General features: G+C 37.2%; 1 protein-coding gene across 1 annotated transcript; it reads right to left on the bottom strand.

Moving 5' to 3' along the window:
* Positions 1–9,968: 9,968 nt before the first annotated feature.
* On the bottom strand, positions 9,969–50,368 carry LOC149842410 (uncharacterized). The gene is made up of 7 exons (XM_089999138.1): positions 50,203–50,368; positions 26,652–27,031; positions 15,746–15,824; positions 14,282–14,373; positions 14,022–14,197; positions 11,250–11,330; positions 9,969–10,201 (listed from the first exon to the last, which is right to left on the bottom strand). The coding sequence occupies exons 1-7, from the start codon at positions 50,366–50,368 to the stop codon at positions 10,153–10,155; spliced, it is 1,023 nt and encodes a 340-aa protein (XP_089855264.1). The 3' UTR covers positions 9,969–10,152.
* Between the last annotated feature and the right edge of the window lie 1,071 nt (positions 50,369–51,439).

Below are 51,439 nucleotides of genomic sequence, written 5' to 3'. Positions count from 1 at the left end.
GACATTCAGCCCAGTAATCAAACCACCTCCTACAATTTTGATCATCACTGTTTCATCAAGGTGGCCAATTAGACAATTAGATGTGCATAATGTCGTCTTGGATATATGCTAGAAGTGGTTTATATGTCTCAACGGCAAGGATTTGTTCTCTTGATATCCTGATAATGTATGCAAATAAATACATAAAAATATATATATAAATAATGAAAACTTGAATACAAAACTAGGAAAAAAATGTTGCCTTGTTATCAAGTTAAAAATGTGATACTTCCAAAACATGTCATATTTTGAAAATATCATTTTTTGGGGTATAATATCGCCCTTTAGAAATATAACGATGAAATCACAAAATTTTCAAAATATCAAAGATATTTGTGGCTATATTTTAGATTTTTTATATAAAAATGTCTAAAAAAGCTCAGGTAAGCCAGGTCAGACTGGATATCTGACAAAAATCATAGCCCAAACTGGATCCACATGTTATTTAGATCGGTTTTGGGTCACGAATAGAATTAAGGTCGGCAATTTTTATGGCCATACCTGAATATCATAGTCTAAACAGGATCCACATGTTATTCAGATCGGTTTTGGGTCACGAGTAACACTAAGGTTGGCAATTTTTATGGCCATATCCAAATATCCACATCCAGGTCCAATCTGGTACCTGAGACAAACCCGATCCACTGACAGCCATTATTGGTCAATTGGTCCTCTCTCTCTCTCTCTCTCTCTCTCTCTCTCTCTCTCTCTCTCTCTCTCTCAATAATGCAACACTGCACTATTCTACTCCTACGTACGGCAATCAAAGCAAGCAAGAAAAAATGAAAATATAAAATAAATTAATGCAGAAAATTCAAAAATAACAAGGTTTAATCCATCAAATACTTTAAATCCCACAACATAACAAGTATTTATAGTTAAGGACCTACTCTTGGATCCTGGATAGATCTAATATCCAATAATGACTCCAAAACTAATAAACAAATTAATAAAAACTTGATAAACTGGATCAAAATAAACCTTAGATCATCAGTAATCTTCCCATTTCTTCTTGCCCTTCTTTTTGGCGGAACGTCAATGATCTGGGTTGGCAGGTGCATCATCCTCCGGGGATTGGAAAGGATTTGTCTCCAGCGAATCGTATGTAGCGGCATCAGCATCGCCAAGCGTGAGTCCGTATAAGAGGTCATCTCCATGAAAATAAATCGGTTCTTCCTCCTGTTCTGCATCATTGCCCTTTTCTACACTTTTCTCATGTTCTTCATGCTCCGCTAACTGGACCCGCTTCTTTAGAGGTGGACATTACATTGTTAAATGTCTGACTCCATCGCAATGAAAACACTTCTATATATCTGACCTCACCGACCCATATATGAGACATTGTATTGAATGCAGGTCCCAAAACCTCACGTCGTGGTGGTGGTGGCGTCGGATCCTTCTAGTTGATAATCGTAGTATCATGGTGGTCCAAGTTTGCTCCTTGGGTTGGAAAAGCATAAATGCCTGTGCATCATTCTTTGATTTCATTTTATCCTCCACATTTAAGGCATAGTGATATGTCTGAGCAACTGATAGAACTGGAACACAACTGAAGTCATCAGAAGTCGAAGATCAAAGTTTGTAAATATACCTGAATATGCCGCTCCTCATACTCAGTCAGTAGAAATCCTGTGTACTCGACAACATACCTCGTCGCTTTTGCATGAAACAAACTGATATTGCATCACCCCGCTTCATCTTGTTGACCCACGTGGTGTCAATAGGTCCTAATCCATGTTCTCTTTGAGTCTGGAGCATACATGTCTACTAAAGCAAAGCCAACCCACGTAAACCAGTAGCTGCAACCCTATGATAGTCGGGTATACGATGGTAGTCTGGGTGTCACTGTATCGCTGCACATTACTCCAGGAAAGCATTAGCATCTGGATCACCCTAGATGCTCTGGGTGGGTGCACAATCATTCTGAACAAGAACACGAGCAGCTGGTTGAACAAACAAGGTCTCACAAAGGACTGGACGTAGATCCAAATGTTGGGTTTTGAATACCCTAATTGATGCAACGGAATATGGATATGGCCACAAAAAATAAGGTTGAGAAGAAGAGCAACTTAAAAGTTTTTCTTAGACTTGTAAGATGAGACTGCATGTTCAACACCAGAAGGATGAAGGCTTTATATAGAGTCCGAAAAGAAACGGATCATATCCCTTCAAAAGGTTGCACATTTTCAAAAGAAACCTAATAACTTTTGGTAAATTTCAAAAAGACATAAAATTGCATCATTTCATCAAGCAAGGTGTCTCTTTGAAAATCTAAGACCATCTTTCCTTCACTTTTGGATTTGGATATTACAAATTACTAATTTTGACATCCCTCTTTAATTTGTAATTCTTAAAGAGGATATGAACTTATCTATGGGCAATGGCTTGGTGAACATATTTGCAGCTTCTTATTGCTTGGCACGAATTTCAACATGATTTCTTCTTTTTCAACTAATTCTCTCATGGTGAATCATAATGTGCTTTGAGCGGCTATGGAAGACTGAATTTTTTGTCATCGCAATAGCAGACTTGTTGTCACAATTGATGATGGTCAATTCTTCAAGCTTTTGTTGTAAATCTAAAAGAATCCTTCTAAGCCAAATTGCTTCACTTGCTGTTGTGGTAGCTGCGATATATTTTGCCTATGAAGTCAACATGCAATTGTATTTTGCTTCTTTGATGACCAAGATATGATTTTGGATCCTAGACAAAAGACATTCTAAAGTACTTTTTCAATCATCAACTGACATTTCCCAATCGCTATTCGTATAGCCCACAAATTTAATGTTGTTTTCAACAACATATTTGATTCCAAAACTTTTTGTACCTTACAAATATTTCAAAATTCTTTTGGCTGCTGCAAGATGGAGTTTGCTTGGTTCACTCATAAACTGAAATATAAGACTAATGACATTTACAATGTCGGGTCTTGTGTTAGTAATATAAATCAATGATCTAACAAAGCTACAATATATATAGAAATATTCACCTTTTTAGCACCATCATTTTTTGTCAACTTCTCGTTGACACTCATTGGAGTACTCATCGGCTTATAATTCAACATGTTAAATTTTTTCAGCAACTCTTCAAATATTTTTCTTGAGAAATAAATTTTTTTCTTTCTTCTGCTTGACCTGTATTCCAAGAAAATATTTCATAATTCCTAAATTTGTCATCTCATACTCCATCATGTCCTCTTTAAACTTGACGACCATTTTTGTATTTGATCCAACATAGATTAAATCATCCACATATAAACAAACAAGTAGAAAATCTTATCCATCTCTTTTTACATATAGAGATGGTTTGCTTGGGCTTCTTTGAAATTCTTTCTTTTAAAAATATTGATCTATTTTCATATTCCAAGCTCGCGGTGCTTGCTTTAAGCCATATAAGACTTTCTTTAACCTATAAACTTTTTCTTCATGTCCTTTCTTAAAGCCAAAAGGTTGCTCAACATAGACCTCTTCTTTGAGTTCTCCATTAAGAAAGGCAAATTTTATATCCAACTGATATATCAGAACTTTTAACTCGGCAGAGATGGCTAGCAAACTTGAATTGTCTCCATTCTTACAACTAAAGCAAAAGTTTCATTAAAGTCTACTCCAAATTTTTGAGAATAGGATTTTGCTACAAGTCATGCTTTGTGCTTTTGAATTGAGTCATCTTCATTGAATTTGGTTTTAAAAATCCATTTTAGACCAACTATATCTTTTCCTTTTGGCCTATCTACCAATTTCCATATATGATTTTTCTTAATTGCAGAAATCTCTTCATTCATGACAGTTTTCCAAATATCATCTTTGATAGTTTCTTCATAATTTTGAGGCTCAAATGAAAATAATGGCATATGACAATAAACATATATATCTGCAAGAGATATCACCTTTCTATGAGGAATATTTGATTCTGAATCTTGCTTGTAGAAGTGTCTGACTTAGTCATATTTGTCTCTTTTTAAGGTGCTTCTATTGAACGTGTTCTCCAGTCCCATTCACTTTTTTCATCAAAAATTGCATCTCTTGAGATAACCAACTCCTTTGTATTTGAGTTAACGAGGTGATAGGCTTTTGAAGTATCATTATAACCAACAAATATAAACTTTTCTCCCTTCTCATCCATTTTTCTATATTTTGAGAAAGAATTTTGCTACAAGCAAAAACTTTAAAATGACTTACTTTTGGTTTGTGCTTGTACCATGCCTCATACGGAATTTTGTTGTGAATAGACTTTGTGGGAGCTCTATTCAAAATATACATTGTTGTGTTCACAGCTTCGGCCCAAAAACTGTTTGGAAGATTCTTTCATTTTAACATGTTCATTGCTATTTCAACAATAGTGCGATTTTGTCGCTCTACGACACCATTTTGTTATGGTGTTTTTGCTACACTTAGTTGCCTTTTGATGCCTTGGATTTTGCAATAGCTCTAAAATTCATTGTATGTAAATTCTCCTCCGTGCGGTCAGTTCTTAATCTTTTCAATTTAAACTCACTCTTCTTTTCTGCATAGGCTTTAAATTCTTTAAAAATGAAGAATGTTTCTGACTTTTATTGGAAAGAGTATATCCACAATATTCTACTGAAGTCGTCAATGAAGAGTAAAAAATACTTTATTCCATTAAGAGATTTTGTCTGCATCGGTCTACAAATGTCTGCATGAACCAATTCAAGAGGACGCTTTGCCTTCCAAAATGAATTTGGGAAAGAAAGTTTATGAAATTTGTCATATATACAACCTTCACATATTTTATTTTTTTCATCGATATAAGAAAGCTCAATTACCATTTTGCTTCAACAATTTCAAACTTTGGTCATTTAAATGTCCAAATCTTAAATGCCAAAGATTTAATACATCTAAACTTTCAACCTTTAATATTTGTTCTCACATGAACTCATAGTCGAGGCAAAGACCTTATTTGTAACCATCTTCACTTTGGTTATTGTTTGCTGACTATTTTTGTCAACAATAGTACATTGGTCATTATTGAAGTTTACTAAGTACCTCATTTTTATCACTTGACCAACACTTAACAAGTTATGTGCTAAACTAGGTACATAAAAAATATCATAAATGAATTTGGTATGACCTGATTTAGTTTTGACTGCTATGACTCCTTTGCCTTCAACATTTTGAGATTTTTCGTCTCTTATTCTTACTTTGAAAGTGATAGTTTCATCAAGTTTGACAAAACACTTTTTATTTTCAGTCATGTGGTTGCTACAATCACTATCTGCATATCATATATCACTTGGTTCTTGCTCAACGCTCATGCAAGAGAAGACAATATTTACTCTTTCTCATCTTGATTTTTTGAGAAATTGGCTTCATGTTTTTCTTGAAACCAACATTTCTTTTGAGAGTGATTTAGTATTCAACATCTTGTACATTTGAATCGGCATTCTCTAGACTCATGCTCAAATTTTTTGTGGACATCATAGTATTTTTTTGATTGCTTAAACTGCCTTGGTTGACTAGAATATTTTTTTGTTTTGTTGTGACCTTTGAGGAACTTTTGATTTCTTCCTTTTGAAAAATGAGGTCTTCTTTGGAAGCCTTCTTTTTCTTTATCTATATTGAGTTTTGTTTAGAGTGCATGCTCAATCACTTGAGATTCAGTCATTGCAATCCACTTCTCATGTGCTTCGAGGAATCCCATCAATTCTTGTAATAATAAAGTTGATAGATCTTTTGACTCTTTTATTGTTGTTACGACATAATCGTATTTCGGCGGCAAACTTCTTAAAAAATTCAACTATTTTTTCTCTTTAATTTTATCGTCATAACTCCTTATTTTGATTGATAATACCAACAACTCTAGTAAAAAACTTTTGAATGGATTCATACTCTTTCACATACAATGTATCAAAATCTCTGCACAATGCTTGAAGCTTGATGGAGATAATCTTCTATGAGCCTTGGAATTCATTCTTTAAAATATCTAAGGCTTCTTTAGATGAAGTTGTATTCATGATTCGGAGAAAGATAGCATTGTTTACCCCAAGTTGGATATATAGAAGTGTTTTTGCATCCTGCTTCTTGTTATCCATAAAAAAAAATTGTTTTGAGCAGTCCATGATGCAAGAATTGCATCATCAGTTGGTTCTTTGTAACCGTCATGGATAATCTCCCAAAGCTCTTATGAGGCGAATAGAGTCTTCATTTTAAGACTCCAAAAATCATATCCTTCACCATCAAACACGGGCACTTAGAGTTGGGAGAGATTGGCGATAAAGTTGTTCAAATTTTCTGTCATGATTTTGATGTAAATGTGGTCTCCTTTAACCTGGCTCTTGATACCACTTGTTGGGTTTTGAATGCCCTAATTGATGCAACAAAATATGGCTATGACAACAAAAAATAAGGTTGAGAAGAAGAGGAACTTAAAAGTTTTTCTTACACTCACACACGAATGCACTAAAAAAATAATATTTTATTGAGCAAATGAGATGAGATTGCATATCCAACACAAAAAGGATGAGAGTTTTATATAGAGCCCAAAAAGAAAGTGTACCATATCCCTTCAACAGGTTGCACATTTTCAAAAGAAACCTAATATCTTTTGGTAAATTTCAAAGAAAGGTAAAGTTGCATTCTTTTATCAAGAAGGTGTCTCTTAGGAAATCTAAGACCCCTCTTCCCTTCACTTTTGGATTTGGATATTACAAAATACTAATTTTGACACAAAATGCGCATGTGGATTTTGGGTTTGAGGGGGTATACAACGAGGGTTTGGCTTCTCTAAAGTGGGCCTAAGTGGGTGCATGGGTTGTATTGGGTTGGGTTGAAGTAAGTTTTGGAGTGGGTAAGTTTGATTTTGGTCCGCTTGTGAGTTTGGGGTTTGGATTAGGGTTATCAGGTTTGGGTAAGAAACTTGGTTTTGATCTGATTGCAGCTCTCTCTCTCAGGGATGTCAATGAGATGGATGTAATCTCTCTCTCATAAATGTCAATGGGTTTGATATAATCTGACATTAATTAGTCGGATTCAATAGCCAATTTGGATTCGATTAATAATTGGATCCATGTTCTTTATTGAGTTCTGCATCCAATCCAGATCCGACAAAATCAGATTCTGATTATGTTTAAATATCAGATTTTAAGTCAGGTTCAGATTCGGTTGTCTTGTGCCATCCGAATCCAAATCCAATTATCTCATGTCCAATTACATCGGACGTAATGGCTAATCTAACCCGTTAGAGAGAGAGAGAGAGAGAGTTTATACCCCAGTCACCACCATGAGTCTTCAATCATCACTACGCCATCCTTCTGCGTAAAACTCTAGAAGAAGGAAAAGAAGAAGATAGGAAGGGAGAGGTAAACAAAAGCAGGAGCGTTTCCAATGGCAGAACCAGCAAGCTGCACTACCTTCTTCCCCCACAAACCCGACTCCGGCACCGGCGACGAGGCCCCCACAAAGTGCAGGCGGCTCGGGCTCCGTAGCGGCCTCACTGCCGCTTTCTTCGCCTCCCTTGAGATCTGCTCCTGCATCAACCTCCCCACCGCCGACGACGACAAAGCCAACGACGTGCCTCCCCCCCTCCCGGAAAGGAGATCTCCATCAAGATTCTCGGAAAATGGCACCCGAAAGTTCATGCTTTTCTTTCGACGACCTCACGAGTAACGCCCAGAAAACTATCCCTCTTAAAAAGTGACCGTTATTTATTTCTTAATGGGAATTTAACGGCCTGTTTCAAGCTGCAGGCTGCAGAGCATATCTTCCTAGATGCCTGAAATGGCCTTGGTTTTCATTTTTCTGTTCCTTTAATTAGTTGATTTTGTTGTTAAAAGATTATGCGTGTAAACGAAGCTATGTTCTTACTCCAGTGACACAACTTATCGGACAAAGATTTTCTTGGCAAGGTAAAATCCCGACAAATTATGAAAAAAGAAAACTGTTTTTTAAGAAAGCATTGGCGTATTAAGGTTTAAATTATTCTAGAAAACATGTAAAAACATAAATTATATTTAATAACAGATGATATTTTTCAAATGTCTCAATTTTTATAGATAATTTTAAATTTGAATATATCATGATAAAACGATATTTTCACGATATTGCGAATTTTTGTGGCTATGGCTACGACTTGGGTGAGTCGGACCATAGGACTTGGCTTGATTAGAGCCTACTAAGTCGGGATGGCAGACCTACGTTTGGTTTAGTGACTAGGCCTAGTGTCATGGTCTAAAAACCCCTTGACTGTGTGGCATGAGCCATAATAAGGCCAAGACATAACCAACGTACAGACAAGTTCTCAATTATCAAATACAGAGAAAAACTAAGGGCGCATTTGAATGGCTGGACAAACGCTGCCAGGCTCCGCACGTTTGTCGAGAACACCCCAGCTGTATATCACCTGGCCGGTGGTGTTTGATTGCACGGACAGCAACATCCGTGTGTTGCTGCTGTCCACACCCTACCCCAACCCACCCCACGCAAACCACGACGAGCAAGACACCTGAAACACGGCACCTCATGCATCCAGCGGGATACCTTTTAGGTGTCCTGCAGTGTTCCACCCCTCCCCCTGAAACAGTGGCATTCGGGACAACTGGAACAAAAAAAAAAACAGAACACCTGGGACAAAACTCTGCTTGGCCAAGACACCTCTGCACCATGTCAGCATCATCAAAACATGACTGTTCTACACAGTCCTGTCTGCACAATCAAATGGCCCCTAAAGGCTAAAGAATGCGTTCGAACGACTCAACTCATATTCGAAGATCTGTAGTGTGGAGCATATTGATGTGGCACAGGCCCCATGCCATGATCGGAGGCTTCTCAAACACTGATTCTCAGATTCGCGATCTGGGATCCCTCATGTAATTATAAGGGGAATCCCAAGGGGCTATCCCCCAGCCGGCCAATCAAATCAATGCATGATTCATCATAGAATTGGGTAGGTCCCACCATTGTGTGGCCAATAATCATCATCTGTTTGGACGGATCCACATAATGCAAAGGAAAATGTGGATCTGATCTGAAGTCCCATCTGGGCTTGATACAAGTCCCGCCAAATGGAATCAAAATCTTGTGTTGCCCTACGATCTGTTCCACAAAAATGAGGAGCTTTGGTACACTCCACGGACTATCTATCTAGAAAAACCATTGATTTTCAAATGATTCAACTAAATGTTTGTGGAATCTAATCATGAAGAAGTTATCTTCATGGCCCTTTTAGTGAAACAACATGCATTAGATTAAGAGGTTTTGGTTTGTATACAAGTTTTCAAAGGAAACTACGAATTAAGAATGCACTAAAACTTCACAAGAAACACATATAATTATAAAAGAAAAAGCAGCCTAAAGCAGTTCAGCTTTACTAAGATCACACATGATTTAGTGCAACAAGTTACCTCACTAATGGAGTGCCTATTCATTCCTCATGACATGATCTAGTGATTAGGTCTATCAGACAATGCTAAAGCCTTAACACCTCACCTAAATCAGACGATGCTCCACGGAATAGTGAGGCTTACCGCAATTCAGGTTAATTGGGTGTTCAATAAGGTACAGTGCCCTAATAACTGAACCATGTTAACAGCTAAAAATGCAGTTCACTGCATATTAGGCTTAAAGTAATGAAGCTTCACAAGTAAACATGAGGACACTGGCGTTTTGTTCGCATCATCATATACCAACAGACTTAAATTCAGATCACAAACTAGCAAGCAGGGTTAGCCCATTTCTGGGTGTGAGCAACTTAACGACACGTAACTTGGTGGGTAACCAGGTATTTTGGTCGTTTTTAAGAGCAAGATTATTAGATGATTGAGGAACATGGAACTCAAACATCATCAGTTTCTTCAGTCCGGTTAACCATACCATTATCTGCTCTTGCTTTGTTCTGGCAAAAGAGCTTTATGCTTCATGAGGTATATGGTAGCCACTGGTAGCATATTAAGGGTATTTATAAAGGACAAATACATCACTGAAAATATCATTTCATTCTTCAACAAAGTAGTTATTCAATCTAACATAATGTATGTGAATAGTCTGTTAAACAAGCAATCAGAAAATTCACTCTTACATACCCAAAAGGAAAAATAAGACCTCACTCATCTCCTATCAAAATTATAGAATACAAACAGCCCCAATGCCTCGCAAAAACCAATTAAACAACATTTACCGTCTGAGTAATCGCATCTCTTTGACTGTTGCACCTACAAAAGAACGAACTTTCAAGCTCTAAATATTGTGGCATAACACATTTGCATGCTATAAAGTAAGGTACAAGCACAGGAATGTCCGTGGACATGCAAGAAGTATATGCTGAAGGATGCCAATAAGGAATGGAAAAATAACGCAGTTATTGTTCAAATGGAATCAGCTTTTTCCACTTCACAAGATTCAAGAGAAATCCATGCAGCTGCAAAGACCCAAAGGAAGAAATTATAATGAAGCACTGCAGAAGATCTAACAACATATCCCATTGTGATTGGCTAATGGCAGCAACACAAGGTGGGATGACCATATTGGCCTTATTTATCACGATAAGATTATTGATTGTGCATGGTGATGGTGGTGGTGTACGAAGACAAAGATGTGATGAGGATGATTGAGGATAACAGCACATGATAATGATTCCACCTATCATGCGTAGAGTCCACAGCATCAGCATCCTAGATAGCAATATCAATAGCATGGTTTTGTATGGTCATAGCAATAGGATATGGGGATGATGACTTGAGGATTGCACATAGTATCATCTATTACACATAATGCCCATCTATAGCATGAGCCTGGTAGTGGTAGTAGCAATAACTCAATGGCTTCCTAATGTAAGTAGATCAACACTCAAAGATGCAGGCTATTATGTTTAACAGCACAGAGCTCGATTCTCCACCATAAGGTTTTTATCTTAATCATAAGGACTCCTGAGTTCAGAACATGTTAGACCTACCTAATTTTTCTGAGAAACACAGCGAATTTTGTGCAAGTCCACATGTAGTGTGTATGTAAGTAACATCCATCATATGATCGTCTAAAAAAAGAACTGACATCAACTCTAATGGGTTATTTTGACAGTTGTAGTTACATGTTTAAATTTTAAATAATTTATCAACTTATTTTTCTTATTACTAAAATATCCTTCTTAACTATGCATTTTAAGGAAGTCAGAGTTTCTGCGCTTCAATGCATTCATTATCAATCAATCAGAATGTCATATTTCACATATATTGTTAATTACTACGAATGATAGAGACAAACCTGTTACAATGCAGTCGAGATGCAAAATTATGATTATTGCAATTTGTACACATCCAATCCCCATTTCGCCATTGCTTTGCACTGTTGAGACGAAAACATGAACTACATAATCAGGAGTTCGGGCAAACACTATACAGCTTAGACAAACAACTAAATCACCACAATCGTACATACATGAAAACCTCAACATTATACATTATGCTCACTAAAGTCAAAGAATTTAACCAAATAATGCTCATATGGCATCCATATAGAATAAAATTCACTGGCAAAACTTGATCACATATCATGCCTCTAAGAGCTCAAGAATTCATGAAGGTACAAAGAAGGAAAAAAAGAAACTAGAAGTTTCATTAAGCTGAAAAGAAAGAGATACAACACTTAAGGGAGTCGACCTCCCCAGCTGCACTACAGGACAAAAATCTTTGACTATGCTCCTATTGCTACCTTACAGAAATACCCTCAAGTAATCACATAGACATAAGAAGGGGTAGCACTAAGGCATGTACAACACATATTATACAATGTATTTCTCAACAATACCAAGTACTGTCGCTCATCATCAAATAAAGAATTGGAAGCTGTAATGATTTTGTGGTCATGACTTCAAAAAAACAGCATCATGAAAGTAACCATCATAGATGCAGGTACTGTACTGTAAAAGTAAAGAGGAACAGGATCAGAGAAACGAAGACATTGTCCAGTTTTGTGGACAAACAGGATCAGAGAAACGAAGACATTGTCCAGTTTTGTGGCGTTACAATTTACTTTTTAACAATGTCTTAAGTGGTGTTATGATGATATTTCCATTATGATTAAGGATTGTGTCCTTGATCATAAAGAAATCATTTCCCTTTACTATAAACCATAAGAATGAAAACTTGATTTGCTTTTCAAAATTTCACATTGCTGAAACTAGCATAGGGTTGAGAACTTGTCTTTATTCGAGTAAATTGTGTCTCTGATTTCTATCACAAAGTTCAAGAATTCAAACAGACATTTCCAATGACCTAGGGTTACCACAGTTAAAACCATATTTGGACAAGGTTTTGGCATATTTCAGTGTTTGAGGGTGATGGTGGTGCTGACCTCTACTCTGCTGACTTGTTTCATTATGCAGCAAACATGACAGTTTACACGTAATTCTGCACCAGTCTTAGATGACTAAATAAAGAATGTACACCAAATATTTGTGTTTTTTTATAGGTACATAAGTATATGGGGGGAAAAAGGATGCATGCCTTTTTTGTGAGATAGGGGCAATTGAAAGTAGGCAGTTTAGCAGTCAACAAATAAACTGCGCAGTTGTAAAACAAGTTGGACAATACTACTGTCATAATAGGTTAAAATGGAGTTTCAGCAAGAAAAATAGGAAGGTGATAGTTCATGTGTAGTAATTGAATGATGCAAACAGGTAAATAGCTGGGGTCGGCAGTGGAGGATGGAAGAAAGGATTGGATAAAAGAAAAAAAATCCAGAAAGAGAGAAGTATTCAACAAAAAACTTGATCCCTAGTTTCTTATGAAAAGATAATTTTTATAAGTACAGTAGAGGGTCGCAAGTGCACTTGGATTAAGAAAAAAAAGTCTAAACAATCCCAATGTTATCCCAGTTTTGGAGCCTAAGCCACTAAGAAGAAACCTTAACATAAAAAGAAAATCAAGGGCATCAAGAACACAAACACGAGATAAGTAACATAAACGATGATGCCATAAATAAATTTATAACTGAAAAAGTTGGTACATATAATTAAATACGATGTTTTTCGAAGTTTAATTATTAAAGTTGGGGACTCAAGTTTTGAGCTTCTACCTGTTCAATAAACTAATAACCAGCAAAAGCTTTCTCCAAGCTATGACATGAGCACCTTTTGCAACATTTTCAAATAAGGCTCGTAAAAGATATAAATGACCTTGGAAAAGGGTCATACAAGATATAGATCCATCTGTATGTATTTTCATGATAGTTCCTTCAATCTTACTAGCATGCTTGCAAATGATGAAAACCTGGAAATATAGCAGCTCTTCCTATGTCTTCACATGGTAACTAGCAATACAAACTGTTAAACATGACAACATAAAAATAAAGATTCAGTTGCAAACATATTCACCAATAGCATTCTCACAACATTAGTGAGTATTTTACTTGAGAAACTGAAATAGAAAACCTCAGCACTTCTTGAAAAAATAAAAAGAATTTTCAGGAAAAATATTGTGATAATATCATAATAAATATATTTTAGAAATATTTTCATTTAAACACGTATAATGGCTAAAGGAAGGAAATGAAGATGATTTTTAACAAACACATAAACATAATGGATCTTGAAAGCATTCACACGCTCACACATATGCTTGATCATCTCTGCAAGCACATTTTCATTTGCATTCCTAATATGTACAAGCAAGCACATCATTGCTCTAGATTCACATTCTGCTCTAAGAAGTCCCACCTTCCACTCTGAAAACAGCAATCCAGTTCATTTATTTAGAATACAGAACCAACATTATGAGATTGGAAAAGAAGCCATACATATTATTAGCAATAAGATGTGAATAAAGGGGCACACTGGTTGATCTAAAATACAAATAATAAGATAAGACAATCCAGTGGCATATCAACAATAATATTGCAACAGCATCCACTGGAAGAACACAACAATAACCGAACTTGGTAATAGGTTGCTAAAATTATCATATTCATAAATAACAAGGAAATGCAACTGCTAACCATATATCTCTGTAAAATCAGATAACCAGAAACTTTAATTACCCTTTTCCCAGAATTGTTGGGACTGTCACCACCTGTGATGACTGCATATGCATATGCAAATTAGGAATAGCTGCAGAGCTTCCACCAGAAAAGCTGGCATACAAATTGGATGTTTGATCATTACTGGCTCCAGCCGTTTGTGCAAGCCCTCCATAAGAAACCTGCTGGCCGGTTGTCTTTTTTTTAAGCAGAAAGATACTGTTAGAAAAAGCAACAACTCTTAAATTAGTTTAGAAGAAAATTATAATGCCCATTAATACCAGGATATGGCTGTTTATATCCCCTGCATTCAGTCGCTTGCTGTCCCAGCCATTAACAAATTCTTCTGATGCAAGACGGTTTGTTCCCAATGCTGCAATATCAAAATTTGACACCCAGCTTTTGAATAAATGCATGGAGAGAGAGAGAGAGAGCAACACAATGAGAGTATTAGACAAGAAATTGTGGATCAGAGAGAGAGTAACACAATGAAAGTATATGCAAGAAATTATGGATCAAGAGCATTCTGTGTCATACCAAAGTCATAAAACAGGAAAAGCGAACTTGATCTGGCTTATGTAACCCAGATAAGGCAGTTACACCAAAAATGAATCCAATTGATTCCACTCACTAGATCCCATCCAAATGAGATGCTAAAAACTGGCAGAGAAATCCCGTAAACTAGGATTCAGACTGACTCAGGATCTGACCCACTGGCAGCATTAAGTGGTATGCAAGTCATACAAGGCAGTCATCTGATTACTGCAGACTTAACAGAATGGCAATATCAACCGAAAAGAGTTGTGGTTAAAGAGGAAGACACTCTTTAGATGTGGGCATGGATGGACAACAGATGTGCACATGAGAAACATCAGTTGATGACAGGGCACACTTACAGCTGGCATACAATATTAATCTATGGAGAAAATGTTTAACCATGTAAACACTGTCATTTTAAGCCATAAAGATGCAAGATTTAGATTAGTATTTGAATGTAAGTAATATCCACAAAATACTAGTGAGATAACCTACAAACTTTAACAAGATAAAAGACTAAAGTTGTAGACAACAGCATATAATAGTTCTCTGCCATTTTAATAGCAATTAATAAGTTGCATAACAAGATCCCCTCCATTAAAATCAGACAAAAATTAATGCCTCAAGTAGTTTTCATATCTCCAATTGAACTATGCACCAGCTCGAAGTCCTTAATGTCAGTAAATGATGCCATAGAACCATAGTCACAAATATCGGTATGGGCTATATATCAGCGAGGCTATTTCTCACGATATTATAGGTTAGGTGATAAATCTTGGGGCTTAAAAAAATTGTAAAATTAACAAAAATAAGTAAAAGAATATCATGTTTAGACAATAAAATGTGTATATAATAAAATAAATAAGTAAAAAATGTAAAGAAGAAAACAAATTAAAAATGTAGAAAATAAAAAAAGTAAAAATAATTGATAATATCGTGATATTATCATGATAATATCACGATATAATCAATTTGGCAATATTTTCAAAATATCACAATATTTTACCTATAATACCGTTCGCTGAAAATACAGCTATAATATCACGATATTTTGAAAAATATCACCAATATCTGTGACTATGCATAGAACACACAACTACCTGTTCTATGATCCAGCTGTAACAACATGCAATCCCAACATGTTGGCCTCCCTTCAGCCCTTGAAGATAAATAATCAAACATACATGCATCACCAAGAAGCAACTTACTGGGAAACAAATCAGTAGACACAGGACCAGCTGTTGAAGAGGGTACTCCAGGTAGCAAAGAAGCATTGCATTTTTTACACTGCACATGTCGAGTAACTAGTTAGACTTTAGTGATTAACAAGAATAATACTTCATGAAGCAAACTCAAAAAGTGGTAATAAGACCTAGCTTGATGATGTCTAGAAAGTTAAACTAGGGACAGTTAATTCCGAATAAAGACTTGGTCAAGCTACAGGCTCAAAGTATCTGGTTGAGGATTCCTCCTTAATGAAAGTTTTCAAACTAGCCTAATATCATGGAAGATTATCGCAGCTTTTACATGAATGAAAGCTGATAACATTGTATCTCAATCATGCTCCAGTCCAGACAATATGGACTGCAGCTCACATGCTTTTGATAAGCCACATAAACATTAACAATGATCTACCCCACAGCTATGTAAGTTTGCAGCAATTGTTAAATTTCCAACAATTAAAAACCACATGGATTAACCTGGTGGCTCATCAAAGCCTGGATCAATTCTCTCTACACCCCCCCCCCCACCTAGTTGGCTGACCTGGTTTGCATATATCTGCCATCATATTTCCTTTTTTGTTTGGCTGCAGACAATGAACATAGTGGATATGAACTGGGAATATAAAGGGTATGATTTTCTTTGCAGTATTTGTGCATGTACCAGTTCTCATGTTAACTTTTTGCTAATTACTAGTGTTTATCATTATATATTTGTGATTTGTTTCTTACATTGAGAATCCTTTTTTACTTGATTAGTATCACAGGTTCACAACAATGTTTCCTTTCCATAGCTGAGTTTTGGAATTAAACTTACACATGGCTGTTGAATCTCGATGCACACAAGTATTATGAAAATTTTTGACATTTGGACACTAGTTAAAACATCAAATGTTACTTAAGTTCTTGATTCAACTGACATCTTTGCCATCATCTATAATGACCTGTATGATCTCCAAGTCAAGACTGAATGAGTTAAGTAACAAGTCACAATGTTTTCAAAGTTTTTATAACTAAGGTGATCCAGTGTTTGTGATATGACAAAACTAGTTGCTTCCATGTATATTTTCTCTAAAGGAGGAACTACATTATGGTCTTAAACTTCTGATGCAGCGGCTGACGGTTGGCTGCAACGTATCTACTGGCTGGATTAGGAAATGTGACTCTCACGTTTAGCAATGGCCAGAAATAAGAGAAATAGTCACCCAAAATGATGGTGACTGTGTTAAACCTCCTTTTATTGAAAATAGAGAACTTCAATGAACGAATAACAGTGTTGAACGATAAATGAAAATAGCAAACAATGCAAAGGAATCAGACAATAGGTAAAGAAAGTAAAAAAAATGCTGGAACAAAAAGGCTGCTGCCCAGGAATCAATCTTCTTCTCCTCTTTTTTTTTCATAAAACCCTAGGAGAGGGTTTTAAATGGTCAGCTGGCGGATCCGGGTCTCAGGTCCAGTCATGGACCCGAGACGAGATCCGGATCTTCTTCTTGAAGGAACTAGATCTGGGTCACGGGTCTTGGGGTATGGCCTGGGTCCATCCTGCCCTGCATCATTCTCCCCTGGTGGGAAAGAAGTCGGCTCTGACGACTTGTCTCCACAGTAAGCACATAGATCAGACACATTAGATGTAGGAGAAAGGTACCAAGTTTCGGGCAGCCCAAGGAGGGAAGATCGGTCAGCTAGGCCCGCTAGCCGGGGCAACCTGGTCTCCTTGGTGGGAAGGAGAACTATCCTATGACCCTAAAAGACAAATGTGTACGTATTCCTACTGCCATCATGGATGGTCTTACGGTCAAACTGCCAGGGACGTCCCAATAGGATGTGACACACACTCATGGGCGCCACGTCACACCACACTTCATCGTGGTAATGCTCCCCCATAGAGAACCGAACTAGACAACGCAGGGTGATGGGCACCTCGTTGCCTTTCTTGAACCATGCCATTTTATAAGGTTGGGACAATTTTTCTGTTTTTAGGTTCAAGGTGGACACGACACTCTCGGACACCATATTCTCGCACGCTCCAGTATCAATGATAACGTCACATGCACGCCCCTCACACTTACATCGGGTTCTAAAAATATTATTTCGCAACCATTTTGTGGGGGCCAACTCTCGGGATGTGGTCAACACATGACGGATGGTTAACAAATTTTCGATGCTGCCATCAAACTCAACGACTTTCACCTCGTCATTCCCCTCAACAAGCGACTCACCCTCGCTCTCACTATCGAACGCAGACTCAACAATGCCCTCTGCTAGATGAGTGTTCTTATTCATGGTGGGACACTTAGACGCAATATGACCTAACTCTTGACACCTAAAACAACGAACAATGGACTCATTGGGCTTACCCTTGGATCTGGTGTGGTACGCGGATCCAGATTGATCAGGTTTGCTAAATTCTGCGCTAGGGGTAGACTTTGAGTCCTCCTTCCTAGGGGAGCTCGCTCCCTTAGTTGGGAAACTCGACTTGGATTGACTGGACTGATTACTACGGGATGTCCTATGTTTCTGTCTCCTTTTCAGTTTCTCCTCTACATTCATAGCATAACTACTTGCCTGATCCAGTGACTCGACTGTGATACAACTGAAGTCGTCAGAAATAGCAGGACGGAGACCAAAAATATACTTCGTGACCTGCTGGCGGGCGGTCTCCTCGATCTGCACTCGTAGGGAAAGGCGATGGAACTCCGCAGTGTAATCCGCCACAGTATTGGTGCCTTGACGCAGAGTTAGATACTCCTTGTACGCTGTCTCAGCGTGATCTGAAGGCACGAATTTTGATTGCATCAATCTCTGCATCTCTTCCCAAGTCTGTACACGCTCTAATCCATGTCGCTCCCTCGACCGTTGCATCTCAACCCACCATGTTTGTGCTAGGCCTCTCAACCGAGTAGAGGCTAGGGAGACACGATGGTGCTCGGCGACATCGTGGTAGTCGAAGAAGAATTTGACGGCATATGACCAATCAAAGAACTGCTCTGCATCGAACCGACCTGAGAACTCTGGAAGCTCTAACTTCACCTCATATGTGGAGGGGCGCTCTGGTGCTCTCTGCTGTCGGGCCCCTACCATTCCTGCAGGATGCCCGTTCCAGAAGGTGTCATCATCCCACACTGCTCCATTTTCGTGGTCCTGTTCGCCTGGTTGCTGGGGTTGGCGAATTCCGACAACCTGTTGTCGGCGCTCTGGTGGCGCCGGACCCTGCTGAGTCTACCTCGGTCTGGCTGGCCCGTGGGCGGGAGCCATCTGTGGTCGACGTTGTGGCACCGGTATGACAGGAGGTCCCAAGTAAGAGGGATGGGTCTCGGGTTCTAGGTGGGTAGTGAAATGAAATGGGGATTTTTGAAACACGAGCTTAGATTAACAAGAGCAAGTGTCAAGAATGACACTAAAGCATAACCCTTAAAAAGGGTATAACTGGAAACAAAATAAAAATAAAAATGTATTCTTTATTGATATGAAAAACCAATTGCTTAAGAAGCATTGGAGTAAAATACAAGAGGGGCTGCACCCCTTTATATACACAGCTGAAAGAGGACTCAATAGAGCTGTTGGGCACAGTCCAACAGCTCTATTTAGAGCTGTTGGAATGTGTCAGTCCAACAGCTCTATTGCTAGTCAAGTCTGGACAGGACTTGACTAGCAATAGTCATTCTAGTTCAAACTGAACTAGATGACATAAAGACAAAAAATAAAAATAAAGGAAAAAAATTACAGAAAAGAAAGAAATGAAAATTGTATTTATATATATATATATAATATAATATTATTATATATACATATATGTACAGTTTTACATTTTAACACTCCCCCTCAAACTTACGGTACAATGAGCGAAAGTTTGTCTAAGAGAAAGTGAAATCGGGGAGCAGCGAGAGGCTTTGTAAAGAAGTCTGCTAACTGATATTCTGAAGTGACATATGGCAGATCAATTATCCCGTGTAGATATTCCTCTCTGACGTAGTGACAATCCATTTCGATGTGTTTGGTGCGTTCGTGGAATGTTCTGTTACTGGCAATGTAGATCGCACTTTTGTTGTCACAACACATTTGTGAAGCCTTTGTTGCTTCAACTCCCATGTCAGCAAGCAGTCGTCGGAGCCAAACTACTTCCATGGTCGTGGTTGTCATGGCTCTGTATTCAGCTTCGGTGGATGAGAGAGATACCTTCTGCTGCTTTTTACACCTCCACGAGATTAATGATTCCCCTAAAAAGACACAAAAGCCAGTGGTTGAGTGTCTGTTATTGGGATCACCGCCCCAATCAGCATCAGTATATGCAATTAAATCAAGAGAAGAGGAGGAAGATAAGAAAAGTCCTCGTGAAAGAGAGGACTTGATGTATCTGATAATACGCATGACTGCTCCCATATGAACAGAAGTAGGAGCATGTTGAAATTGACTTGCTGTATGAACAGCATGTGCTATATCTGGTCTGGTAATGGATAGATAGGAAAGTGCCCCGACAAGCTGTCTGTAAGGAGTAGGGTCTGCAAGAAGTTCTCCATCATCAATCTTCATTTTAACATTAACAACTTCTGGAGTGTCGACTTTCTTATCATCAGTAATACCAGACCTGAAAACAATATCAAAAGAAAATTTAGTCTGAGATAATAAATATCCTCTAGGAGAATAAGCAACTTCAATGCCTAAAAAATATCTCAACAAGCCCAAATCAGTCATTTCAAAATGAGATTTAAGAAGTGTTTTGATTGTTTCAACTCCCTGTTTATCGCTTCCGGTGATGATCATATCATCCACATAGAGAAGAAGCACAATGATCCCTGCATCAGAATTCTTAATAAACAAAGCAGTGTCAGTTAAACAGAATTGAAAACCAATATCAATCATAACACGACTAAACCTATCATACCAAGCTTTTGGTGCTTGTTTAAGTCCATAAAGAGCTTTTTCTAAGCGAAGGACTTTACCCTTAGGAATACTTAGACCAGGAGGGGGTTCCATATACACTTCTTCAACTAGCTTTCCATTTAAAAAAGCATTTTTGACATCCATTTGAAAAATAGATCATTTTTTGATAGAAGCTAAGGCAATTAAGGTTCGGACAGTAGTCATACGAGCCACCGGAGCAAAGGTTTCTTCATAATCAATCCCATATTCTTGGGCATAACCTTTGGCTACTAAACGGGTTTTATATCTTTCAAGAGTACCATCACTCTTGGTTTTAATTTTATAAACCCATCGACATCCTATAGTTTTCTTCCCTGGAGGAAGATCTTGAATATTCCATGTAGAAGCCTTTTCAAGTGCATCTAATTCAGCTTTCATGGCTTCTATCCATTTCATATCATTTTTTGCTTGAAAATATGTGGATGGTTCTTCATATGTGTGAATTAATGCAATAACTGCCCTATATGTGGGTGAGAAAGACTCATATGATACAAACTTTCCTGGAGGCCTCGAGATTCGGATTGATTGTCTAGTTGGAATGTTAGAATATTTCTCAAGTGCACATGGAGGATTAGACTTTTGTCGCCTGGAATATTGAATACTAGTATCTCTATGAACTTCTTCATTTTCAACATTCAGATCAATAATTCTTTGATCATCATCAAAGTTACAGTCAAGGTCATATTCATTAGATGTTGATGTTAGATCTAGCAAAAAGGAGTACTCAGTGACGTCTTTTAATTTTCTAAAATCAAAGAAGCTTTCCTTTTCAAGAAATGAAACATTTCTAGACACATATAGTTTATTATTTTTGAAGTCAAAACATCTATAACCTTTCTGGTTTTCAGCATATCCTAAAAAGGCACAGGGAATCGCACGAGGGGAAAGTTTATCATTTTTGTCAGTAAATATGAAACATTTGCACCCAAATATTCTTAGTCTAGAGTAGTCTAGAGAAATGTTCATAAGTTTTTCAATGGGAGTGATATTTTGTAACGAAGAAGATGGCATCCTATTAATGAGATATGTGGCAGTTAAGGCAGCTTCTATAATATGGCGATGTTTTCGTTCTGCCAGTCCATTTTGTTGAGGTGTATAAGGACAAGATCTTTGATGTGTGATGCCATGCAATTTAAGATAATTTTGAAAATCTATGGATAAGAACTCTCCCCCTGAATCTGTGCGAAAAATAGTAATATCATTTTGAAACTTGTTTTTAACCATATTATGAAAAGTTTGAAAGTATGAAAATACTTCAGACTTATGTTTGAGAAAGTACATCCACGTATGTCGGGAGAAATCATCGACAAAAATAACATAGTAAACAAATCCTCCTTTAGAAATTACTGGTGCAGGACCCCAAACATCCGAGTGTATTAATTCAAGTGGTCTTGAAGAGAAAAAGGTTTTGTTCTGAAATGGTAATCTTTTCATTTTGCCGAGAATACAATCTTTACAATCAAATGATTCAGAGTTACAAAATTTTCCTAGATTTGGAAAATGTAGGATTTTGGCTATATGTGGGTGACCAAGTCTCTTATGCCACAATTCCAACTCTTTTTTGAATATTATAACAAAAAACTTTTTTCGGCATTTCCAAAAAATCCATGTAATAGAGTCCTCATTCTCTATGGCCTTCCCCAATCAGCTTGCCTGACTGGCGATCCTGTACCCAACAACCATGAGAAGAAAAAGAAATATTACACCCATAATCAGAAATTTGAGATACAGATAAAAGATTTAAATTTAATTTGGGAACATGTCTAATTTTTGGAATAAAAAAAAAATTGTTTTATAAATTTTTTCAAAATTTCCTATTCCTTCTATTTCAAGAGAAGTCCCATCAGCAGTAAAGACCTTTGACACACTTGTTTTATTTTTAACACATTTGGATAGACTTTGATTATTTGGGGTCATATGAAAAGATGCACCAGAGTCAAGAAGCCAAGAAATTTTACCTAGATCAGAAAAAGATGAGGCTGCTGCGCCGGTTGAAGCTTCAGATGAGGAAGAGGCACCTTTGATGAGAGGCTGAAGAATCTCCATTAGTTGGGCTAGGGAAACTGGTGCATCCTGATCTTTAGGCTCCGATCCAGCAATTGCAGCTCTTTTTTCTCTCAGCTCCTTAAGTTTGGGACATTGTGGCCTATAGTGTCCCGATTCATGACAGTGATGACAAATAACTTTCTTCTTATCATAGTCACCATTTTGTCGGTTAAAGTGAGGAGGCCTATATGATCGAACATGATTCCCTGGTCTAGACACGGCTAAAACGGAATCATCTTCAATTTTTAAAGAACCTTTCCGGAGACGATTTTCTTCCATTGTTAACTCTTCAATAGTTTCAACAATAGAAGGAATTTTTCCCCGGTGAAGTAGGGCCAATTTAGTGGTTTCAAATTCCGGCCTTAATCCAGTGATAAACTGGTAAAAAAGTTCGGCATCGAGTTGTTTCTGACGAAGCTCGATGTCTTCGGCACAATGCCACTTTGGTTCTAAAAGGGAAAGTTCTTCCCAAAGTTCGGACAACCCATTGTAATATTCACGAATAGTTTTGTCTCCTTGTGTCATCATTCGAACTTTTTCTTGGAGGTTGCACACGTGTGCAATATCTTTAAGGGAATACATATTCTTAAGGTATTCCCATGCCTTATCGGCATGATCAAATTTGGCAAGACTTGAGCATTTTTTAATGTCAACGCTATTGATAATCCATGACATTATCTTCGCATGAGATATTCTCCATTCTTTCCATTTCTTCTCGTATGAGGCAATGGCCTTGATTTTCTCTTCTTCCGATAGAGGGACCTCTTTATCTCCCTCCTTTTTAGTAAGAGATAGCTTAGGTTCCGAATCGAAACCATCCACAATCCCCCATAAGCCTTTTCCCCATATATGGTGCTTCATGATTGAAGCCCATGTTACATAGTTCGTATCGCTTAGTTTCATAGGCATGATGGTGACTTTATCATTGTCATCCATCGATTACAAAGAGAGAAAGAATAGGGATAGAAGAGAAACAAGAAGGAAAATGAAAAAGAAAGAAAAAAAAACAATACAACAAGATGTGAAATCTTCTCCAATGAAGTGATAAAACACTTCTCTTCAAGTGGCGAACACTTTTGCAAACGGGCACGGAAACCGAGGCAGTTTTTCCTCAAGATTTAGTACTTCCGCGGCTCTGATACCATGAATTGAAATGGGGATTTTCGAAACACGAGCTTAGATTAACAAGAGCAAGTGTCAAGAATGACACTAAAGCATAACCCTTAAAAAGGGTATAACTGGAAACAAAATAAAAATAAAAATGTATTCTTTATTGATATGAAAAACCAATTGCTTAAGAAGCATTGGAGTAAAATACAAGAGGGGCTGCACCCCTTTATATACACAGCTGAAAGAGGACTCAATAGAGCTGTTGGGCACAGTCCAACAGCTCTATTTAGAGCTGTTGGAATGTGTCAGTGCAACAGCTCTATTGCTAGTCAAGTCTGGACAGGACTTGACTAGCAATAGTCATTCTAGTTCAAACTGAACTAGATGACATAAAGACAAAAAATAAAAATAAAGGAAAAAAATTACAGAAAAGAAAGAAATGAAAAATGTATTTATATATATATAATAATAATATAATATTATTATATATACATATATGTACAGTTTTACATTTTAACAGGTAGGAATGACATAATATGGGTTTGGGTTAGGATACTGGAGTTGGGTCGGATATGGTACTGGATTCTGGATCAGAGTTGGGTTGAGGGTTTGGTTCTGGTTTGGGTCTAGGGTCTGGTTGGTATATTGTTGGGTTGATTCGCCCGATGGGATGTGGATCGGGTTTGTTCCTAAACTACTCGTCGGACCCAGATATGGATAGGTTGGATCGAGGGTCGAGTTGTGGGGATAAGAGGCTTGGTTTGAACTCGATCCACGATCCATATGATTAAGGGTCTGGTTTTGACCCGGTTCAAATCCAAACTAAAGCTCCGTCCGGGGCCGATATGGGTTTGGGTCAGTATTGGATCCATTTTGGGGTTAAAAATAATGGGTTGGGTTTGATTCGGGACGAACCGCGAACCAAACCCAATTGGGTTGGCTGGGTAAGGGGGGTCGGATCCCGAACCCGCTCCCAGGGACCCAAAGGGTGGTCCCCGAGATCCAGGTTTGAGTCCCGCTGAAAAATGTTCTGGCCCGGACCCTCTCGGGTTCGGACCCATCCACACGGGTCCGCCAGGTTCCACCCACTGGTTGGTCGTCGCAAGGCCTCTGCGCGCGGGACCATGAGGGAGAACAAGCTCCTTCCCGGATCGGGTCGCGGCGCTGGGGCTTGGAGCGGGGTCCCGCGTGCTGCTGGGTTCTTGCGGACCAAACCCAACCTACGGCAAACCCACAGGAAACCGAAACCTGGTCTGGGGTGCACTAGGACCCAAACCTGCAGCAGGACTCGGCGTGACGCTGGGTTCCTGCAGGCCCAGCCCTGCCTGCGGCATAGCCCCCGTGACTCGAGGCCAGGGCAATACCGCACCCTCGACGTGGGGTTGCCCTGTCCTATTTTCTTGGTTCAGATGGAGGGTACCAACTACGTGTGACGCCGCTGCTTTCGAACCCGGGAATGGAGGGGGGAATGCTGGTTGAGGGGCAGCGACACAGTCGGGCTGAAAGGGCGTCGGCTGGACTGCTTCCACGTCTGCTACGACATCCAACGCAGCCCCCAGTCTTTGCCGTGAGGTCACGGAGGGATCCACCGGCGACTCAAGGGCAGCGACTCGCCCTTCGACCCCATCAAGTCGCCGTGATATGCTTGCCACGTCCCGGCTGATACGCAGCACATTTTCCTGCATTTTCGTCATCATCTCCATCATCCGCAGCATCAGATCTGCGTTGCCGGCATCCTCTTGCTCGATCACCGTCGCCGGATCGCCCCTCACCTCCGAAGCCATCTTGCGAACGAGGGGATAGGTGCTGGCTTTGATACCACTCTGATGCAGCGGCTGACGGTCGGCTGCAACGTATCTACTGGCTGGATTAGGAAATGTGACTCTCACATTCAGCAATGGCCAGAAATAAGAGAAACAGTCACCCAAAATGATGGTGACTGCGTTAAACCTCCTTTTATTGAAAATAGAGAACTTCAATGAACGAATAACAGTGTTGAACGATAAATGAAAATAGCAAACAATGCAAAGGAATCAGACAATAGGTAAAGAAAGTAAAAAAAATGCTGGAACGAAAAGGCTGCTGCCCAGGAATCAATCTTCTTCTCCTCTTTTTTTTCGTAAAACCCTAGGAGAGGGTTTTAAATGGTCAGCTGGCGGATCCGGGTCTCGGGTCCAGTCATGGACCCGAGACGAGATCCGGATCTTCTTCTTGAAGGAACTGGATCCGGGTCACGGGTCTTGGGTATGGCCTGGGTCCATCCTGCCCTGCATCAACTTCTCTAGGGATTCTGAGTTTGCGGAGTCAGCATTTGGCTTGTGAATTTGAAAGAAAAGGAAAACAGTTATAGAACCACTTCCAAGTTTCCATTTTAGACTCAATTTATCAGTGCCTGATGGGTCAGAACCAAGTTCAGTTGAGTCACTGCTAAGTTTTTTCAAGTCCATCCAAATCACAATGCAGTTTTCCTAGTTACAACTCAATACAACTAAACCTATCTGTGACAACGAGTTTGACATAAGAACTATCGTAAAACTTCTAAAAGTAGCATAATAAGTGTAAAATCAATTTAAGAGTAAAAATAAGTTATTCAGAGCAAGAGAAGATACAATAGTTGAAAAAAAAAAAAAAGATTTTCACATGAAGTGAATTACAATCAACCCTAATGAAAAACAAGATAAACACAGTTTAGCTTGTAACCAGAAATAGCACATCTATCTAGGAACATTATTGTAACAAAGAATGACAAGACTATTCAGTTCACGCACAGATCATAAATAATGAAAGAGACATACATCTAAAAGTAACCTGTTACCTGAGCACGAGAAGAATAGTTATGGAAGCCACAGTTACACATCCAATCCCCATTACGCCATCCTTTAGGAACCACAAGAAGCTGATTTGGATTGTTCACATATCCACCACTACTATTTCCACCAAATGACCAAGAAGATGCTGTCTGAAGTCCATATCTATTATCAGTACCTAATGGCCAACCAACCCCTGTTGGTAGTGACTGCTGCAGATCAGGTTGACTCATCTTTAACTCCGGTCCTCCCAGTAACCTGGCAAAATAATGTGCATGAGTTGGGATAGAAGCTCCAGCCAATGCAATTGCTGGCATTGCAGCCACTTCCTTTGGTTGCCCGCATTTTTTGCACTTCTCTCTTGAAGCATAATTGTTGTTACTGCAACCTATTGATCCATAGGTCCAGAACCCAACCAATGTAGCAGCCAGCAAGGAAAAGGCCACCAAGTATACGCACGACATCCCAAATCACACACACCAAAAAAAACAATAGTCCACACCAGTCATATGGTCAACCCAAGTGATTATGAGCCTCCTAATCTCTTTTGCTTTGATAAAGAAATTATTAAAAGGAAAACTTCATGCTAAATAATTAACTTTTTTTGCATAGAAAAAAAGATCACAAACATGTGACAAATTCATTATTCATAAATATCAAACAAATATGCCATTTGACGCTTTCACCATCTAAAATTACAGTATCCCTACAACAAGCATCCCTTGCAGCATCACACAAGATAAATCATTTATATCAACCTCTAGAAGCAAAGCCAAATCAATAAGTGCATATTGGTAAATTCAAAGATAAAGTTCTAGAGTAACTTGCTTACAGATGCATATGCCATGAAAGCAACAAAGATAACTAGGAAGGAAATGTGTTACAGATAGAACAAGATAGCTTGTTATTAAAGATTAAAGAGGCTGGGAGGAGGGGGGAGTGGTTTCAGTACATGAGTTTCTTAGATGCTGATGCTCTCTCAAATTTAAATGCATTACTACAACGATTAAATTTTTACATAGGAAATTAATTGTAAAAATACTACAAGGGAAACAATCGATTAGAAAAGTAAGTGTTCTTCATCGCAAATAAATCTATGGCAGCAAGGCATGAGAACAGAGAATGCTTCATTTGCAAGAACCATAAGGCCACAAATCATATATCAAATAGAAGAACCAAGAAACATGCATGCATCAATAAAAGATGCATACATCAATAAAAGGTGGAACACATTTCCAACACATGTAGATAAGGAATCAGGAACCCTATGTTGCCAAGTACAAATAGAAGTCTGAAAAATGCATGCAATGTCAGAACAGCAGGTGAGAGTCGTGAGACAACATACAGACAAATGTCCAAACTATGTTTTTTTTGCCCGAGCCTTGAAATCAAATCAAGCATAAGGGTTAAATCAGTTAAGCAGTGGATGCTGGTGATAAAGTGCAACTCAAGACCAGAAAAAAGAGTACTAAGGAGATCAGATGTAAATAGGGCAGGTAAATGAACTGATCAGCTTGTGACTAGGCTCAGTTCCACTCGTCAGAAACTCATTTATGATCAGTTTGTATAACTAGCGAGCCGATCCATGAGCAAGCTCATATTCGGCTCGTCTTGTTCAGGCGCGAGCTGAGCTTGAGCTCGGCTCAGCTGAAGTAAACAAGAGCACGAGCCGAGTCACAAGCTCAGTCAACTGGTAAACAAACTGAGTCCAAACATGCCTTATTCAGTTCGTTTGGCTCATTTACCAGCCTACTTGCAAGGTACTATGTCAAGCCAATACTAGTCCAGTCACCCCACCCATAGATCATGTTTTCATACTTGAGCGAATGTTATCCAGTTTTTGTTGTCTTACCTTTAAAACAATGATTATTCCTGTTACCCATTGATTATTGTCATCATGGTTGTAGGTATCGTACCATATCATACGATATGATACGAATCATACGATACATATCATTACTTTTGGGTTTTGTGATGCAATACACACTCGTATTGCGATACGAGTGTGTACCGTATGATACACCCATATGTCGTGTTGTATTGTACGATACAGTATCAGTGCACTTAAAAAAGGTCAAAAGTTGTCTTTTTTTCATTTTGGGTTTAAAAGGCCTCTTTAGGGCCAAGTTCTCCATATGTCTAGAGTCCGTTAGAAGGGAACCCACGATGCTAGCTTCTGTGAGATCGATTTAGGGATCAATTCATGTAAGGGAAAGGGTTTTTGTGATGTTATCAAGAGTGCATTTTCACCATTTTTCATTCAAGAAAGTGGGTTAAGGTACAAAATCTCTATTTTTTTGCTTCTTATTGAGTGTTTTTGGAGAAAAGTGTGTCTGGTGCTTCTTATTTTTTGCTTTTTATTGAGTGTTTTTGAAGAAAAGTGTTTTTGAAGAAAAGTGTTTTTGGTGCTTCTTATTCTTTGCTTCTTATTGAGTTTTTTAATTAGTTATGTTTTATTTTAGATCCTTCGATGTCGTCTTAACATTCATGTCATAGAGATGATCTTGCATGCCAATACTATAGAAGCAGTGATAATTTACCACGACTAGGGTCACTATTGAAGTATGACTTTGATGTGAATTTAATACTGTTAATTAAGGCTTTAATTGTGTTTAAAATTTAAACTATGTAGTTGCCTTTCATTTATATTGTCATTTATTAGTTGCATGGTTTGTTATTAATTTAAATTATGTAATTGCCTTCATATGTGATTTTATGGTTGTATTTTGTGCAATTCATCATTTTTTATGTGATCTGATTTTTTTAGAATTTTTGCTATTTTTTTCTGATTTTTCTAGATTTTTTTTAAAATTTTAGAAATTTTTATTAAAAATTTATGATATAGTGTTACTTTGGTCCCGATCCATACAGATAACTAACGATACAATACTTACAACCTTGATTGTTGCAACCCATATATACCACCCATTGTTTGACCCAATACAACCATAGTACCAAGATATTCTTCCTCCTAATCCAACTGTCAATTTAATATATATATATAATGATGCATTAGGGGTATTTTGGTAATTTCAATCATTATAATAGGTTGTTCTCGTTAAGAGAACATTAGTACTTTTACTTTATTCTTTTCTTTTTGTCATTTTTTGTTTTTATAGGGACTATTTGGTCAAAATACCAAATATAGTTGCTGGGTTCTTTTTTTACTAGTCAACAAAATAGAGTCGTTGGAACGGTCCAACAACTCTATTAAAACTGCCTCTTGTGTATAAATAGAGGGGTGAACCCCCTCTTGTTATTTATGCTTATTCTCAAGCACTCTCTCAATAGATTATTTATATCTTTTATGTCGTCTCTCTTGCTCATAAGTGGCATCGTGTAAGTGATTGTATTTTGACCCATAAGTGGTCTCCATTTGTCAATGTTATGCATGCCCATAAGTGGCATTTGTTTGTATTTGTCATATTTCATTACATGGTATCAGAGCTTTGGTGTTCTTGAGTTGTAACAGATCAAGAGAGATGTGAGATTAGTGAAACATTGGTTTGTTGCCTTGAGAAGCACGCCATCAAACTTCTTCAACACCTTTCTTGCAATCTTCTTCTCGCCTTTCCTCTCTTTCTTGTCTCTCTATCTTTTTTCTTTTCCGCTGACTGATAAAGGAATTGTAATGGTTGTCCCCATCCAATTTGATGGGGAAAACTATAATATGTGGGCAGCGGCGGTGAAAAGGATCCCCATGGGTAAAGATATGTGGTAATTTGTTGATAGTTCTGCATTGAAACCACAATCAATTCTCACAAAAAAAGGGTTGTTAGAGCCGATGGTGAATCTAAGGAAAAGAACCTTAAGGGAGTTGAAAGGGAAAAAAGCTAAGCTTGATTATAAAAAAAGCCTATAAAAAGTGAAAAGTGTATCATATTAAAGTTCCTTCTCTCTTTATGGTTAGTATGCATGAGGAGACATGCTCCGATATTCTTGAATATGAAAGAGCCGATGAAGCTTGAAAATATATTAGACATATAACCAAAAGATATTGCTCACAAGTGGGATCTTAAAGACAAAATACATAGTTGCAAACGAGATGATAAAACGGTGAGAGAATATTATAGTACCTTCAAAAGACTTTGGGATAAATTAGCTAAGCTTGAGCCTATATGGGAGACACCTAATGATGCTTAAGAATAGAAGAAATACAAGCATGAGGAGCAATTCTAATTTTTTGGAGGTCTTAGACCCGAATTTGAACAAGTTTGGGTCAATATCACCATAGGGAAAATCCTCTCTCTTTGTATGGGGTCTTGGCTCAAGTGTGTACGGAGGAGACAAGGTTGAAATGTGTCTGATTATAAGGAGATCAAGGATAATGTTTTGGTCGTGTCAAGATCGGATACCAATACAAATGTCCACAAACCACTATATTTTTCAAAACCTTGTTATGGGAGACCTAGATATGATGACAAGAGAAGAAATATAATGTCATAATTATGGAGAGTCGTGACACATCAAGCCCTTTTATCCCAAGTTCAAAGGAAGAGAAGACAAAAAGATAGCATATATGGAATGTCTCACGAAAAAAGATATGGAACCAATGAGGATTCAAAATCCACTGATATCATATTCTCTCAAATCATGGAGGCCCTTCATTCACCAATTAAGAACTCCGCTTCCTCTCTTTCGGGAGACGAGATCTCTATATCTTCACCTCCCGGTAAGGTTTTTTGGCTTTTAGATTTCAAAGTCTCATTTCACATGACTCCACATATGTCTTTGTTTTTCGAATGTTACACTAATTCAACGCAAAACAATGTTTTTATCATTGATGGGTCCTTAATATAAAAGACATTAAGAATTTCAAAAGTATTTCAAAAATTTTTGTTCCAAAAATTAGATTTTTTCCAAAATTAAATTTAAACCTTCTCTCTGTTTCTCAGATTACCGACCATGGGTATAATGTCACATTCTCATCTAAGCAATGTTTGGTGCAAGATCTCCAGTTCGGGAAGCAGATTGAGGAAGCGCATAGAAAACAAAATCGCTACTACATGGATCGTCTTTTGCTTCAAAAAGATAATTTTGTTATAATATTCAAAATGTAGACATAGTTTTGTGGCATCAAAGACTAGGACATCTTAGTTTATCAAAGATATCTCATATACCACATTTGAACAAATTTTGTAATGAAAAATTTCATTGTGTGTATTCTTGGCAAAATGAAAGTCATTTTCTTCCTAAATAGACCTTTTCTGGTAAACTGTTTGAGTTAGTGCACTCGGATGTATGGAGACCTTCCTCTATCTTATCTAAAAGTAATTACTTGTATTATGTGATTTTTGTTGATGATTATACAAGATTTTCTTGAATACACTTTCATAGGCACAAGAGTTAAGTTTTTGAAAAATTTTAAAAATACGATAATCTTGTCAAAAATCAATTTAAAACTGAAATTTTTATCTTCCGCTCTGACTCTGGGGGAGAGTTTATGTCAAGTGATTTCAAAACTCATTTTGAAAACAATAGGATTTTACACCAAAGATCATGTGCTTATACACCTCAACAAAATAGATTAGCTGAAAGAAAACATAGGCAAATAATTAAGACCACTAGAACCCTTTTAATTTCAAAAAATGTTCTAAAACATTTTTGGGTTGAAGCTTGTGTGACTGTTGTATATCTTATTAATAGACTTCCATCATCGAAGCTTCAAAATATTTCTGCTTATGAAAAACTCATTAAAATTTATACTAATTATCTTAGATTAAGACATTTTTTTATGCAGGTGTTTTTTTCTCACTAACAAAAATGACAAACTCTTTCCTAATGCTACACCATGTGCATTCTTTGGATATGGGGAAACCCAAAAAGGATTTAAATGTTTTGATTGGGAAAAAGACATACTTTATATTTCAAGGAATGTTCATTTTTTAGAGAATGAAAGTTTCTTTCAAAATGTGCTTAAGAAGAACTTTGGTTATTCTTTTTTATTTGAGATATTACCTTAAAACAGTAATGAGATTTTATTTAAGAACGTTAGTAATGACGAGCCTCAACCCAATCTACAAGATGGTGAAAATATTGAATCAGAAGAACCTAATGTAATTTAATATAGAAGACAGTGCAAATGATAGACAACCAAGTGTTCTAGAAAATTATTCCACCCTAGAAATCCAACAACTAGAAGGTGTTAGAAGATCAGATCCGGCCTCTGGATAGATTTATTTCATATGAATCTTTTTTCTCAATAATATAGAGCTTGTCTAGCTAAGATTTTGTCCTACTTTGAACCTGCCACACATAATTAGGCAAAGGAATATCCTAAATGCATAAAAGCCATGAATGAAGAATTATGAGCACTTGAAAATTTTAAGACTTAGAGAAATATTTCATTTGCCTAAAGGTAAGAAAATCATAGGTTGCTTATGGGTTTACAAAGTTAAGACTAAGAGTGATGAGACCCTAAAAAGGAACAAGATCAGATTAGTTGCCAAGTGTTACGCACAAGAATACATAATAGACTATAATGAAACATTTGCACCTCTAGCTAGGATAACTTCGATTAAGACCTCCATGGTTGTTGTTGAAGGTTGGGTTATCTATCAAATGGATATAAAAAATGCTTTTTTAAATGGAGATCGAAAAGAAAAAGTTTATATGGATACACCTCCTAGATATGAAGCTTCACCTGGTAAGGTGCTTCGATTAAGAAAAGCTTTTCAAGGTTTGAAACAGACATCCAAAGCGTGGTATAATCGTTTTAGCTCTATTATGCTCAAACTTGGGATTAAATCTTGTTATATTGATATTACTAATAAATTTGATGACAAAATTGTTGTTCTCCTTCTTTATGTTGATAACATGATCGTCACAGGTGAAGACAAACAGGGAGTAAAGTAATATTAAGTGTATTATTAAAAAAATATTTTGAAATGTTTGATCATGGATTTTTTAGATTTTTCCTTAGGAATTGATGTTGTTTATTCTCCTTTGGGATATTTACTTTATCAAACCAAAGTTTGTTAATGATATTATTGACAGGTTAGGAATTACTAATGAAAAAATGTTGGATACCGCTGAAGTTATTAATGCCAAAATGAAGATTGATGATGGGACACCTCCGAATGATCCTACTCTGTATTGCCAAATGATTAGCGTCTTAACTTATTTAACTATTACTAGGCCTGATATTGTGCATGTGGTTCATACTACTAGCCAATTCTAACATTCTCCCACCACAGTTCACACGAGTGTTGTGACGAGGATTGTTAGATATTTACAAACCACTACCTCTAGAAGCCTTTTATTAACTTACTCATCTTCTCTTGAGCTAATTGTTTATTATGACTCAGATTGGGAAGGAGATTCAAATGAACCTCGCTCAACTACTAGTTTTTGTGTGTTTTTAGGTGATTCTCTGATATTGTGGAAATGCATAAAACAACAAAAAATTATCATTATCATCCACTGAAGTTGAGTATCGTACAATGGCTACTACAACATTAGAGATTATTTGGCTGTGAAGATTACTTGAAGATATGAATGTGCATATTCAATCACCCACAAGGTTATGTTGTGACAATCAAAGTGACATCTACATTGCAGGCAAACACACGTTTCATGAGCGCACCAAACATATCGAAATGGATTGCCACTATATTTGAGAAGAGTACTGAAATAATATATAATGGTGTAATAGGTAAATACCCATTAGAGGTATTTTGGTCATTTCAATCATTGTAATAAGTTGTTCTCATTAAGAGAACATTAATATTTTTACTTTATTCTTTTTTTGTCATTTTTTGTTTTTATAAGGACTATTTAGTCAAAATACCAAATACAGTTGTTAGGTTCTTTTTTTACTAGTCAATGTTAAAACATATGTAATAATACCATAATACCCGATAGGGGTATTATGGTCATTTCACAAAGTACCCCATAGGGGTACTTATTTTGTTTCTCTTATTTCACTATTTTTTATTTTTACTTTTATTTTTAATTTTGTATTTTTTGGATACCGAAAAGGGGCCCCACAATGGAGTCGTTGGGGCGCCCAACGGTCACATATGTGACCGTTGGGGGCTCCCAACGACTCTATTGGGAGCCCCTTTGGTCTCCTTTTCTTATAAATAGGGGGAACCCCCCATGTATGTTGTATTGCTCTTGAGAGCTCCTCTTCAATAATAGTGATATTATTTTTCATGTGTGTAGCCTTTTTATAAGGCCCTTTGTATATCCCTTAGTGGATTTTCTCTCTTGTGCTTGTTGCACTTGTCCGTGTGGGACATAGTGAATGCTTTAGCATTCTTGGTTTCTTCCGCTTATTTCATTACATGGTATCAGAGCCATAAGATCTACTAAAGGTAAAATCTTGTCTCTCTCTACTTCCTTTCTTTCTCACATCTTCATTGTGTAGCAATGGAAGTCAAGATCGATCTATCATTCAAACTCAATGGAAAAAATTACATGATGTGGGCATCCGCAATGGAGAATAATCTCAAAGGCAAGAAGCTTTGGGGTTATGTAATGGGAACCGTTCCGGAACCCCAACTTAAGCTCACAAAGATGGAAAGAGATCAAGAGAAAGCACTTGAAGGCGATGCTCGTCTCAAGGCCATTGAAGATTATAATCATCAAATGGAAGATTGGGAGAGCAACCATGCAAAAATCCTAGCATGGTTTATGAATAATGTCGAACTTAAGGTATATGCAAATATTGCAAAATTCCGCCGGGCAAATGAAGCTTGGTTTTTTATGAAGGGTATGTTTACCCAAAAGGATCTTGCAAGAGCTTATTTCTTGCAAGAAAAAGTAAGAACCACAAAACAAGGTGACATGAGCATACAAGATTACTATAGTGCTCTAAATCCTTTGTGGGATGAATTGGCTCTTTTAGAGCCTAAATGGGTATCTATGGAGGATGTGATTCTAAGACAAAAACAAATGGAACAAGATAGATTGTTTCAATTTTTATTTGGGCTTCGTCCCGAATTTGAACAAGTGAGATCCTCACTTCTCCATAGATCCACGTTTCCTCCCTTAGAAGAAGCTATTGCCGAGATTACTCAAGAAGAGACTAAGCATAGCATGGGTAAAAGCATAGAGGAAGTTCTTGCCGTATCTAAACCCGGCAATCATGTTAAAACATACAAACCACCTCATTTTGGTAAGCAAGGGAGTGGTGGAAGAAAAATGATTATATGTCACCATTGTTATGAGCCGGGACATATTAAACCCGTTTGCCCAAAGCTAAATGGGGCATTCAAGCCAAAGGTGGCTTCCGTTGAAGAATCCACCACCAAAGAAGATGACGGCAAGAACAGGGATCTCAAAGATACTCTTGGACAAATCTCCTTGGCTCTTCAACAAATTTTAAAGGTCACTTCTTCCACCTCCGGTGCCGCCATTGCCTCATCATCACCTCCCGGTACGTACTCTTGGATTTTAGATTCCGGAGCTTCTTTTCACATGACCCCTCATGAAAATGCATTAACCAATGTGCACACCAATTCAAAAATGTCTTGTGTCTCTACGGCCGATGGAACTTTTCTCAAAATAAATGGTGTTGGAACTCTTGATTCTAAAAATGTTCAAAATTTCCTTGTTCCAAAAGTTAGAATAGTTCCAAAATTAAATCTTAACCTCTTTTCTGTTTCTCAAATAGCCGACCATGGATGTGAAATATCTTTCTCATCCCAAGGGTGCTTTGTGCAGGATCTCCGGTCCGGGAAGCGGATTGGGCAAGGCCATAGGAAGGGAGACCTTTATTTTATGGATAATTTAATGCTTCCAGATACCTCATTTTGTACTTATGTCCAAGACAAAAATATTGAAACTTGGCATAAAAGGCTTGGACATCCAAGTTACTCTAAAATGTATCGTTTTCCTTTTGGCAACAAGTTTTGTAAAGAAAAAGATATCAATTGCAAAGATTGCATTTTTGGCAAAATGAAGTCTACTCCTTTTCCTATTAGATCCTTTGTGACAACAAGACCTTTTGAATTGGTGCATTCCGATGTTTGGGGGCCATCTCCGGTTCTATCTAAAGGTGGTTATTCATATTATGTTACTTTTATTGATGATTATACTAGATATGTATGGATTTATTTTCTTAACTTTAAATCGGAAGTTTTTAACTTCTTTAAAGAATTCCATGCAAAAATTCAAAATCAATTTCAAAGTCAAATATCCATTCTTAGATCCGATTCGGGTGGAGAGTACTTATCAAATGATTTTCAATTATATCTAAAACAACATGGCATTTGTCATCAAAAATCTTGCCCAAGAACTCAACAAAACGGTCTAGCGGAAAGAAAACATAGGCATATTTTGGAAACCACTAGATCCTTACTCATTTCTAAAAATATTCCTAAAAATTTTTGGGCCGAAGCCGTAGTAACCTCCACCTATTTAATCAATAGGATGCCATCTTCAAAATTGAATAATATCTCTCCTTATGAAAAACTTTTTAATATGACACCCGACTACAATCGTCTTCGGATTTTTGGGTGTAAATGCTTTGTTCTTTACATAAAAGAGATAAATTGTCACCTAAAGCAATAGAATGTGTATTTTTAGGATATGGTGAAAATCAAAAAGGCTATAGATGCTTTGATCATAAAAACAATAAGTTATTTGTCTCCAAAGATGTAACCTTTTTAGAAGATGAAAATGGATTTGACATATTGGAAAAATCAAATGAAATTGATTATATGTTTATCAATGATCTTTTAGAAGATTCAAATGATGACTCTTTGAGTCATCCGGAAATTTTAGAAAATACTCATGATTCTCATGATAATGATGTATCACCAACTAATGGTGACAATCTCCAAGTGTACACTCGGCGTGAGGAAGCCCAACCTATTAGTGCTTTAGAAAAATTCTTGCGGCTTAATGAACCCCTAGAAGAAACCTCCCTTAGGCGTTCTTCTAGAGAATCAATTCCACCTAATAGGTTTGTCTCATATGAAACTCTTTCACCTAAATATAGAGCTTGTCTAATAGTCTTGCATTCTTACTATGAACCCTCCCATTATAATCAAGCAAAAAGTATACCTCATTGGGTTGAAGCAATGAAAGTTGAACTAGATGCTTTAAATAAAGCTAAAACTTGGGAAATAGTTCACCTTCCTCCAAATAAGAAAGCTATAGGATGTCGATGGGTCTACAAAGTCAAAACAAAAAGTGATGGTTCCCTAGAGCGTTATAAAGCTAGATTAGTTGCTAAGGGATACTCACAAGAATATGGCATCGATTATGAGGAGACTTTTGCTCCCGTGGCTCGCATGACAAGCGTTAGAACTTTAATTGCGGTAGCATCATCTAAGAAATGGCCTATATTCCAATTAGATGTTAAAAATGCCTTTCTTAATGGTCAGTTGAATGAAGAAGTATATATGGACCCTCCGCCGGGAATCAGTGTTAACCAAGGTCAAACCCTTCGGTTATTAAAAGCCTTATATGGTCTTAAACAAGCCCCTAAGGCTTGGTATGATAGATTTAGTGCTATCATGTTACAATTGGGATTTCGCTCATGTTATACTGACACTGCTCTTTTTGTTAAACATGCAGGTAATAGTATCATCATCCTTCTGCTTTATGTTGATGATATGATCATCACTGGCAATGATGAAAGCGGTATTCTTAAAGTTAAAAATATGTTAAAACATAATTTTGATATGTCTGATCTGGGTTTTCTCAGGTACTTTCTTGGTATAGAAGTTGCATACTCTCCTCGAAGGTATATATTATCACAGATGAAGCTTGCTGCAGACATATGTTCCAAATCTGGGATTTCAGATGATAAAAAGGTGGAGACTCCCGAGGTTATCAATGCTAAACTACGACTGGAGGATGGAGTTCTGCTGGATGATCCTACGCCCTACAGGCAACTCATAGGCTCCCTCACCTATCTGACTATCACCAGGCCCGATATTGCTCATGCTGTGCACTCTGCAAGCCAATTTCAGCATGCTCCTACATCTGTGCATATGAGTGCTGTGCTCCGGATCATTCGATATATTAAAAATACTTTGACTAAAGGGCTATTCCTATCCTCAATCTCTTCCTTAGATTTACTAGCTTATACTGATGCTGACTGGGGAGGAAACCCAAATGATCGAATCTCAACTACTGGCTTTTGTGTGTTCCTAGGAGATTCGCTAATTGCTTGGAGGTGCAAGAAACAGCAGAAAGTCTCATTGTCTTCTACTGAAGCAGAATACAGGGCTATGGCAACTACTACAATGGAGCTGGTGTGGCTTCGAAGTCTTCTTCAAGATATGGGAGTCGAAATTACCGGGACTTCGAAGCTTTGTTGCGACAACAAAAGTGCCATCTACATTGCCAGCAACCACACTTTCCACGAGAGGACGAAACATATTGAAATGGACTGTCATTATGTACGTGATGAATATCTTTGTGGGACAGTAACACTGCCATATGTCACTTCAGAATATCAACTTGCCGATTTCTTCACCAAAGCCCTGCCTGCTCCTCGCTTCTTGTTCCTCCTTGGCAAACTTTCGGTCATTCCCCCGTAAAGTTTGAGGGGGGGTGTTAAAACATATGTAATAATACCATAATACCCGATAGGGGTATTATGGTCATTTCACAAAGTACCCCATAGGGGTACTTATTTTGTTTCTCTTATTTCACTATTTTTTATTTTTATTTTTATTTTTAATTTTGTATTTTTTGGATACCGAAAAGGGGTCCCACAATGGAGTCGTTGGGGCCCCCAACGGTCACATATGTGACCGTTGGGGGCTCCCAACGACTCTATTGGGAGCCCCTTTGGTCTCCTTTTCTTATAAATAGGGGGAACCCCCCATGTATGTTGTATTGCTCTTGAGAGCTCCTCTTCAATAATAGTGATATTATTTTTCATGTGTGTAGCCTTTTTATAAGGCCCTTTGTATATCCCTTAGTGGATTTTCTCTCTTGTGCTTGTTGCACTTGTCCGTGTGGGACATAGTGAATGCTTTAGCATTCTTGGTTTCTTCCGCTTATTTCATTACAGTCAACACAATAGAGTTGTTGGAACAGTCCAACAACTCTATTGAGACTGCCCCTTGTGTATAAATGGAGGGATGAACCCCCTCTTGTTCTTTTATTCTTGTTCTTAAGCACTCTCTCTCTCAATAGATTCTTTATATTTTTTATGTTGTCTCTCTTGCTCATAAGTGGCATTGTGTATGTGATTGTATCTTGACCCATAAGTGGTCCCCAATTTGTGTATGTTGGACTTTTTCGTAAGAGGCATTTGTTTGTATTTGTCATATTTCATTACATGCCATGACATAGGACCACGGGATTCTTGCATTCCGATCATTCCTAAACCTCTTCATTGAAGATTTAAAGATGAGAAGCAGACTACATCTTGGTTTGAAAAGATGCCACCAAGAGTAGTTGAATAAAAAAACACTACCAAGTCGGTTAAACACAGAGTTAGCGGAAGCTTCTTAGGTACGTGGGAGGCTTACTTCCCAAAAACTCGCTTTGAAAGCGCGATACTCGTTTTCGAAACTTCATGGGAAAATTGATTCCCCCACGCTTCTTCTATGCTTCCCACACACATTGTCCATCATTCCCTACATGTTTCCTATATGTTTTTCTCACATTTCTTTGCATGTTTTTCATGAGCTTCCTCTCATGCTTCAACTCACTTCCCATGTGTTTTATCAAAATTGGTAACCATAATCATTAGATTTTAACAAAGCTTTAATTCTTTTACTAAAAAATCATGAAATATAAGAATAATCAATTTTAGTTTAGTTTTTATTTGCTTCTTGTTCGATTCCTATTCAGTTATCATAGTGCTTCCTTTTTTATTCCTATTTCGCTTTCAAATTGATATTACGCTTCTTGCTTCCTATAAATTTTAAAATACCTCGCTTCTCTCTTTCTCTTCTTGTATCGTTTCCCGCTTCCGCTTCCTAGTCTGGCAACCTTGGTTCAACATGCAAGAATATATTCACTTCACATCTGTCCAAAACCCTTTTCTTTCACCATATCAAATTCTTTTTCAAAGTTCAGTTTAAGCATGAAGGCTTCATGTTTTTACCTCACATTTGAGTGTCTAGCTTTAGCAAAATAAGGAGTTTATAAAGAAAAATTTTCATTTTAGAGTGCAGTTTATATCCATGGAGTGTCAGTTTAAGGAGATTTTGGGCATCTTACAATGAGAAGTAGAGTCACCAGTATTTCAAAAATATTGTGATTTTTTAAAAAAACTGATATAATACCAAAAAATGTGATATTTTCAAAATATCACCTATTTTGAAAATCTCACAATTTTAACATGGTATTAATGCAATAAGAACACTTTTGGCATATTGTAAACACCCCAAATTTTCACCTTCATTCACAGACACCTACCTCCTGCCACTGGGGCCCACTCTTTGAAGCCTTCAGAGAACCAGTTGGTCGACACCCGAGCTAGGGCTATTCAAAGCCCAAGTTTTACATCAAAATCCAAATATTTTATCTTGCAATCAAGATTTAATCTCTATTTTGGCTCAATGTCAAATATCAACTTTTGTCTTTAGACGAGAATTTTCAATATCTTGCCCCTGCTAGGGGTATGAAACTTTGAATCTCTCATCTAGGGTTTACATTTTGTAATCATTACATCTTATTCCATATCATTTTGTATCATTTCATGTCATTTCAAGTCATTTCATCGCATGTCATTCTCGAGATCCAGCACTCTGGTTTTTCGAAATCTCAAATCCAGATTCGAGTTTTAAAACCTCTATTTCGAAATTAATTTCAAAAACCTGGGTTTTAAATCGACATTCGCCATCTAGCCAACCCCAAGGGCTTTGCATTTCTTATTTCAAAAATATTTTCTTCAGAAAAAACAATCTGGATTCATTTAAACTTAATTTTAACTGATCTCAATTCTCAGATGGGACCCATCTAGGTGGTGTCACTTTTGGATTTCTCAATTTTAGTTATTTCAGAGTTTTAGTTGATTTAGGACTCTGTCTTTTTACCCTTTTAACCTTTTTCAAAATTTCATTTTGGTTTTAAATCAGAGGTAGCCTTACCATTGCTCATTTCTTTCATTTTGGCAAAAATCTTAAAGTTTCAATCGGATTAGGACTCTATCACAGAGTTTCAGTCGGATTAAGACTTTATGCTTCAATTCTATTTCACCTGTTTTCAAGAAAATCTTTCATTTTGGCCAAAAATTTTAGAGTTTCAGTCGGATTAGGACTCTATCAAAGAGTTTCAGTCGGATTAAGACTCTACCTTTAACTTCTATTTTTACCCATTTTCAAGAAAATCTTTCAAAAGAAACCAAAATCTTAGAGTTTCAGTCGGACTAGGACTCTACCTTTCATTTTTATTTTTACCTGTTTTCAAGAAAATCTTTCGAAATAAATCAGAATTTTAGAGTTTTAGTCGGATTAAAACTATGTTCCAGAGTTTCAGTTGGATTAGGACTCTAACCCTGACTTCGTTTTCGAGAAAATCTTTCAAAAACTTCTTCATTTATCTTTTAAAAGATCAAATTTCAAAATTTCAGGACTTTATTGTAGAGTTCCAAAATTTTAAGACTCTGCCCCAGAGTTTCAGTCGGGCCAGAACTCTACTCTGATTTCATCTCTTTACTCTTATTTTACTTGTTTTTCGAAAATTGATTCAATTCTAAGAGCTTCAAAATTTCAAGACTCTAGTCAGAGTCCCAGTTGATTAGGACTCTAACCCTGATTTCGTCTTTTTGTTCATTTTCACTAATCCCTGAGAAGATCGTTCAAAACCTCTTTGTTCGCCTTTCAAAAACCAAAATTTAAGAGTTTCAAAATTTTAGGATTCTAGTATATAATTCCAGTTAGTTTAGGACTTTGTCTTTAAAACTTTTGATTTTTATCAGGTGATTTTTACTTTGTTTTAAAACCCGTTTCAAGTCTTTATTTTAACTTTTTTAAAACCCTAATGTGAGGCCCCACACAGTTGGCGCCACATTTAGGAGAGAGTTTTAACTCATTCAGAACTTTAGTTGATTTAAAACTTTGATTTTTATCTTTTGTTTCAAACTTATTTTTGAAAACCTTACTTTTAACCCCTTTATTTTCAGGTTTTTAAAATCGTTTTCTGAAAAATCAAATGGGGCCCACAATAGGTGGCGCCACATTTGAAGAAGTTTAGGTTAGTTCAAGTTTAGTTAGTGTTCTAGTTAGATTAGAAGTTTTGGAAAAGTCAAAATCGATTTTAAAACCCCATTTTCATTTTAATATTTTTAAACCTTATTTTTAGCTTTTATTTAAAGTTTTAAAAATCAAATATGAGCCCACAGATGTGGCGCCACATTTGATCTTATTTCAGATCAATTAGGATTCAATTAGGTTAGTTAGTTAGCATTTTAGTTAGGTTAGAAGTCCACCAAAAATTGCCCCCATTAATTGATTTAATTAGAAAGAGTTTTAAAAAATAAAAACTCCTTAATTAACCCTAATTAAGGAGGTTTTGAAAAACTAAAAAAAGGGCATCAAAGGGGGGGTCAACCCATGCTCCTTTTTCATCCTCTCACTCTCTCAAAATTCGTGGCTCCCTCTCTCCCTCAAGCTCCTTCTTCCTCCATTGTTGCAGCCCCCAAGGTGAGTCATCTTCTTCTTTATTTTATTTATTTTATTTATTTTGTTTATTTTTTATTTATTTTTTTCATTGCCGACCCTTTTAGCATGTTTCTTTCATTCTTTTTGCCTCGAGAAATCGTATGAAGGCTTCATGATGATGATCAGCTGAGTGTTTAAGGTCATTTACACGATTTTGATCCATTAATAATCTTTGAATTTAATTTATTTTGTTGAACGCCCGAAAAAGATCGAGATTCGACCGTTCGATGGGTCGAATCCCTCTTTTAATGGCTAAATCAAAATTCTAACCGTGCTTCCATGAATATTTTTGTTTATTTCATCATGATAATGTTTGTTTTACTTATTCAAGCATCAAATCAAAATTCGTTATGATATTTACAAGTTTTTTATGGTTTTTCATGCCTAGATTAGGGTTAGTCATGTGCTTTATCGATAATATGCGAATCTCGATTCTGGGCACACGAGAACAGCGTTATTTCATGTGTGTTTTTCTGTCAAAAAAAAAACTGATTTTTTTAGGGATGAATCATATATTTGTCAGTGACTTCATAAAAATTTGGGTTATTTTGAGTTCTATAACCCTGCTGAAAAATCAGAAACCGAAACCTAGTTCCTGTACCGTGAAAACGTTATACAGAATCAGGTACGGTTTGTCGAAGTGATATCTCCCTCATCGGAGATCCGATCGACGATCCGTAAAAAACAGTGGGTTTGTCAGGATGTCTAGTATATTCTGTTAAATTTTCAGATTTTTCCAAGGTCGTCTGCTACTTTTAATTTATCAGAAATCAGAATCTGTTTTTCAAAGCCCGTTATGTATGGTTTAAGCCCTCGGTCAACCTACGCAGATCGTATCTCCCTAACCGGAGATCGTTTTTTTTATCTGTAACATGTCATGGATTCAGCAGCATGTCTAGTTTTATTAGTGTGATTTTCATATTTTTTGAATTTTGACTGCTATTTTTATTTGAACCGAAATCAGAACTGTATTTTTTGGAACAGTTACGCATTCGCCGGAATCAAACATATATTGCCGGAACGATATCGCCCTAACCGGAGGTACCTATTCTGATTTGTAAAAGGAAAGATTTTTGTTCAGATGTCTAGTTTCCCTTTGTAAAATTTTATCAATTTTCATATGGTGATTTGATATCTGATTCGAGTCTGACACTGTGATAGGTACGTGCCCGTGGGCAAAATTCACATATTTTCATGTTTTTATCCAATTTTCAAATCAAAATAATACAAAAAATATATATTTTTTATTACATTTTAATTTTAGGGTTATTAGAAGTGTCCATGGCGATTTTTGTGAATTTTGGAATTCATTTGATGCATTATTTGGTTAAATCGTGAAAACAGGATGCCCACGGAGTCCTTATTCAACTAAAACACAGGCAAAAATTTGATATTTTTATGATATTCTGATTTTTTCATGAAAAGTTTTATAATTTTAGGGTTTGATCATGTTCATAATCATGCTAAGGTGTTCCACACCAGATTTGGTATTGATTTGAATCTGTTTAATCCCTAAATTAAAAGTTTTACAAAAAACTTTTCTGAAAACCCTGATTTCAAGACCATAGTCTTGTTTTTTATGGGCATTTTGGTTATTTTTCTCAAAATTCTGAATTTCAAAGTTGTTTATTTTTATTATTTATTTCATTTTGCATCATCTTTTATTATGTTTATCTCAGGGAAACATGAAAAAAGGCTTATATCCAGATAAATCCAGCAATTTCCAGATATTGTTGGATAAATCCCGAAAAGCCGACATTTGTCCACTAACAAGTTTGCTAATTTTGCAGGGACACTCAAGATTGTATTTTGCTTTATTTCTCTTTTTTTATTTCAATTTATTATTGATGTAAAGTATAAATATTGGAATAAGAATTTAATTTTCTGCTTAGAATAGGGTTGCATTGTATATAGTGTATTTTTCAATAATGTTAATGTGTGATAGATGATGATTCATGCATATTCAAATTTACAATGGTCGATTGAGTTCGTATTTGTGGTCATAGTCAAAATATGAACAATATCCAGATTTATCATCTTCTTTTAAGCCACAACCAACCTACACTCTTAGGGTATCTTAAAAAATCATTGCATTTTTTCAAAAGTTTTCTAAGTATTTTCCCCTTTTAGAACCAAATGAGATATATTCAATGCATATTCGTGACCATAGTAAGAGATATGTGCTGAGTTTATTTCATCTAAATTCTATAAGGCACAAAAATCCTTTTTATCAATGATTTTCCTCAAAATTCTTCATAAAATATTTTCTCAAATTGCATTCATGCATCATCTAGGTCTAGATTGCATCATGAATAGTTTTTCACAGGGCTATACGCCCATCCTTTTGATCAGATCAAGAGTTCAAAACTCAGAAAAATCGATTTTCTAAAAACCTTTCAAAGTTTCTTCAGAATCCGATTTTCTCAAAAAGATCTTCATTTCTTCAGAAATCGATTTTCCTTTCTTCAAAAATACTTTTCAGATGTGGCTCACGATTTTCAAAAGTCTCATCTTTCCAAGTATTTTACAATATTCGAAGCATACTGAAAAAGTGTGTTGGGTTTGGATCTTATACCAAACCTGAGTCCATCTATATACAGTCTTCTGTGTATAACCTTTGTATACCTTTATTTTACTTCGGGCCTGGATATTATACCAGACCCAATGTACACTCAAACATATTAATATGCACTTTAGGTCACGATTTCTGATACACAGAAATCGTGACACCGCAGACCTCTTTTTTCTTCTATCTCCTTTCTCCTTTCTCTACAGGTTCCTGAGCAGATTCTCACATGGTATCAAAGCAAAGATCTGTCTAGGGTTAAAGAGGCTTCCAAAAGATGCGATCGACCGATAAGAGGTTTGAGGTCTCCACTTTCTCCTAACGTTCTTCTCTTTCTCAGTTTCTTTTATTTCTCTCTACCTCCCGTTTCTCCATCTTCTTTCTACTTCCTCTCTGGTGATTTTATACCCACGTGAGTCTGGTATTCACGTACATCCTGTGCATCTCAAAAAAAGGGAAAAGAAATTTTGTTTCACGTGAATCACTGAAATCGATTCACCATTCACGTGAAACCTCGATTCTTCCGGACCTCCTGTATCACGTGAATCCTTTTGCACCAACACCTCAAACCTTTGATTCCAAGTTTCTTTAGATTCTTCCCGACCTTCTGTTTCACGTGGTATTTCCAGATCTTGCGCACCAATCTTTTTTTCTTTTCTGCCCAACCCCTTTTGCTACCTACCGTGCATATTCAGATCTGACAGTAAAGTTGTGACAGATCTGAGATACTAAGTGCTCTTTGCTGTGTAACAGCGTTTTTTTTAAATATGATTCTCTCCTTTCCTTTTCAAGTGTCTCCTCTTCTAGTTCTCTAGTTGTCACAGCTGAAAAGTCTTTTAGATTAGTACTCTGATTCAATTTTTTTACTTCTATTACGTCAATTTCAATCTTAAAAGCGCAAATGAAATCTTAGGTCTGATTCCCCTTAAATCTGACAGCCTCCGATTGTCAGTCTTAAGGGTTACTCAGCCAAAAAAATAAAAAACAGCAAACTTCTCTGGCTGAAGAGTGAGCACTTTGTGATCACTCTTGTTAAATTTACCTTTTTTCATGGATTCTTATTCTTCTCAGTCGAGTCTTTCTTCAAGCTTTCTCAATCAACTCATTTCTGAAAAGTTAAACACCTCAAACTTCTTAATTTGGAAGAGACAAATCATTCCTTTTATAAGGAGCCAAGGTCTCTTAGGTCACCTAGATGGAACCACTTCAGTTCCGCTAGAATTCGTTACGAGAGAAGAGAAAGATGATAAAGGGGCGAGCTCAATTGTGTATGTCAAAAATGTAGAGTACCTCAACTAGGAAAGGAAAGATCAGTCAGTGGTTGCATACATCACTTCTACCCTGTCTCAAGAGGTCCTTGTTGCAATTCCCGACAATTGTACAGCTCTACAACTTTGGGAGAAATTGGTTCAGATATATTCACAAGTTTCACAGGCGAGAATGGTTTTTCTCAAGAGGGAATTTCAGATGCTAAAAAAGGATTTCATGACCATCATGGAATATCTCAACAAGATAAAGACTATTACAGACCAACTTGCAGTTATAGGATGTGTCGTGAGTGACAGTGACATGGTGCAACAAACTCTGAGTGGATTGGGACACGACTATAATATGATCGTCACTTCACTATTGTGCCTGCCTACTCTTCCTACTTTTGATGAGTTGCGAGCTAAATTGATACAGTATGAAATGACCTTGAAGGGATTTTCTGAAGAAACACATGCTCATTCAAATTTCCAAGAAGTTATTGTCATAGGAGTGACTTATGGTCGAGGACGAGGGCGAAATGGACACGGAGGTCGTGGACTGCTTCCCACTCCAAATATCCCTCAGGGACAAAGGTCCATCCCCACTTGATTTCTTTGTAACAAAAAGGGACATATCAAGGCAAATTGTTGGCATAATCCTGAAAATAAAGGAAAGGCTCAACAGACAAAACCAAAAAGAAAGTCCACTAATATCAGAGACAATGGAGAGATTAGATATATGTTAATATTTGCCCTGTCAGAATTGAAATTAAAGCAGAATTATCAAGGCATATGGTTCGTTGACTCAGGGGCAGCAACTCACGTGACTGGTGATGCAGGTAAACTTTCTAAACCTATCACCTATTTTGGCAAGAGTAAAATTGTCACTGGAAATGGATCCTCCCATTCTGTTTCTCATGTTGGAAAATATGTCATTCCCATGTCACATTCTACTCTTGAACTCACTGATGTCCTTCATGTTCCAAATATCAAGAAGAATATTGTCTCTGTTTCTAAGCTTGTTGATGGCAATTATGCTTCAGTCGAATTCACTCCCTTCTCTGTGCAAGTCAAGGACCTTCGCATAAGGAAAACATTCACTGAAAGAAAGAGACAAAGCAATATGTACGTCTTTGAAGAAGCTTCATGTCATCCCGTCCACCCTATTCATCCGGATTCGAAGTCTCCATTAGAGTTGTGTTCTTTTTCTTCAGCAAATGTTTTTAGTATTTCTGAATGTAATAAGCCTTCTTTATGGCATAGTCGATTAGGACATTATGGGAGTCATTTTATTGAGAAACTTGTTTCTAATAATCTCATTCCAAAAGAAAGTCTCAATGTTGATGAGAAAAACCAAAAGTGTTCCCGTTGTTTTTTATGCAAAAGTCATGTATTGCCTTTCTATTCTATTATTAAAAGAGTTTTGAAGCCTTTTGAGGTAATATGTTCTGAAGTATGGGGACCTGCCCCAGTTGTCTCTAGATCTGGGAGCAGATACTACCTAATTTTTGTTGATAGTTATTCTCGATACACTTGGATATACTTCATACCCCTGGTTATGGTGCTAAGAACGGTTGAACCTCGTACCGACAGGCGAGTCCCATTCTACAGAATTTTCCTGCATTTTAAAAAAGAAGGCAAGTTATTTTTAAAATCTTTTTTAAAAGGTTTGTTTGACTTGCAAAAGTAAAATTCTGCAATGATAACATATATGTTTATATTACTCGTAATTTATTTATATTTATATATCTTATAAATCTTATATTTTTATATATACCAACATTCTTATGAGATTTTCATGAGGAAAAAAGTCTTTTTTCAGATATCGTGAGACTTTTCCTGGCCTATATTTTCCAAGAAAGGGATTCGCAACTGAGATGAGAAGTTGATGGGTTTGAGGAGCTGATATATTAATTCACCTGATGTAATAACTGATTTCAGAAAAATTGATACCTTCTGACATTGGGGCCTTAAGACATTTAAGTTCACAAAAGAAGCCCAAACCAAAGAGAGAGTATATTTCCTGCAGGCAAACAAGCTGCTTCCTAGAAAAAATATATTTTCCATGTTAGCCCTCATCTGTTTTCCCACAACACCTGTAGTTTCATTAATCCTTCCACAAAGATCCTTTGAGTTAACTCGCATCAAAGTAGGTGGCAGAACTCATCAACCATTGGTCAAATTACATACCCTAAAGAATGAAATTGACAAAAGTGTGTGTTTGGAAGGGTTAGTGAAAAGGCAGGGATGTTTTCGGAAAAAGGATAGAGGGACTAATTTGTCTTTGGCCTATAAGAGAGGGACCACAACAGGAAAAACTTCAATAATAACACATGAAACCTGAAAGATTTTGTGTCTTAATTTTAATAACACTTGCAAGCCATACGATAACACATGAAAAAGGATAGATTTTGTGATTTTTAAAATTTGGATTTTTCCCGTACGATACACCCATATTGCAAGCCCTTCCAATACGATAATTACAACATTGCTAGTAGTCCTATTTCAAGTTTGCTTAGTTCTCATTATTTGAATTAGCAACAATAGTAAAACTGTATTGTTAATGCCCAAGCCATGCGAGCCTGTAGACTTCACTTTCAAGTTTGTTTTAGAAGGCCAACATTCAATAGGACAACCTGCCTAAGCCTAAGCATGTGGCTAATCTAGTGGCCCTATGTACTAATTCAGATAACTCAGACACAACAATCTCACGTCAATTGGCCGTTTACTACTTACTAACACTAGTTCGTTCAGTAGAGATCAGTATTAGGTGCATGGTTGCACATGTTTGGTCTGAGTCAAACCCTGATGCTAGGCTCCCTGCAAACTAGCAGCATCCAACCAGAACTAATTTAGAAAGGGTTAAGATTCTGACTTGATTGTGGCTCATAACCTGAAACCAAATTCAACACAACTATCCTGTTCTTCAACAAAGAAATCGAGGCATCTCTTTTCCATCTCTCAAATCAAGCAGACCTAAACTAACAAACAGACTATATAAATTCGACATCGGTACACAACCAACCATCTAAAAACACAAATAAAATGTAAGAATCTCGACCGCCAAACACACTGAACCAGAAAAGATCAGGAATCGACGAGCTCAAACGGTGCGAAAGCAGGAGAATTCGGTCGAAACGCAAAAAGGGAAAGGGGCGGTTACCGGAGCAGATCCAGTCGCCGATGCGCGGGAGCCACTTGGAGTCGGCGGGCGTCTTGGTATCGACGAGGAGGCGCGGCTGCTTGCAGCGGTTGCAGAAGGAGCGGAAGGCGTAGTTGCGGTTCTGGCAGCCGCCGCACTCCCAATCCCCCTCCCTCCCTTCCACCATCCTTTCCTCCTTCGGACCTTTAGGGTTAGGGTTTCCGTACAGACGCAGAGAGCCTTATTAAGAGAGACGATCTGGGGCTAGTGAAGAGGAGGTCCTCTCTTAATAGACAAAGGGAACGACCGAAAGGCCTACATCATATATGAAAATGACGATATCTGAACCAGGTTTGGATCAACGTAGTGCAGAACCGAACTGAATATGAGGGCTGTAATCAGGCTCCAGTTCTGTTCGGATTCAGATCTAGATGGGTATAGGAAAAGCTGATGCAGTATCACAGACTAATATTTTTATGAGGTTTTAACCCGAACCGGATGTGATTTTACGTGTGCGTACTTGCTGTTTAGGTTTTGGATCTTACTTGGGTCAGATGTGTTTCAATTTTGATTTGAAAATCCAGCTGTTTAGATCCTGTTGTTTAGGGATTGACGTGGAACCAGTCTCGGGAGAGCCCTATCCAGTTTCAAAGGTCCAAATCATGCAAACAAGTTCAAACATAATTGATCCGGATCCTTTATTAAAACTTGAGTTAATGCAAGCTCCAAAATAGGACTCATGTCAAAGTGATGCCACACCAGTCATGTGGGACCCACTCATGGGCACCCTCATTTAATGAAAGAAATAAATGCTAGTAGGACCCACATAAGGTGTTCCCTTTAAAAGCTTACTTGAAAGACATGTGGGGCCCACATAATTGGCGCAGAGATTTTAAGCCCTCTCATGAAAGTCATATGGGGTTTCATCTTTAATGAGCCTTGGAAGCATAAGAGATTCCTAAAATTTGGGCCCTCCTTAAGCGAAATATAAGGTATTATATAAGTAAGAAAATAGGTATAACATAAGTAGGTGTTATTGTTTTAATTTATTTTCTTATTTATAATGCTTTTATAAACGTACTTTTGGTTTATAAAAAAGACTCATTTTGGTTATTAGAAGAATATGAAATGAATTAAACTCTTATCTCAAAATTGTTTTTCTTCTCTCTCTAGTCAATGTTCCCTCTATTGTGGACATCTCTCTATCTTTTCTTATCCTATGTAAATCCTTATCTCTTGACTCGTCTACTCTTCTTTT

This window comes from Nuphar pumila, chromosome 3 (assembly GCF_984573655.1).
Source record: "Nuphar pumila chromosome 3, dmNupPumi1.hap1.1, whole genome shotgun sequence".
In the NCBI taxonomy this organism is placed as follows: Eukaryota; Viridiplantae; Streptophyta; class Magnoliopsida; order Nymphaeales; family Nymphaeaceae; genus Nuphar; species Nuphar pumila.
Note: the sequence above shows the minus strand (reverse complement) of the source record. Positions and strands in the feature narration are given on the sequence as shown.

Bases quoted from the DNA above. Each gene is read 5' to 3' on its own strand.
- LOC149842410 (XM_089999138.1), bottom strand. From the start codon at position 50,368: ATGGTGGAAGGGAGGGAGGGGGATTGGGAGTGCGGCGGCTGCCAGAAC. The intron at 27,032-50,202 runs GTAACCGCCCCT...ATGGATCAATAG, and splicing joins CGGCGACTGGATCTGCTCCG to GTTGCAGTAACAACAATTAT. The intron at 14,374-15,745 runs GTAAGTTGCTTC...TTGATATTGCAG, and splicing joins GTCTACTGATTTGTTTCCCA to CATTGGGAACAAACCGTCTT.